Source organism: Varroa destructor, unplaced genomic scaffold (assembly GCF_002443255.2).
Source record: "Varroa destructor unplaced genomic scaffold, Vdes_3.0 BEIS01000003.1, whole genome shotgun sequence".
In the NCBI taxonomy this organism is placed as follows: domain Eukaryota; kingdom Metazoa; phylum Arthropoda; class Arachnida; order Mesostigmata; family Varroidae; genus Varroa; species Varroa destructor.
The window spans coordinates 11,538,601-11,595,507 of NW_019211456.1; the positions used below are offsets into that span (position 1 = coordinate 11,538,601).

The 56,907-nt window shown below is 40.2% G+C and overlaps 1 protein-coding gene and 1 long non-coding RNA gene across 4 annotated transcripts; one reads left to right on the forward strand and one right to left on the reverse strand.

Moving 5' to 3' along the window:
• The first annotated feature begins 3,681 nt into the window (after nt 1-3,681).
• On the forward strand, nt 3,682-46,504 carry LOC147756524 (uncharacterized). 2 transcript variants are annotated; one of them, XR_015324526.1, is made up of 3 exons: nt 3,682-4,598; nt 4,875-5,115; nt 46,393-46,504. It is a non-coding gene; the product is annotated as an uncharacterized LOC147756524 (long non-coding RNA). The 2 variants fall into 2 exon arrangements; XR_015324525.1 differs by lacking the exon at nt 46,393-46,504 and adding an exon at nt 6,171-6,841.
• LOC111247806 (uncharacterized) lies at nt 45,824-51,996 on the reverse strand. Of its 2 annotated transcripts, none has more exons than XM_022799219.2 (6): nt 51,494-51,996; nt 51,245-51,300; nt 49,609-49,826; nt 48,947-48,979; nt 47,931-48,080; nt 45,824-46,478 (listed from the first exon to the last, which is right to left on the reverse strand). In XM_022799219.2, exons 2-6 carry the CDS (start codon nt 51,264-51,266, stop codon nt 46,389-46,391), a joined length of 513 nt encoding a protein of 170 aa, XP_022654954.1. In that variant the 5' UTR covers nt 51,267-51,300; nt 51,494-51,996; the 3' UTR covers nt 45,824-46,388. The 2 variants fall into 2 exon arrangements, with proteins under 2 accessions (XP_022654954.1, XP_022654955.1); XM_022799220.2 differs by having other exon boundaries at nt 45,824-46,486; nt 51,494-51,959.
• Between the last annotated feature and the right edge of the window lie 4,911 nt (nt 51,997-56,907).

Genomic DNA, 56,907 nt, shown 5'->3' on the forward strand with positions numbered 1-56,907 from the left:
CGTTGTACACATGACTAACGTTTTTAGCGGTTGATTTGGTCGAACATTTCACCATTCGGTGAGTACCGCATCTATAAAGATCTTACGAGGGCGGGAAACTAAAACATAAAGAAATACGAACAGGTAGAAGCAACACAAAGACCGGTCTATAACAAGTACAAAGAGGCAATCCTAGTTCATATTTTCTTAAAGAGAGACCTAAAGCTTATCTCAGCATGGAAAACACATAGTTGTTTCGAGGCTGATGTAATTCTGCTTACAGAAACTTTTTCAATACACGCTAAAGGTAGCCGATTAATTATAAAGAGAAAAATGCAGCAGCGGAAATGCGTATGTCTAAATGGAGACAATTATACCACGTTCGAAGTTTAGGATGCCCATATTTACTACAGGAACTCGACTAGGTTCTATTGACTGTAACCTGCGACCACATGGTACATATACTCCGAAGGGTACTTTAAGATGGCAACAGAGGGCGCAGCCACTTGCTCATGGTAGTCACGCCTATCTTTTACGCACACTTCTACTGCGCATGGACTCTAGGTACGGAACCAAAGCAAAGGACTACACCAAACGCCTGGATCACTTTCATCCCACTGGGGATCTATAACAGCATAGCCTGGCAGAGCAAGATGAGACCTACCCAGTCAAAGTTAAGCACGAAAAATAATAGTTTAGCTTCTTTAGACATTTTGAAATTAGGCCATTTTGGTATGTGCGGCAACAAAGCTGTTAATACGCAAAACAATTGAACACAGGAAAAAGAGGCGATCCATGAGCACAGTAAGGCTTGCTGTCGTTCGAATCCTGCTACTAGTACCATTACAGCTATAACAATGCTATTACAACACATTCAACATATACATTTTACCATGAAGCCAACGATAAAATGGATTGGTACAATTCCATGTACAAGGGTACCAAGGAGTTTCAGAATAATCAGCTTCTAACTCCGGTATCCATAGGACTAATGACCGAGATCCCAACAGGTACTGGATATGCTACGTTAAGGTTCATCTTTTACGAAAATGGCAAAGATGGAAACTTTTCTACGACTGAAATCTAAGTGCCAGCAAGCACGCCCCTTATCAAGGCGTTTACACGTACAGACAATACGGAATCTCGTGCAATAAATCTATCGACATAAGCGCTTAGTACCCTCCGCTTTCGTCGGTTTAAAAAGGTTTTTGGCAAAGTACATTGTGGGGAAACTCTTCAGATCTTCGGGAATGGATCTATAGTTGCCCTTATAAGCGACAAATCAAAAGAGCCACTCGTAGCGATAAGCAGGAAAATAAAGTTGAAGAGATTAAAAAAGCCGGTATGTTAGGACGAAATGTACTTCGTTGCGGGAGCCAAAACTCAATTTGCACTCTTGCAACGAGACATTTCGGAATAAATCAAGAACAAAACATTTTAGCAAAGATACGAAGCAGTCTGAAAGAAAAACGACAGTATCCATCGAAAACTTTCCACCGGATTAATCGAAAGAAGAAAAAGTGGACATTTTGCTAAACTGAAGTGACAGCTTGAGTGTACCCTCAAAGCACTGGCCCAATAACACAGATTTTATAGAGAGCGACACTGCTCACACAATAGTTTATTAGAGAAGAACACCGGCAGTGAAATTTGAACACATGGGTTGTGATTTTTCAACAAATAGAGAAAATTCGAGTTTGCCTATAAGTGTATTATAGATAAGACTTGGCTTCGTACGCAGGCCATCAAGAAAGCAGAAATCAGCTTAACGTGGCATGGATTCAATGGCGAACTCTACACGAACACGAAAATTTCGCTATACGCCCAAGGCTAATTGTAAGCTCGTACCGACGGTATGCGGAGCAAATTAATAGCAGATATCATTCACTAGCATGTAGAGTCTCATAGAGGGCAAGCGCCAGACATCTAGTCACAATGATCTTTTTTATGCTATTTCCTGTTTCTATGAAATAAGCCCATAAACGACAGGTTTTTAAAAAAGTAACTTCATTTTGCCGACAACGAATAGCTTTTAGCGGGTAGTCACGCTACGTATATTGAGATGCGCTTTCTTTTGTAATAATAATTATTGGCAATAATAATATTTTGCCAAATAATTGTATTTGTGTCTGACAACATACGTAACTGTTATTACTCTACCGTTACATTCGGCCAGCTATCCAAGTTGATACGCAGCCGAACCGAGCATTGGTCACCAAGTGATACATCTCTTTTTAGAGGCCTTTTTGGGTCTCATCGAGAACATGGCCTGAGCACTTCGAGGTCGCAGAAAAGGCTACATGAAATCTAACTGTAACTATTACTTCTAACTCTCTAACAATGCTCCGTAGTCAACACTAGTCACAAGAACGAATGGGAACTATGGGATTCCCAACAGGTGAATGGGGACGGTTCTGGCTCAACCGCATAGTTATATCTAATCAGCGGTTAGGAACTTTTCTAATTAGCGGAACTTTTTCGGCGAAGTACAAAACGTAAAAAAGGCACGTTTCACAATTCGTCACATTTCTAATTATATAGACCGCTCGGATGGCCCTTCCAGGAGTGTAAGGCTATTGCGTAGGAAGTGTACTATCTTTCAACCTAAACAAGATTTAGCGTCACTACAATCTTCTTAAACGCACATATACAGTATAGAAATGAATGCAAACACAGATCTTAACACAATCTAAACAAGGGCATCCACAGTCAGATTTACTCCCATGTCTATTATTTTCTTCCGCAACGATTAAACCTAATAATTCATTCATCCAACTGATAAAACACCAATCGTTCGTAACGCCCATGCCGAGCGTGTGTGTATTGTTAGTGTCGATAAGGGCATCAACGGACCAATACAATAGGCAAAAAGATATGTATTTCTAGGAAAAATTGACGAAGGATTCAATAAATACACCGATACACATTCTTTGCTACGCCGTGATGCCCCGGGGTTCATGTTATTGAGTGCCTGGAACTTTCGAAATGGACCCAATACACGTGGGTTATGACTGACGTCTGGGAAAATCGTAAGTGGAATGGGTCTCGTTTACAAGCGGGCTAATGTTCTGTAGCCTGTGGAATAAACCTGTTGCGAAGCAAAATTGTACTATTCATAACTCTTATAAATAAAGTACTCATGCTTTTTTATTGAAACGAACCAACTTATCCGGAATCGATGTTTTTGCTCCGGAATTATGTCTGAAAGAATGATCAAAGCAAATTTAAAGGGGTATGTAAACTGACGTTCACTCGAAAATTTCGAATAATAAATCTGTTTTGCAACCTGTAAAACTTACATGTTTTGTGAGTTCTATAAGTTAGAAAAATAGTTATCATTAATTGCGTAGAAATAAGTTGCAGATTTTTTCAAAAATTTACGGTAAATTACTGTCTCACCTCGAAAAGTCAACGTGCAGTATCATAGATACTTATTTATTTAACTGAAGTAAACACTAATACTATGCAAGCGATACAGATAATAATGAATAATAATAATAACCCTAGAAAAAGGACCGATAGAAATTTTGAGGTATATTATAACGTTTCTATCTATGACCTGTTTGATCCTATAATAGCAATGCAGTCATAACAAAGAGCTATATGAAAATCAGCAATCGCTGCTAACACGTTTGGCCGCTATATTGAACCGTTTATATTTAATACTGCGCTTTGCTTGATGTTTTTATAGACTGTTATTTCCACCGATCATACCACATGCTTAGATATATTATGCTTGCTCAAGTATCATTGAGATTAACTACTACTTGAAAAAGATAGAGATTTGCTGTGACGCCAATATGTCTGCAGGGCCAACCTAAAAATGGCGAGTTTAGGCGCGGCCTATCCTCTTATGCTATAGCTAACAAGCTTCTTCAATAATCATGGGCTTTCAGATCATTCATTGTTCGTTTCAGATAGACTTCGCACTGGCGAGCCCGTGGCGTTTTACTGAGACTTTTAGCAGTGATAGTGACGGCAGTCTGAATTTCGTTTGGGGCTGGCAGTCAATGGTGTCTAACTAGATAAGTACATCTGTGCTGAATTTTGCTTGGGTTCTGGAATTGACCCGCGCTGTTACATCTCCTAGTTGCTTCGCTGCCATTTATTTTGGAAAGAGCACTTGTTATTGTACGTGCTTGCGTTGATGAAGGCACCGGTATTGAACTCTTGGAGAGAAATATATAATATACGGGCCATATCAGTCGCTTCTAAGAATAACTACCGCGGCCGTGAATGCGCTTCAAAACACGAGTTTTCCAGTAGCTCTGCCCGCCGATGAATCGAAATGATAGCGTCCGATCTGTTGGACCATCATGAAGCGTCGTGCGTTTGCTGCGGTGTTTCTACTGCCGTTTTATAAATGCCATACCTCTAGTAGGGTTCAAAGCGACTTTTTTCAAAGCATTTCATATTGAGCAATACACTATTTTTGCAATTTCACGCTCTGTTTTCGCTTCTCCAATATGTTAGTTCTATCGTCGTTGAGGGATCGTCCGGACCCGAATTGTTTATTCCTCGCATATTGCGACTTCATGCATGCGAGTGTGCACGAACGCTAAGATGGGACGTAACTTCCCCTCGCTTCATATTATATTCCCTTCTATGCCTCGCACCGGGTATGTTGACGACTTTCGTGAAAATCTGCTCCAGGAAACTGCGTGATGAGTTCGTTGTCATACCATCATTGTTCCCCCTAAAATATAGATAGAGAGCTGTTCAAAACGATAGAAGCATGATTTATAACTTTTTAGATTCTAAAAAGATCTGGTATGGTTCTAAATGCGGCCTAATCACTACATTAGGAGTTTTCGGATTCATCCTTAAATTATTTTTCTATTAAAAAAAAAAATCTTTTTAAATAACTGGAATATCTCTTTTTACCCGTTTTCCAGGCAAAGAAACGTTGGTTTGAAGTTTTAACACTATCAAACTTTTTGGGCTCCTGAAATGCACAGGGGTTTAGTGCAAGTTACGTTAGTGGCCTCTTTCTCTGACCAAATTTCAAAAAATGGGCTGTACGAAGAAGTTAAGCATATTCATCACATTTGGTCGAACCTTGGCGGAGCGACAAAGGGAAAAAGCAAGTTCGTTTTTCTACCTGCAATTTCGTTTCTTCCACAGTCACATTGTCAAGTAAGTTACTTTTTACAAATTCATTACGTAGTGTTGCATTACTTAGACCACTTTTAGAGCTATATGGGCGGCCGCATTTCGAGCCTATAGCGAAACATTGACCACCTGTTCTAATTCTCAGAGAAGAATAACTTGAACGAATAGTACGAATCCGTATATATGTATATATTTCAATTTGATATCATATAAATATATATATTTCGTGTTTTTTGCACTCGTTGTACCACATATCGTTTTTGTCAGCAATGTATAAAATGCGAAAAAATTGACATTGTTTGGACAAAAACAATATTGCGATTACAGATAAGCACCATGACTAAGAATGATAGCTATACAGATTTTAGTGCAATTGAGTGGGCAATTATATATGTAGAACTGCTACAGTTTATCGAGCTATCGATACCCCAATAGGGGTTCTACTTTGAACGACAACTATTCTTTATATGTGTATCATAGTTGAAATATTGGGACATTTATTGTATAGCTACACGTAAAAATGTACAGAGTATCACAATGTACATTGAAACAATTTACGCTGCCGGTCGGGCTAAGCCTCGTTTTAATAGCTACAATCATATAACTAACAACGGTCCGAAAGTCCTGCAGATGAATGGTAAGTAACAAGTGGGGTAATGAAGGCCGCGAGAACTAGCGTTCTCATTAGACAGTCGTATGATACGTAACTGTTTGGCTGCTTGAGCGTGGTATTATACATATAATGGGGACGGCGGTGAAAGGATATAAGTAGAAAATTGCGTCGTGTTTTTGTGATCTTGGAAAATGTTTGAATATATGGTAGTAGAGGACTAAAAATTAAGCATGTTGTCCCTATGCGTCGTGCCGATAGCTGCACAACGCTTGTGTAAATTCGCGCTGCAATTTCAAAATTCAAAAGCAGATTTTTAGCTCCTGCGGGCGCCGCCATCTACATCCGAGTTGCGACCATCGTAACTGGCCCCCGTACGTTGTTGTTATGATGTTATAACTTACTTATTAGCGACGATATACAGTTTCGACTTCCTTCTGGGACCTTTTTATCCCTCTGGACGTTTCAGCTTAAGAGGCAGAATACTGGAAAATCAGATGTCGAGGAACGAAAAAACGGGACGGGACGACTATCGAAGCTGCACAAACCGCGCGAGAAAAAGTCGTACTCTGCTTTTTGTTAGTGTTACTGGTAGGATTGATTGAATTGACAATAGAGTGATCGAAATGCGTTTGATTATATAGGCGCTCGCCGATTTTCAAAAAGGTCCGGGATGCGTACGTATACGTATACGCCTGCTCGTTATTCAACCCTTTATATCAGGATCAACTGATCGGCTTTAACAGAGATGACGAATGATCATAGTGGCTTTACAAGTAGGCACAATTTATTAGTGGCCAGTATAATTTGTCACGAACTAAATGGACATTTGTTTAGTTTGATACTGGTAGATGGGCACCCAGTTTAACTAATATATTACATTATAGTAGAGGTATTATCTGCGCTGGGGTGTGAAAAATAATAGGTAACTGAATAGAACAATTGCCCGGCTATTCTATCTGGCGGCCTTCCTACAATAAAAAGAAAAGAGCATTCCCAGCCTTGTGAGAAACAAAAGCCCATCGCTACTCTTTTATTTATTCATATATACATTTATAATTCTAAAATATATATAATATTATTATTATATATAATAATTATATTTATTATGTAAACATTGATTTGTTGCCGATCTGATCCAAAGAAGAGCTTTGTAAAGTAATCGCCTCGTCGGTGTGCCTAGGTGTACTTAGCGTCCATAGTACAAAATACGTTTGTTTTTGTTTTTTTCCTTTTCATTTACGCGTACCTCGAAGGAGTAGCTCTTTACAAGTATAGTAACGGCTTTGTTGGCTTCTTGCCGAAACAACCGTCACAAGCAACTTGGTGAAATTTACGGTTGGGACTGAAGTATCAGCGAACGGCATTTTGTCCGTTGCTATATGTGACGACAGCATACGATTAAAAGGCTTTCCTATTTCGCTTATAAGAATTCAGCCCTTGTCACCAAACCAGGCGTTAAATATTCTGTGTCTACTTTTGCGCCATTTGCACAGCAGGTGGCCTGTAGTCTGCCTGTTCAAAAACGCAGGTTAAGCTTTCTCGTCTACCGTAACAAGTCTAGAAAAAACGCAGCACTATCTAATTTAATTAAATATTTACAGATATAGCATTGTAGACCTTATTCTGATATCTAACAGGGTATGCACACGCAGAAAATTCCATAGATACCCAATTATGCCTTGAAGAGGCCAGTCACCTTAAAGACTCAAATGATAATTTGATTTAAATTTGGGTAAAATTTTGCAGGTTATATTCGCAATACCTGAATAATAAAATTCTCATATTATAACTACCAATTTAGAGAAAAAAAAAAACTACCTAATCAAAAATTAAAAACGTTGCAACACGCAGAATATTCTGATTTACAAAGCTAGCACTTGTTCCCATTATGTCTGTATTTGTATATTCTAGTGATCATATGGCACCGTGTTGTGCTGGTTGTTATTTTGTCACGCATCCGCTGGTTATACACCTTCTATTCCGAAACAATTTTAACAACACAATCTATGAAGACATAAACGATCAGATAAAGTATCGAACCCCATGTATATCAAAAGCTAAAGAATTTTATTGTTTAAACAGCCGACAGTAGAATCCGCCTGGGAATCCCTGTAATTGTCTCACAAGCAGCCGATAAAAATGTTTTCCATCCACGCTGCCCCCCTGGCTTCTTTGCTACCAATACGCTGTAACCCGGCTTCCTGTCCACCATCTTGCTATGATAACATCACTTCCAGCCATTTATTGTTTCAGCTATTGTAAAGGTTAAACGTATAAAGGACGTACATTATCAACTGTTTTAGGTCGAAACAGACAGAGGAAAGTGATGGGCTGTTATTAGATTGTTAATGCCATCTTTACTATCGAAACAACATAAGGTGATGCTGCTTCCATTGTTATCTTCGCTGTTGATGTCCCTGCTGCTGCCGTTGGTTTTACAATTGCTCCAATTGGTGAGAATAGCAATTTCCGTCTATTTTCACCCCATCTCCGTAACCTCTCTAGACCTCCGAGGAATAGATCACCCACTATTTCTCTTTCGACATCCATTAGTTTCCAGGCGGCCACGCGCGCGAGTCGGGTAGCACAGCGAAATCATACACAGTTTTCATGTAGTCTATCGCTAACTCGCTTGCTTAGATATTTTGCTGGTAGCGTTCCAGGGGGGGTAGCGCACCATAGCGGTACGATAACAATGGTGCACATCACAACCAGTCCGTCTGCGAAGATGGTGGCCGTTGCATACACAAATAGAAATAGATAATGAAGGAAGGAACAGAAGCTGATATCTTCGTCCATTTGCAATAGCACTGGAAGGACAAACCGATACGACGGGAAATACCTGTGCTGGGGCAAGACATTAGCTACGAGACTGAAAGGAAGGCCAAAAGACAGAAACAAAGTACGGAGCAGCAGCAGCAATAATAACAACGGCAGCATCAACACTAGTAGAAACAAACGTGAATAGGCTTGCACAAAAGAAAGAGGAGTAAGACAAGGAGGACATGCCTTCATTCATACGGAAATTAACGTCGGGTAAGGGTTGCGACGAAATCTCTGTTTGTATAGATCATTACAGTCTATTGTTGTACATTTATGGATGTAAAAGCAACCTTTCGTTGTGACTGCTGTTATACGCAGAAGCGTAACTTAGCCAACAGCTGAATTAATCTGTAGCTAGTTCTGATGAGACATCAATTTTCTCCAAAAGAGGCACAACCTCAACGCCGTGACCGTGCAGCTATACGATAAGTATTACAAGAGAAATATTTTTCGACTCATAACTTCCGCAATAATGACATTTTCTCTTTTCCCGGCCATTCGGGTTTTGACAGCCATATTGGTCTAGTAGAGAGTACGTTTCATATCGAGTGCATTTTTAAGGAAGGTAGCTTCAAGTTAGGTGGCCAGATTGTAGTTTTCTGACGGCAAAGACTGACGTATGATCATAATAGGTTATTGCACACGAATCCAATAGGCTTTGGAATAGAATAATAACGTTTGCTTTGCGAAACGAAATTTGGCTGGTAAATACTCTTTCCCCAGTCTTCTTAAAAGTCTCCAATGAAAACCGATTGAATCTATTCTCGAAGAAATGACTTTAAAAAGAAAAAACATCTTTTAGTTTTGGAAATCAACGCTCAGCTTCTGATCTCTGAAACCACAATATTGCGGAAATTCTTACTGCGAAAATATTTGCTAGAATATTAGGTAGAAAGGTCTCAAACAAGAGCACAGTACGTCAATGGTGCACCGTTTGAAGAGCAGAAATTGAAATGTCGAAAACCTAGAAAAAAGTTAGCAGGCGTCCTGACCCGAAAGACAAAAGCACATTGTCACAATCGAGAAGGTCTTTTACGAACGCAGAACTTGAGGTCCAAGGGCTTTCTATCGGTCAAAATTAGAATTTTCCATGTAACCTGTTATAGCATTATGAACCGAATACTGAACGTGCGGAAAGAGAGTAGAGAAATGGCTCCCCCATGAATCGATCCCAGGCCAGTTAGAAATGCAATTGTATATTTCACGTACAAATTGCAAACTTTAATCACCATAAAACCAAAAAAAAAACCAGATAACGATCATAATAGGCGAGGCATGGTTCAATTTCTATCGCCGGCTGGAGAGTGGTCAGGCGAGAGAATAACGTCTCTCTGAAGAGAAATAAAATTCGGTGTCAGGATCGAGTAAATTTGGACATAACGTGATAGTAGCACTCATAGTGGGTATGAGGTGCGCTTGCTATATAAAATACTTGCGAGACAATATATGTAACTTGCTATGTTAAGTTCGTGAGAAGACTCATCATATATTGTTGCCATAGCAATCAAAAGTACTCTCTCTGGTTTCTTGACGAGGCCAGACCCCACAGCCTTTTTCGATTTAGACCAACATTCACTCCAAGTTACTTATTCTCCCGATTTAAACTCATGTGATTACATGAAAAAATGCAAGTGTTGACATTGATTCATTTCAAGAAGCCACAGGTAGAGAACTATAGATACATGCATAAATTTTCCTAATAAAATAGTTATTCTAACTTAAGTAGTTCAAAAGCTATTCAGTTGTGGAGGTTGTTGGATTCTTCAGATGGATAGTTCAGAACATAAGAAATGCTGAAATTTTAGAATATAGAAACGTTTGAAAAAGATGCAAAAATTCAGCATGGTGGCATTGAATTTGCGGGTCTGCGTTATATAAAAAGAATTATGATAGGCCCAGATAGTTAAGTTAACGCATCAACGTGTTAGTATATATTCATGCCTAGCAACTGAGTGCAAATAGCAGTATGTAGTTTATCTCTTGTTCCTCTGTTAATAACGGCCTATTATATAGATTCGGCGTCAATATGAGTATGGAAAGATCAATGGTCAATATGAGTATATCATAGCGGTCAAGGTAAGTGACCTGAGAAGAACCTGTCGCAGATCGTTGCTCACTAATCAACATATTGGCAACAAACGTAAGAACAGACTATGTGCTTTAACGCCTAACAAACGAAAAGCACCGTCGCATATATTGAGTTCTACTATGAAAATTTCGTATTTCTCTTGAAAAATATTCACAGTTAGGGACAATTAAGTATAATACGGACGACCCCCATGTATGTGCCACAGATGCCGTATTCGGACCCAATTGAGGAAGTGGCAAATGCTGTATAATTTAATTAAAAGGTATGCTTACACGAGCTGACCCTGAAGCTCTATGGGGGCAACGAAATTCAGCACATTAATAATTAAACAAGAGTATGTTTTCTCTTCTTTGCTCACACTAACAAGGGTATTCTTTAGTAGTTCAAGTTTACAGTATGCGGGTATTCTTAATAGACGAAAAAAAAATTATACATAATCAAGATTTAACAATGTTAAGGTTACGAAGCTTTGTTTGAGAAGAGATAATAGGAATCGGCGACGTAAGACGTCTTTGACACCACTGGGAATGCACCCCTGGGATAACGCGTTTGTATCGTCGAGGTACCTGACAGTACCACGGACTCCAAGCGATATGTCATGACGTCTTCTGGAATGGACACGATTGGCACCTTCAGGAAGACGGAAATATTACGTTTCGTGGCAGCTGCATTCTAAAGGTGGAACGCGCAAATACTACCGTTCGGGCTATTTAGAGCGATAATAAATTGCAGCATCCCTGCATAGCACTTTATGCTATACGTTATTTTAGGTCATGATAAAGCGATCGAAAACAACCTTCACATTTACCTATTCAACAATTCAGCTATCGCGGTTCTTAAATGAAGCTTATATAAATACGAGCTCCATAAATGCTAAACCTGTTATGCTCCATACTTGTCCTGAATAACCTTAATTTCCGCACCTTCTCTTCTGTCGCCCTTTAAACAAACTCTGATTGCCTAATTGGTGTCTAGTCGGATCCAGCCTATACGTATATTATATTTGCTTAACGAAATACGCTTGCCCCCAAAGACAGACACACGCGTTGTTCGAGACGACGTCCGCATTTACCTGTTTGTTCTGTAACGAAAAACCAAACCAATTAATCTGGGGCGTAAACCTTGTTGAGTACTCTGGTCTGGGTGGTAAGATATCTACTAGAATAACAATCAGCCCACAGAGCACTTTTTAGTGACAGAAAAAACATTCCCAAAATTGATTGATTAGTACATCAATGAAGTACTGAGCTGCTTCCCTTTCGGATTTTTATCCAACCCTAATTAAGATGACTAGGGTTACCATTGAAGGATTTTAAATAGCACATGAATTGTCGTATTAGAAGTTTGCACGGATCCTTGTCATGCGGGTGATCGTTTCCCGCTTCTAAGTACATCTATACTTGTATTTCAATAGTCTATACGTTCGACAAGTGGATGCGGGACTGTTCGATCGTTAGTGGCGAGTAATTGCTGGCCGCTACCGGTTGTCGAAGCTCTGTTTACCACCACCTTCACTTCGCTTTCTTGTACCGTCCACTTAGCCAATCGTACGGGTAGCAGTTTCCTTAACGTAAGCCATTTCGGTGCTCTATCGAACAGGTCTGCTAGCTGACTCACTTTATCTTTATGGCTTAGTTAAGCTGCAGCGGGCGTCTGCAGCCAAAAAATAGCCACTGATGGGATAAATTTAAATATTGCGCGATGCAGATATCACCGTACTAAACACTTCAGTAAATATTTTCTTCTTCAAACAATTAAAAAAATTTAGTTTCCTTCCGCGATGCAAGCTCGGTGAATTCGTTGATTCGTCGTGGTGAACGTCGCTGATTACCTACGTAAAAATAATCTTTCTACTTCAAAAAAACACCAAACTAGCGCATTTAATGTAACTAAATGTGTAAATAATAATAACGAATGCGTGATAAATTTAGAAAAGGGGACGATGTCACCGTCGGAGCAGAAATGTCCTATAAAGAAGACGATATCTATAGTGTTATGGGTGGCACTTGGTAAATTTTACGAATATAATCAGGCATCGCTTAGAGGTTGTATATGTTTAATATTGAGGTCAAACGTTCTCTCCGTTATAATAACAAGAAGAGGATAGAAATGACATAGAATCCATTCGAAATAAAGTTCTAACTAGTTGTGGCAATTGCAGAAGAAGATGTATCTCTTCTTTCAGAAGATGAATCTTTCAAACCACTACACGACCATTATATAGAAAACAGATATAAATGAAATCCTCATAGAGATACATAAATATACTGAGAAAGGTAAAGCAATTTACTTACCGCTAGAGAAAATGGAGAAAAAACTAGCACATTAATTAAAGGCTCCTCTTCGGTTTGATTCAAATAGGCTCATTATAATTTATTCATTTTTGAGCAAATACTAATTGAGGACACTTACTTTGTTGGTCCGTATAGGTCGACAATCGGGCTACGTGGGCCGCGAATGATATTGTGCGACTAAATCAGTCATTCGACAAAACTAAAAGGAAAATACATTTTCTCATAGAAAGGATTGTGACAATAGATATTAAACTTACGCTCGATAATCATCTCCCGCCGAGCTAGGCAGAGTAAAAAATTAGAATTTCTCTGTCACGGATCCATATGAAGTTAAATTGGGCGCTGTGAAGCCGGCTTCTAACCTGCCTAGGCATCATTAGGCGCTTTGCTGTACAAAGCCAACTCGTCCCATTTGTACAACTACCACGCTTATATATGATTCCGTGTAAATAATTATCCATAGCGAGCACTATTTTATGATTATGATTTATGATCCGTTGTGGAGTATATGTCGACCATATTTTTTTATCCAAATGGAGCGTTACCTCAACTGAGTAGCTAAAATTTCTTTTGTAAGTGATTACACGTAGCACGTAGTTATTGAAATCATCGATATGTCGTACAACGGGTGCAAAACTACGATACCTTGATTTAACTTTCCATATGTACACATATACGGATTCCTACTAAGCTGACATTACTTTGTTGTTTTAGTTTCTATGTAAAATTAGCATCGATGGCATCCGATGTCGTCCTCTAAATGTACTGCCTTTCTGGGCCGATTTCACCCTAACTCATACAGCCTTCAAAGTTAGCCTTGATTTTAAGTGACGCAACTTGATTTTAATTTGCTTTCAGAATGTAGCTTTAGGACAGGGAAAACTGTGATAGGAACACGAGGTGATATACTGTTTCTCTATCGTTCAACCAAAGTGCAATGAAATATCAAAAAAATAATTAGCTGACCTATGTGGTCCCAGTTCATTAAATTTAGCCGGAAAAAAATCCAGTAACGTGAATGTGTCTGTGCCTCTTAGAAGTCCTGGAAATTTCAATAGTATTAAAACATGAAATCAACGCTTTTTTGGTAAAGTAGGCACGGAATAGCCTACACATAGTCCCACCTTTCCTTATATATATATATATGTGTACATGTTTGTGGGTTGCGGACATTAATAATATTACAATTCCTAAGTAAAAGCGACCCAGATCTGTGTATAAGGGGTTGCATAAGGTCAAATATTGCACAATTGACAAGTAGAAAGCCCATTATACATCGAATTGTGATGGCAACGGTAGCGGATCGAATGCCGGAGAATAAAGCTAACCCAGCGATACGACAATGTTCAACTCGCTTGTGAGGGGAGTAGCGCGTCGACCGATTTCTGTCTCTCGTATCTCTGCGAACATTAATAAGGTTGATCCAGCGCTAGTGCCTTCACCCAAGCTGTCGCAGTCAGTCTGCACGGCATCCGACAAATGAATTCTACAGTTGAACCACATAATTTAAACTGAATACCCTCTTCTCCGCCAAATCCTGCCAGCATCATTAGCAAGACCATGGATCGGTACGATCATTGGGTAGGCGGCATTCGAGACGACCGCAGCAACGTGGACACCATTTTCCAGTTTTTGCAGAAGAGGTAGCGTACAATCCGCTAAGTACTCTCAGGGGTTTTTATATGAGTTTGAAACTTCTTCTGACGGACCGCTTACGGCTGCCGTATGCCGCTTAAAGCCTTTTTCTTCCTCTTTTTCGTAAGGCTTTAAGGCTCTTAAGGGACGTCAAAGAAGCGTGCGAGTGATAATTTGGTTTATCACCTAACCGGGGCTGCTTCGGGAAATTTGTAGTAACACGCTTTACAGCGAGTATCAAAATTCGTACATACTAAACGTATGTAAACAATAGATTTGAACGGTGGTTCATATAGCAAGCCTGATATGAGGAGGACCAGAAGATGTCCGACCATTGGCCGATGACCCGTTCGTACTCAAAATTTTCTAAAATTCTTAAGTGCTCTAAGGCGACGCAATCCCTATCTCTACCCGGTCGACGGAGATCGCTAAGCCGTTCGTGTACTCACACGATCTGGGGGTGGTTCGCCCCATTGCTGGTCATGCGGGTGTTTGTCCTGTTGTTTGTTCTAAAACTGGTTTACGTTGAAATCGACAACGGGCCTAAAGAGCAATTGTTAGCTAGCAATTGCTAGCGAACATTCCGGGACCTGGAAAAACTTATGGTTCACAATATTCGCCTTCTAATCACTACCGATGGGCTGTTGGGAGTTCGTTGGGTTTATTACGTTATCACGGGCAGAAGCACGGACGTACGTAACACTTCAAACGACCTACCATTCCACCAGATTGCAATCGGATTGCGTGCTAAGTGGTTCTCCGGTTCCACCTGTGTCATGAACTGCGTACAGCGTTATGACCACGGATGTACGGAAATATTGTGAGCTATTTTTTGTTGCACCTATATCGACCCTGAGATTGTGTTGGCATTAACGAACGGGGTCTTTCTTGTTCTCTCGGTGACGGCGGGTCTCTCAAGAGCCGGCCTCCTCAAAAGGCCTCCATTGTCCTTCCATCAACCAGATAGACTCACCCATATCTATCTTGATCAGCACACAATCCCACCTTGCGATTCCAGTCGCGACGGGATGAAGAAACTAGAATAAGGTACCAGTGCGCAGCAGTGGTATTACCAAACTCTTCTTCAGAATATTTTTGTAAATGGGCGGTAATTTTTTACGGGCTAAACTTTACGAGCATGTACCCGTTGCTCCATATTGATGACGCTGTAGATATCCACACTTCGCCAGTGGTATATTTTCTTTACATTGCGGCGGCTCGCATGCTAGGTCAGAGGAACTGACACGTCAAAACGTTTGTCGGACTCCTGTGGTTCGACAATCTATCACTATTGCATGATTCGAATAGTTATGGGAACACTGGTTCCTTTATTGGCGGGAGGATGTAGTTTACTGCTATTTCAAGTACCGTTTTCAGTGGATACACTCGCAAGCAAATCGGAAAGATGCCGAGAATCTGGAAAAGAACGCTTGTAGAATTGCTCATCGATTATCGGGCCATACTCGCGTATACCTCGATATCCACTCACACAGACATACACAAACACATGATACCCCACCATCCACGTTTGTTTTTGCATTGCACATATACATCCACTCTATACTGGTTTCTGTGTGCAAATCTACTTTACGCCGTATATACAAAAAAAACAGCTTGTTGAAAACGGACAATGTATAAGTTAGTGGCTAAATGCTTTATAGCATAGCCAAGCTAGCGGCTAGAGCTATCTTGAATTCACACATATTTTTTACACATTTCAAGATAATTCTCTCACAAAACAGAAATTGATTTACTCTTGATTGGTATATTGACCAATATTAATAAAGTAAATGTGGTGTACGTAAATTGAAACACTTACGTATTTGCATGATTGTATTTTGCAAAATGCAAGCGCATCCTACGACCCGCTACGTAATCCTTTATCTCCCTTTCCTTTTTCACCCCTCTTCCTCGCCCGTTTTTCTGGTACACAGACAGTGATTCAGTGTTTCTAATTTTGAACTTTATGCCGATGTTGTCTGATTCAATAGAAACCTCAATAAATGGTAAAAAAAATGTAAGGTGTATGTTAGAGATCATGGGTATACATAGGGCTTGTGTGGAACCGTATTATGTTATGCTTAACCGTGGTTCCGAATGTAAAGTTCGGGAATATTGAAAGAAATACTAACGCCTTTGTTGGGGCGGCACGGGTCAAGTGTGCTACTGCTGTAGAATATCTTTGCTGTTTTCTGATCGAACTGCTATCTTGTTTATTATAGCTTCTAAACATTTTTTCCAATACGTTGCCCTAGCCACATGGAACGAGCAGCAGAAGCGGAAGGTGACAACGCGTAAAGCTGAGACGAAGGGCGACACTGCAGACCTTTTCGCCGGGTTCTGTCACGTTTCGCGCTCTTTCAGTGGACGAATACTATTGTAAACCACTTTGCCTTTGCTGTTATCTTCTTGTAGCTGCTAATAAATATCCAGTGCCGTATGCGTTTCTGTCGGGCGACCAGTGAGGCTCAGGTAATGTTCCGGGTGTCCGTTAGGACTTCAAACCACATAGTACCGAGGCTCGAGGGAGGAAAAAAGAAAGGGTTGTATCGACAGAAGTGGAAGGTCTCTCTCAACGGGGGTATTTGCCAAATATACACTGTAATCAGAACCAGAATGTGCGGGTATAGATACGCTTGTACCTTTAAATAGGTAAGCTGCCACTGCCTATGGCTTATACGTATGACCCCATCTCCTGTTGGGCCGACTGACTAAAAATAATTTAAATGTTAACGATAAGGAATAAGACTCGGATTCAAATGCAATAAGAAACAATGAAATAAACGACTGTAACGCCAATGGGCATAACTATATAGATTAGAGTCATAAGAATGATATAGTATATTACCGCAGCGGAGCTTCACTAGAGTAACGACCTGCTGTGTAATTTGTACACAATGACGACTTCAAAAACATTTTCATGGTAGTTATTGTAAAAGTAATGTTAATAGGGTGTCAGCAAATTCTACTTACAGAGGTTAGATCTGCAGCTCATACAGTATGTCGGTTCCATTGAAGTCAAGCTACGGTAAGGAAATGCGATGTACTGATTTAGTACAACGACCCCATGCATTGATCCTCATCCCAAAAACTGAACCCTTTGTAAAAATGAATATTCATTCAGAAGGGTATATTCATATGCACCTTGTAAGCACTAGGTTATATGTATTTATTCTTCTTTCATGGCAGAAATACGGAACTAGTTTCAGCTCTGATATGACTTGCAAATCCGGTCATCTTTCTAATTCGGATTTGTCAGTTAAGGCACCAAAAGGTTTCGCGGCCGTGTCGGTCGTTTATCATTGATACTAACGCCTGTTCTTTTGTATAAGGAGTTCGCGCAGGCGAAGCTAGGAAGCGGATATGAGCGCTGAAGAGGGGAAGATAACGGTACGGTATAGGGTTTTTATCGATCGCCAATTCCCTTCGTTCGTGAAGGTAAATTGTTAAATCATTGCTAGATCTGTTCATCATATGAAGAATACTAAATATTTTTCTATTCTAAAATAATAATAATAATAAATTTATGGAACAAGTAAGTGTCGACTGCAATAGTTTCGGTCGTTTTAGATGGCTTGAAATTGTTTGAAAAGATATATTGTTGGCGTCACTCTTGGTTCGATTAGAAAAAAGTTAACGATTGCTGGTTAAACGCATATTTTTTTCTGCGGCAATAATTATTCACTTGAAGTTAAGTGAAAATCCATTTTTGAGATTGTCGCCATCGGATCGTTTCTGCATGATAATCAATTGAACTTGATAGTACATGGATAGGCACGCGTAAAGGCTTATAGTTGACTTCAGGATTCTCCTGAAGTCGAGGTAATATTAAAATTATTTCCGACCCACTACTGAAGTAAGTGGAAGCTATGAATTTAGTAGTGGTACGTTCGCCAAAACTGTATAGTACCGTAGAATATATTAAAAAGTGAGACCCGGATTTACATACTAACTACTTTGAGGAAGTAGTGACTTTGGGCTTAAAACGGCCTTGAATGTAAAACTCGTAGTCGTTCACACGACTCCATATAATCCTATTCTTCTGTACAATACTGTGTAGAGTTTGAAAATGTTTCTGAGAATGAGCGAAGCAGGATCTGCCTGTTAGCTCTGCATAAATGATCAACTTGTGCCTGTACTTAAATCGGAACTTCCAACAAGGAACAGGTGATACCAAAAGTATATTGAAAGAGGTAGACAGCAAAAGTAGGCATGCTCGTTGTCTTTAATGCTAACAAAGCCTTACTGGATTGACATTGATACTAGAAAATAGATGAAAATGGCTTATCTCACCATAAATTAATGTCACGCCACTGTACTAGCTAAAAGTTTTGTAGTAAGGGCAAAACTTGTTACCGCACTTAAATTTTCGATACTCAGTTCCATGGGAATCCATATTTGTGTTATTAATTACTGTCTGCATGATCAGTCAGATAATAAAGTGAGATTCAATAGATAAGTAAAGAGTTTTTTTGAAGTTAGCTTATTCTCTAAGTGAGACGTGCCATTGCATACGTAAGCCTGTTTGTAAGATTTGTGTGAACACAGCATGAAAGACTCCGCTATCCGAAGCACGTAGACTAGTCGTTTCCGTATTGCCATTTAAATGGGCATGCATCGTGCCTTCACTTGCTTAAGTAGCCATGGCTTGCAATGAAAGTTCTTTAAGGAATATTGGAGTCGATAAGTTAAAGCATTAAGTTCTCACATGTCATCTTCCCAAATCCCACTGCCTATTTAAAATAGCCCTCTGCACTTTTTATGCAAGCAAATTGTCTTAATCAGAAGTTATCTATCCTTACATTGTTCGATGCTCATAATTTGTACATCGCCATTAAAGGCGCATACTCTTAAATAAGGCAACTCTATGAAACGATAAACATATGCATACGGTTATTCAGGCTGAAAGACTTCGATCGTTCCTGTTCGAACCGACGCTACAGGAATACGTTTACCCTCATAATACTCGAATTGTACAGGACTGAGCTGTTCACAGTTCGGCTGAACCGTGGTTCATGCAGCAACCTACTGTGCACGTAGGTGTGCATGCGTGTATGTGTACATTCAGCTTTAATTCGCATCTTTTTATTTGTGTACGTACCAGTATAGTTATCCGATGGTAACTGAGCAGGTCAAGCTTATCAGTAAGTCAACGTCAACACCCCAGCACCGCCCGAAGCAACCTTTCATTTTGGGGCTTGTTGCCGAATCGTTTAACAAACCGATAGGGATTCTCGAACGTCAAAAAAAAAGAACCATACTCACATTCATTATCATCAAGGTGCTCCTATGTCACAGTTTATACAAATGCCTATGACCTTATCCTAAGTGACAAATGGACAATATATAATTTGTTCTGGCTTGTTTTTTAGTGTAAGAGTGCTTCTTCGCTCAGAGTACATAAGCAGTGAGATCATTCGTGACACACTACACAGTAACATGTGTTTTCATTCAGCCGCTGAATTGTGAAAAATAGGTAAGCCAAAATAGGACAAATAGATGGAAATTTTCAAACCTGTTATAGAAAAGTGCTAACAGGAGGACCGCATATACACGCAACAAAAAAATATTCATTGAAAAATGGCATTGTAGTCTAGATGATAATGAAGCAGCGTGACAACAGGGCCGATTACGGGATGATGGCTTGCGGTTGATCATCAAGGATCATTTTCATCACATGCGAGGGCACGTCGATGCAAATATGCATGCCCGTGTGCTGTCTGTGCCTAAATATCCCAGTACAGATTACGGGTTATCGAACGGACTATAGTTCGCAAATACTGGGTTTTACTTTTCAACAGAATACAGGAATTAATTAGTGGGCAATAGCATCATCGCTATTGAAGGTCCATTGTTCCACCATTGCAGTTATTTACGGGCTACGGCACCAGGCAGCAGAGCAAGCCATAGGATGCATTACTTACCACGCCTAAAGTTGCATTCCACGTCGGTTACGTTTGGTGTGTTAACTTCTGCGGAGATGAGTAGAAAGTCTCGCTGTTCATATTTAACCCCGAAACAGGAAATTACTACGCTAACTTGTAGAGGATTGCATCTAACACATCGTGCGAAAATGCTGGCCAGAAAGTAGCCGGGCCCGGTATTTGCTTGAACCATTCGTATCTGGAGAATTTGTTTTAGAATCCGGTAGATTACTGAAGATACTCTCGCGTCGACGTTGGATATATCTTATAAGAGGAATAGCATCACAAATTTTGAAAAGGTTCGCCATAAGATACACCTTTAGCCAATACGTCAACAACAATAATCGATAAACGCCAATTTGAAATAAGAATAAAAAGCAGAATCCTAAATGGAGCATAATTCCCAACCATTACGTGTAACGTATTTTGTTTAGCAAGCCTATGCACAGCATCTACAGATATTGTTGATCTTCAAGCTATATTGATATGTTTCGGCCTTTTTGCCAACACAATAATCTGTACGGTCGTCTCATATCTATCCTTAAGTCAGTAAGTAAATAAGGCCAATAGAAGAACGGTGTTGAATGCCAAGGTTGTCCACATTCCACCTTTACCATCGGGGTCAGCTGCTTGTCGTTTAAATACCCAACCACCATAGCAACTGACGTCAATTCTACAAATAAACACCTTGTATTTGGGAGATTTTATTACCGCACAATTTCTTGCCAATATTTGTCTTAGCAGTAACACGTCGCGTGGAATTGACTGGATCTTATGGAACGAAATCACCACCTCTGTGGATATAGATAAGCTCTATTCAATATCCTATTATGATGATATGGTAGCCGACTACGACCTGTCGACAAAGTTCGGAAATGGCCTCCGCTTAGTTCCCATCAATAGGCATTTTGGTCCAACGAGTGATCGACTGCGTTGTATATACCACTTCATTTTCGTTTGTTGCTTGTTACCTGAATTAGATATCCCTCGAGCGATATGCATTAGCCTTACAAAAGTGTAGAGTTCGTAAATACTGATCGATATGAGTGCGTGCGGCCAAGGACATCAACAGGTCTTCAGAAAAGTCCAGTACAAGAACATTATATATTGGACCTACGTATGTTGCGTTCTTCGTGATGTTTGAACCTGATGCATCAGCTGAAAAAAAAAATGCAGCGATCCACACAATTCTGAAAAATGAGATCGAACTTTTATATCGCTGTATCTAAACGGAGTATCGCTGCATATCTAAACGTCGGCAAACAATTTTGTTCCAAATGTTTGACGTTAAATTTACTAAAAGCCTATTCGATACCACCCTTTTTACGGGCGTTAGAAACATTGTCTTTAACAGTGAGGTGCGATAGCTTTGAACGATACCCCCGTGTGAAACTATTCTCAGGTTGTGTGGTCCGCGTCTAGTATAACCCAGAAATTTTAAATACGGTCACCTGAGAAAGCTTTAAAAGTGTGGTCCCAGTTGTTTACTTCGGAATAGGAAGTAGCTCAACCGTTTTAGCCCGTATATAATTAAACATTTAAAAAAAAAAAAAAGAAGAACATTGTGTCATGCAGATTGTTCAATGTTGCTGCATCTGTTTGAAATCAACGGTGTTTCAAACATCTGATTACCATTTAATTAATGGAAGAGCTTACACGTAGAATAGCTAGATGCCTCGAACGGTTTCGTATAGCCGATATGCTATAGGTCCATAATTCTCTTCGTGTATATACGAACTCATAGTAAATACATAGTGTTTCCCCAGTTCCTATACGGCAGTGAAAAAAATATGAGATATGCGCTTAGTGCCTTTCCGTTAGAGTGAACGCAGTTCCGAAGTTATCCAGTTGGAAGCAAATAATTCACTGTAAGATTTATAGAGTATTCGAGATAGGTGTAAATTTTCTGAAAGCCCGTTGGCTATCAAGAATTTCCTTCAATCCATCGCGCTTCGAAATTAAGGCCTTCACTTCTCTCACGTCCTGCGTTCCAAATGAGTTAGTGCTAACACAGTTTAACGAGGCGGGAAAGAGATACAAACCTCGCTAGCAGCACTGGTATCCTTGGAGCGACGTTAATGGCATTCATATGGCCGGCTGGCAGCGAGAAAAGGAAGGATAACGAAGAAATTTATTCACACCCAACAGTTCCCAGATGAAACGTTGCAAAAGTCCCACTGATAAAGAAACACAATGCGCAACTTTGCTTGATAACTAAACAATACAAATATTAGCAGATCACAGCATAATAAATAATTCAATATTTTATGATAGTTACGTAGGATTATATTGATTTATAAATACGTTCTTCTTTCAGTAACATGGAGGATTGATGTAGAAATTAAATGTTAGTACATTAATTTCTACGGGGGGTTTTTTATATGAACAAAATATATAACTTAAAATTCCACGAGGGCCGTGTGTGATACCACACAAGGGCCACTTTTGTGATAAAAGTTGACTTTAGGCGAAAAAACGGCACCTTGCTTTTGTCTGTACAGGACACCCTTGAGTCATGCATCTCTCACGACATAATATACGTTGTTTAGAAATCGGAAAATTAATTGATAATGTATAATATTTTTCATATGCCACTAAATAAAGCATATCATCTGAACTATTGCCTTTAACGTCGAAATCATCATTTTTAAATTAACAAAACCAACATTTAGCTTCAAGCCTCTTATGTCAAAGGTGTCTCTCAGCTTCTGGCCCTTGAAAATCTCAGGACCAGAGGTGGCGTGAGGCGCAAACGCTTGGCCTTATGGCCACCCCTTCTTCACTTAGCGTCTTTTTGGGAACAGTAGTTTTACGAAATAGCTTCACTTACAGCGATGTTTCACTTCACGAAACAACACAATGCTGAATTTTAGCCATACCTTTCTCCATATTAACAATATGCTTTATTATATCAGAAGAAAAATACACATTACTAATCTCTGGTTAAAAACTGTTCGGTAAAAGCCGTTTTGTAAGTAATAAATGAGGTCTAGCAAACGCTTGCACCTCAAAATAGCACCGGACACATTGGCAATGATTTGTATAACAATATTGTATTATTCAATTATTTTAACAGTACAAACACGGCAATTTAAAAAACCTAACTCCATTGTCAATGATGTCCTGCGACACACATATTTTTATATAAGTTGGTTTTCAACTTTAAGCTAAGTGTAATATTGGCTTGATAGAATCATTTTAGTTAGCTTCATGTACTTAAGATCTATTTATTGATCCGCAAGCCACTTAACAGCTATACGGGAGCACTTCAACAAAAGCGTTTGTTAGTAACTAGCGACTTATCATTTGTGGTATCAAAGCGCATACTTTATTCCTTCATTTCGAAAAGAGATCACTTTAGTTGTTGCCAAATTGTATGCTTTCAATCTGAATCCTAGTCTGAAGGCCGACAAGAGTTGTTGAAATTTACACTATACACCCACCCAAACTGCGTAAATATAATAGCCACAGTTAAAGGCGCTGTATTTTGTGTCAATTGCCCTTGCGTGTTCATTTCGCCCCTCGTACCTTTAGCGACAAAACTTTGGACACGACATATTTAATTAAACGTTCTACTATATTTTGTTCTTTGCCTGCTTTTAAAAAGCAGATGCGTCATCACACTCGACTTCTTCTGCCTGCCCTAGAAAGGATGCCTTTAGTCCCTTTCACTTGCTGGCATACTGTCTCACGTAAACAAATCAGCCCTTATTGATTTCGCCAGTTCATTCCTTTCCCAGCTTTCAGATCTAAGCCTGAGTCTACTTAGAGATGGCTCACTTCTTTCTTGCTATTTGTGCCGTCTCCACTTGCCTCTCCCATCTCAACAACCATTATGCTCTCGCTCTCGACCCGCGCCCTTCTGATACCAGGATCCCTATACTTACTGGCATTATCCTCTCGTCTTCGACCGCTCTGATGCACCCGAAGGTCGACAATAGCCTTCGTCCTCCCATCGGTAGTTACCTAACAAAATAACCCTATATCATGCATGCCACATCCTCCGGCAGCATAGGCTGTAGCCATGTTCTACCATCGTACCACTCGTTGTAACTCATGCTGTGCTAGCATCTGAACTGGCTTAGGCTTCAGACACGAACGCCTGGTCAATAGTTGTTGGCTATATGTCGGACAATGCGATGTGTAAAGGGTTCGTCCGCTATGTAACTTTCCATATTGTATCTACCTAATTCGTGCTAACGCACAGGTGAAATGTAAATGCTTACTCTGCGACCCTAACGCGACTAAACCGCGCGAAGGCGAGCCTAAGTACACTGTGTGCCAACGGAATCTCGCAGTACTTGTGATACCTCCCACCATAACTTATCTTTATGAGCGTGGTACAGCAAACGTGAATAAGAGAATGACTACCCTCGCGCTAGTTACTTGCACTAAAGCTTTAAAGTTCGAGATGAGAATACAAATGGACGATGTGGAAAGGGTTAGATACAATAGAAGGCAAAATCGTCGAAAACGAAATTAACTAGATATATAACGGATTTATTATTCAACGTTTTTTCTGTGTGTTGGCGATGCATGCCTGTCAGGCAAATGAGAAATGGTGGAACATGACGGAACTAAAAGCCCTCGTATGTCCACCTTCCCGTCCGCCCTGGACTTCCTGATAAGCCGTTCCGGAGAATAAACTTGATTTCCATGTGCCCCGCTGACTCGAAGGGAATACCTGGTTAGTGAAGGTTGCAGCTCTGGGCCTGCCATGCTCGCGCGTGTGCCAAATCTGTGTCAATAACATCAAGCCCACAAGCAAGTAAACAAATGGTATTGCTTTTCTATGTCGGGCTGTAGACTTGACGATTGTGGTGACATCAGGCGAGCGGAGATACGAAATTAGATCTAATCAAGTGAATAAATGTTGCAGAAATTTTACAATATCGTTTTCGGCAAGGTTCGTTCTTTCAGCTAAAAAAAAAAAGCAGTGTTAGTTCGCAGCAATTATCATATTATACATACATGTAGACGCACTTGTGCGAGATACTTTTGCCATGCGTATTGAATTTTTTCTGGAAGTTAAAATGAGGTTTGGTGTACGTGTCATCGATGTTAGGGTCAGTGGAAACCATCTCCTTTGAGTACCAGAATGCATACGCTGCTCTGCAAACAGAGCTACCCCTCTAGAACTATCTGAAGCGCTTAAGTAAGGACACGCAATGATAGCCTTAGGACGGAAACGAGAAGGCTTGATTAGAAGATACATCTTAGAACTCAGGCTCGAATGGAAAGTTTAGCTACAATGCTATAATGGGATTTTTTAAATCAGAAGTAATATATGCTAGGTTGAACTATCTCGCAGCTGATACCAATTCTATAGATCGCTTTTCGCCAGCGGGACATGTATTATATAGGTAAAATAGCGTTTTAGGTCCTTAGACTAACGTTAGGCAAATCGGAAATCATCGTTGCAGTTCTTATTATAATCCTTTTCTATCACATTAAAACTTACCTCATGATCTAATAAACAATTAACCAATTTTTTTAACATAAGGAGACGACTATGTGCGTCACCTGTGGGGTTGTAATTTATTGAGGTATTTGCTTACCCCTAGATGGCTTATAGACGCAAAGGATCGAAATACTACTTAGTATGGATAGGGAGATCTCAATAATGGGAAATGCTCGCCAATACAAATACTGAAACACATTTATCATTTGTTTATGTGCAATATTAAATTAGAATGTACAATGATATCCGCAATCCCTTTATAGACACAATAAAGCCGCGGCACTGGTTAACATTGATTAAGAGAGGATTTACATTTATTCTCTGGGGTCCAAAAATTCTAATCCTGCCAGGAGTCGTAGCCTCGAAAAGATTTAACACATCCAGGCTTGACGTTCTAGACCTCGTAATGACTGAAGCTTTGCATCGCGTTAATCGTTGACTTTTTCAGCGACTAAAACCAGAAGGTTCATGCACTCGAAAAATGTGCCAACCCATCTGCTAGCTTACTTGCGTTTCTTTACTGTGTAAGTGCAGGGAAGGGCAAATGGTCCCCAAGATGGCCATGAGTGCCTGACGAAAATCAATGCGTCTTACGTGATTAAAATACCTCTACGAAAAGAGCAAGAGCTTTCTTTGCCGACGTTGGTCTGAACGTCTCCACGCAGCAGAAATAAAAGGGCCCTGCCGCTGGTATAGAGTTAGAGAGCCGATAATACTCTTGAAAATATCAGACAAAACTCTCAAATAGGGAACGATGTGGGACTGACGTCTCACAATTTTTTTGCTTAGAGAAGCTTCGGTTTCCATCAAAATGGCAAAATTTATTAATTAATTAAAAACATTATAGAAAATTAATAAATACCTTTAACTTATCCGCTCATAAAACAAAGATGAACGAGCATACCTATGCAGCTGATGTTATTAAAAATAGAATCAGAGTTGTCCTGCTTCTTTTGTGATTAACACACGAAACATATTATCACACGCTAGATCTTCGGATAGTTGAATCCCAACTCTGTAAGGACGCATCTGAAAACTGGAGATTCTTTGATTTGACGTAGATATAAATGGAGTGTCTACGAATGAAGAAAGCTCCGATATCTTGCTATATTTCCCTTTCATAAAACAATATTTCTATTTTTCATCAAGTTAATAGTCCATTTTAAGCAGGATCCACCCAAGTGGAACGTTCTTCCCTTTTAATGCTTTTTGTTTGCAATAACCGTACGGCTTACCGAGGACTTTTTTGTTCAAAATTTTTCAAAGTCTCGTTCACTTGATTCAAACACAGACTCGCTACGCAGCCTAAGAGAACAGCAAACCAAGAACTCGGATACCTTAGAAATAGGTACAAATTATAGGGGTTCTCCAAAGAGCCCAAAAAACTGTATGCCGTGGAACGGAAACAGAAACCAAAAAAGGCTTTTCCATTGGCCGTAAGCTCTCTGGCGTTTAATATGCAGCACTGACTAAATGACACAGTATGGCAGACGAGGATTTCTACAACCTCGTCCGTAGACGACTAATCTCATCAAAGCAAAAGATGACCAAAAATAGTTATTCAATTTTATAGTAGTCGTACGTAAATTTTTTGGACACGTTTTTTTTTTTACTAGGTACCCAGTCAGGCGGATATCTGAAGTACGCTTGCTGTTTTTAGGATTTTGCATATTCAGTTAGCGTTAAACGCTAGAGAAGGGTTGTCAGAACGTATTACGGAAATGTAGTACACCACCCTGAATCTGCACAGTCACAGTTTACCGGTAATCTATCTTTATATTTTCAATGTAAGCCGATCTGTTTGCAATGAGAACAGACATGAGCTCCCACTAGTCAAATTAAATATTATATATTGCTGTTTATTCACTAGCTTGAGTCCAGACACAAGCCTCAACTGTACCTTAAAAAAAAGACAATTCTACTCTGGAAGGAGTAGATTTTTTTTCCAGAGCAGATTTCTCAATTTTTCTAAGCACGGTCCAGGGTAACGCTAGGGTTGAAGTTCATAAATAATTATGAATGTCAAAACTCCATCAACTGACCTTCTTTTTTGTTTCTAAAGCTTTTTAAGGAAACGGGAACTTCTTTGGGGAAGTCGTGGTTGTTTATTTCCTCTTACGCAAAAAGAAACAAACGAGTCATTTAGTATCCAAGTTTTTTCCAAAGGGACAACACCTTTATGGCATGAAACTGTAAAATACCATTATTCGCTGTTGTTCAATATCGTTCTCCTTACCTTATTTAGTACGGCTTAACAAATATATACTACTGGACAGTGGTTTGTGCTTAAAATACAATACAATTGCCCCAGTCAGTGAATAACTATTGTTAATTATGTCAATCGTATGCATACCCATGTACATCGTGGGTCTCATATATAATACCTTTTATACAGAACTCGTTCCAAAAAGAGGGGATGATCAATCCTCTGGAACACTGTAGTACATTTCTCAAGAAAAAAGGCCGCAGCCTGATTTTTACTATCATTTTAGGCCAAACCGGCCCCTGTGCACCATAATCGCTTTCTGAGCCTGCTGTAGAAAGACAGAAGCTCTAAAATGCTAATCAGAACAGGAAAGAAACTGGGGTTTTTACGTATTCCGACATTAGTTTCCTATGTCTGAATTGCCAAAGGAAACGTGGACCAAACAGAGAGATTGACAGGGAACAATGGTGAGGGTAGTCTAGAGAGGGCAGAGCAGGAAGTCGGTTTCATTCTTTTCTACTATAACCGCGATGTCGTAGAAGCGTATTCATGCTATCCTTCGTACTGTCTGTTTCATACTATCTCGTCTCCAATTGAGACTTCGCGTTCAATCTATCTCCCGCTGTACCGATAAGGGTCTGAGCACCAGCAGCAATCTGGGATCAGATCGGGTTGCTTTGGACGCTGCAACAACTATACGCTTTGCTTTCAAGTCGATTTTTGTTAGAACTATAGCACGCCGCAGTCTGATCAATAAAGAAGGAGTCGACAAACGCCAATGACTCGTTAGACCAAAATATTGCACACAAGCTTGTGTTTTTCGAAATAATGCCTGAGTGCGGCGTCACTGTGGGAATAATCGACTCTTTTTTTGGTTAAGTCTCATTCTGCTTCTCGAATAAATACGAAAAATCCTGATTATCAGGAGAAGGCTAGGCTCTGTTAACCGCTTTCTATGAAAATAGCATCTTAGCGTTTTCCTTAACGGTTATCCCTCTTGAATTTTTCCCTTTTTTAAGAGCATTATTTTGTACTGGCTAGCTTACTTCTTGATAAACATGATGTTGTCGGAAAACGTAAACCGCGTTTCTTGCGAAATTGACTCCAATTCCCATAGAAAACGTGCCTTTGGAGGATGGTCAGTCTAGAAGATGTCAGTTATCTAGAAGTTCAAGAAGATCTAGGTTGTCTTTATGGCCGCATCCACTCTGCATTACCAAAACCTGTATGTTTGCCTTTGCAGGGGTGCATATGCTGCCCTTACGAGTCCAATGCATCCACTCTAACCCCAGCCGACATAATCCGCGTTGTTCCCCACACGTTTTGAATTTGGAAATAGGGAAAACCATCCATAGCGTTCTAGACACCGCAGTGATCACCTTTTCACTGAGCTATTGCTGCCGCTGCTGTCTCACACGGCAAACATCGTCGATTTGTCGATGTTGAGAACACCGAGATGCGAACGTGTCAACCAGAAGACGTGCTAGCCTTGCACACGTATTACGAAATGAAGTAGAGTGTTCATAGTTGTCTTCCTTTTTTTCCGCTGCTTATTCGTGTTTTTACACTACGGGTTGCGTTTAAATACCTCGCCTGTTTTGCCCTCTCTTCGAATCATTTAAAGCGTTTATTAAGTTCCACAAAATCTAGCGGAGAAGTTTTCCTAGGTATTCTCTACCTGAGCATATCTAGTTCACACGGGGAACTTGCAGATTCTACTGGAAGTTGTTCTTTCGAGTTAACACAACTGCATCTCCCATAAATATAAGACTTATTCAAGCTGGCGCAACTTCCTTTACACTAACGACATTTCATAGCACACTAATTCATTTAAAAGCTCAAGTAGCTTAGAAGAGAGGAGAGCTGCCCATTCGTGTTCAAACACTATTGTTGTTAACAACAATCTTTAGCAAGGTTAATGATATGCATTAAGTGTTGACCTTTTGTGATGGATTTTCTGCTGAATAGTTTTCTTAAGCATTGTGTCTAAGCTGCTGTCGAAAGAAGTATAAAATAGAAAAGTAGCTTGGTTACAATAAATTACTTTAGCAACATTTACGAGCGACAAGCGTTCGATTCGGCCTATGCTGGTCGCCGTAAATTTAGTTGTGAAAACCTAACAGAAGTATAGAAAAGCAATATTAGCAACTCACTGCCATCTTACCTTTCATGTTCATTCCACCATTTAGATCGGTCGAGCAGTTTGATATTTGTTGAATGCTTCCCATTTGTATTCTGTACAACTGTATTACGTAGTTTTGTTCAACAAAAAACAACCTACATCGTTATATGCAGTGTGGAATTAAATAAGATTTCCTCGGCGTATTACGCACCGGTCGTGTTCCAATGTATCAGCGGAATAATAACACCTAAATAAACAGCTGCTGTGGCGCTCTTTTAAGCTGCTGCCCTTAAGCAATGCTACTGTCAATCAAGGTCTAGGGCGACGGAGTGCGAGCGCCCAGTGAGCATCGTGAGTCTACCCAACGCTGTCTAGATAAGGCCTCTGACGATCTGTCCAGATGTATTTTATTTTTCAATCGGATCATAATAATGGATGAGTATGCATGGCTAGGTTTCAATACGTGGACGTAAACGCTATCAGAGGCACATTAAACGTGTGAAATAGTCGACAGCAGGCTCGACAGTGAGACAAATCTAGCAGGCATGTATGGACCTTTCTGATACTAACTTGGATTTCGTGCTCTATATGTACTTCACAATACAGAGCCGGTCCTATAAAACTAATCAAGCTGCAGCTTTCTCTATCCAAAGTGTCGGAACGTTCTAAACTTGTCTGTTGATTATCGAGGCCATTTTCTCAGCAGCTGTAGAATGTTTTCGTTTGTCGATGATACGACGCTTGAAATCATTTGTTTTTTGATTTTAATCGACTGACTGCAATCTGTTATAGTTAAACGTTGGCCCCGCTGTTTATCGCCATTGCGACGAATGCGCGATTCTTCGCGAAGTCCCTGCGAACGTTCAGCCGACTCGGCTGTACATGGAGAGACTAGGAATGTGCCTTAAAAAATCAAAAAATTCTCTATAGTAAACAATTTTTGACTTTATAGATGTATTTTTAACTCATCGTTATTGTTGTCCTTACAGCATGTCGATTTATCTGAAGCCGGACAATTTTCGCAGTAAAGCATTTTAGGACCAGAACAACAGGTCGGTGTCTGTACACAGTAATATGCGCCTGACGATATTTATCAGCTATTACGACCTGACAACGGCACTATTTGCAGTGGAATCGCATATAGGACCGTATATCATTTCAAGCTTACAACATTCTTCGTCGTACTTGTTTTACCATCTTGCTACTACCTTGCAGTTGACTGGAAATTGCCGATAGAAGATAACTTTATAACTCAAGTGATAAATGTTCCTTGTAATTTTCTCTAATAGTTCTACTAAATACAATAATTTCTGATCAGATATCATTCACTCAGACATTGCTAAAAATATGATGTGGACAAACAGATTCACGGACTTCACGGACAAAAAGAACGATTAATTTGCCTATAATAGAGGTTCTTTTTCCGAGGCAACATGTTATGCCGTGAGAGTCGTGATCCAACAAACCCCGTTGTTAATCGTTAGCCAGAAATATCCATCAATATTGTATTCATTATGTAGGGTGCTAGCTACGGTTTCTGATAAACGAATCAATCGGAAATAAAAATAACAAAAAAAAAAAAAGCAAAGAAAGATATCGTAAAATAATAGGCCGGTACCTTCTTCTATTTTAGACTAAATTTTAAGCTATTGTTTAAGCCTTTCCAAAAAATATATTTTTTGCATATAATCAGGGCACTGCCATCTCTATAATTCTTATTAAAAGCCAAAATTTCTGACCCGGTTAGCGGCAGCTAGCAGTGGAGATTTGCACATAATGGGCGAAACGCATAGAATAACTCTGAACCGGTCCTGTAAAAGGGGCTGGTCACCGGAAGGACATGTAGTGATACAATCAGGACACCAATACTATACTAGCACAAGGAATTTGGGCTAAACGAAATGATGCGGAGGCCGTTCGAAAATATTAGTGGTTATTTTCCAAAGGACTTTTGAACAGCTATATTCTGCACTCGTGCAAATTATAAACGACTGTTACAGTAACGTTTGAAAGACGTGACCAAAAGATTACCGCTATCTCTTCCGAAAGTCGATTATGCATCAATTTGCCGATTGTTGCTCAGCTTCAGTACGGCGAAATGTAGGTAGTACTATGAGAGGTTCCAAAGTAATTTTTTCCCACGAACGATGCTTCGTCTCTCCTTTTTCAAAGATACTACCAAACACATATTAAAAATAAAAAATAAGTACACTTGCGCACGGCCCTATTAGGAGACCGTTGACCTAAAAACGTTTCATAATACCCTTATCAAGGCACCGAGCTAATGTAGGGAACATCAGTAGACATGTTTATAGTCCATTACGCTCGTATGTCGAATAGATTCGGGGTACCTATTTTAGGAAATGTATTTGCTTTTTTAGTCCTAGGGAAAATGCAATTGACGCATGGCTCGTTTCCATTTTGAGGGCAACTAGACAAATTGACATCGTTCCTGGAAGTCCCTGTAGAAGATTTAACATTCACAGGTAGAGTAAATGCAGCGCTAATGAACGCGGATTCATTATCGAAGTATCATGGTTGATGATGTGCTTTGTAATTAAGACGGTGACCCTTACCTTACTCTATGTGAGCATGTTCAATTTTTTAACACAAACGTCTTGAGATGCACTGTCCACCTCAGGTAGGGAAACGTACGTTCCCCAGTGAGACACATACAGCAAACGGACTGCTGAGTTCTAACTTCCTGCAACCGAAATGGAGCCCTGCATCTTCGCATGACGACGGGGCTCCGAAAATGCCTTTCGGTGGTATAACTACTGTATATACAAGCATTACCATCTTACAATGGTTAAGAATCACGAATGACGAAACATCCAACCTTTCCGGTTAAATTTATACTTGTTTATTTAAGAAATACTTTATTTTGGTTGTGTTTGATAAAAGGCTTTCATCGACTCTGCCGAAAAGATGATTTCTGCTAATATTAAAGACAATCTGAAAATTGATTTATACGTGGGAAAGCATTTGACCGTAAATGAACTGCGGGCCCTGGGATAGAAGACCGTGTGTTAATTAAAGAATAGACTAACAGTATTCGCCAGTATTGTTAGTCTATTCTTTAATTTTTTTTACATATACTATGCACCATATGCTCCGCAGTACTGGAAAACACTCCGGATAGTATAGAATATAATTATCACTAGATGTACGCTAATACGTTGCTTTCATCATTGATAAAATTCGAATCTAAGATATTCAGCCTTACGAAAAAATAGCTAACTCCGTAGTGAGCATTTCGTCATACCATACTCTTGCTGCCTCAAAATGCCGTTTTCTAACCCGTCATTAGCAGATTTAGCTCTAAGCCAATGATACGCAGCTATTGGAAATTTTCATTGTCAGTTTAGGAGAAGCGATCCTTAGTCAACGCTAGCCAAAACTAGGGCCAACGATATCAGCGTGCTACTCCGGAAAATACTGAGCTTCGTTTGAAGCGAGCACGTCAGAAGATGTCGCTTCCTTAATAAGAATGTTTGCAGAAAAACTATATTGCTGTTTGGGCTCATAGGTATAACGAAAAAATATAGATGAAGGCAAAAAAGTGTCACTACGCAATTAAGTACGAGTGACAAAGGTATAAATTGTCGTTTTTCGAGACGTACGCTCATGGTCGTAAGCAAGTGTATACCTATAATATTTTACACCGACCAAAAAGAGACGTTCTTCATTTAATCGCTCAAAATACAAAACAATATAAGAGTAAAGTACACAGTTTGTTATAAATCTGCATTGATTAACTTAAATCAACGGAATACACACTCAGGTGTTGTTGGCTGGATTTACTTTGCGACTTCTTTAAATACAATAAGTTCGGAAGTTCAGCATTATGGTTTAATAGAGCAAGATATAGAGAATTTTATTTAAAAAATATTGATCATGTTCGTTCTAACGTACAGCACGAGTACGTCGTTCAACAAAATACTTCTCCACGAATGGTGCAGGCCTTATCCATTACGACAATCGACAATTCCTTTTCTGGAGGGGGACGACGACGGCGACGACGACGACACAACGCTTTCTGGGGTCACTCGACATTTGAAAAATTATCTAAGAGCGTGCAGCTATTATTTTGAAACTTCTCCCGCTTTTGCTAGCGAGTAACTAATAACAGGCCTCGTTTTTAACTTACGAAAATGTTTATAATTCATGTCAAACCTCTGTACCTCGCTGTTTTCTATAAGGGTATTATGACTGTGCTGTTATTAGCATAGCGCGATATTTAAACTAAGTAGCTTTCATAAAGGAAAGCCACTGAAGAGAATTTACATGAAGAAACTTTGTGCTTTTTATGGACATTTCCAGTCCAGACTATTTCACAATTTAAATTGAACCGCCAAAGTTCGCCATATTTCCCACCTATACCTTCGCTTTAATTTATCATCTCAGAATAAACGGATCTTATTGTTAGAAATTATTTCGTTCGTTTCGCATTGACATGCCGAGATCTTTTACTTGCTGTACCGCACAGAGGACGAATTCTTACATTCAGTCACGTAGGTTATTTTCATTGATCGGTGCCCTGTAATGTACTGAAAATAACTCAATAAAGGAGCAATGTTTTCCGCTTGGAGTGTCTTGCGAGTTCCGGCTCTTACGAAAGCCGTGAGACGCTCGCTTGGCCTCGTGGCTACAGGACTATGAAATATATGTTGAAAAGCACTACCTAATCGCTCGCAACTAGGTTCAATTCCGCATTCATTCTATGCGCTAGGGTTATTAGCTTATGAGCTAGGGTTAAAATTATTACTCCATTGTACTCAACAAGGCCCATTCATTACGCAAGACTCTGATACATGCACGCGTGTACTCCTTTTGGTAGTGAACAGGCTTTGCAGAAATCATTCATGCATGACTGTTCATAATAGAGGCACTGAGGGCGGTTTCCTCGCGTTGCCAAAACCATATTCCTTGATTAACTCAATTCAATTCAATATTTAGCAACATAAATAGAAATTGTTTTTTTTTTTTTTTTTTTTTTAAGTCTACAGTACTAAGAGAGCATCTTGAATTGTAGCATCGTACATGACGACGCCAAGACATCGCTAAATATGACATGATACTTGACAATTGTGATAGCGAAGCAGATTGGCGGCAAGCTCAGTATCACGAGATTTCCGGTCGTATCCCTAGCGAAATTTCAATGACTTTCCAAGTCATTTAAACTCTTAAATTTGATCTTATCTTGCAGTTGTTATATTCAACGACCGTAAATCTCATTTATTATTCATTGTACCACACGTATTATTGTCAATTGTGACAATATCGATGCTGAAAGGTTTCAGGCCCCTACAAGAAAAGTTAAATAACTTTAACGAAGAGGAGACAAACTGCGATGTCTTTCATTTGAAGTTTTTCAATTGTCCGAAGCATAGTTTTTCTTAAACAGAAAGAGCACAGCAGGAATTTCAGAAAAGATCAGGAAAATGAAAGCAAAGGTATGGGTTTGTGGAAATAAAGAAAGTCATTTTTTCATCTAAGGTGCATAATAAAGATTATAGCACGTTAAATCACATGGGACCGTATGTTTTTGTAGCCACTGAATATAAAAAGCTGAGAATTGTCGAGCAAAACATGATTTCCTTTTGTTTTGTGGCATCGTTAATTTCGTACGATTGAAACGTGCTAATATGTAGCCGTTTTATATTTATTGTTTCGGCTGTGTACGGGGTTGACAGTGGAAATTTTTCGCATGCACCCTAGCACACATTCTGGCCAAATGGAACGCTATCTTTTCAACGGATTTATTAGAAGAAAGTCGCTATTGTAGCACAACATTGCTTCCAAGCATTGTTGTATTGTCGTTGCATCCCCCTATCATCCGCTCATTAGGAAGCACAAACAAGCCGATGAATTAACGTCAATAACAAACCTCCAGAAGTTTCTTTAGGTTAGTGCAATGCCCCAGATTCATGATCGACAGCTGTAATTAGAATAGTTTCCACCCTGTGAAAGACGTCTTTTTTAGTTTAAGTGGTAAAAAATCTAAAGTAGGTCTTCGCATAGCACAGTAGATATTGAACATCAATTGCTTGCTGTGAGTTTCGGCTGACATGTTGATTCTGTCCCCGGGACGTAGTTGAACCGGATCAAGTATGTCGGCTTATCTCACAATGTCTCAAGAACAGAGAAACGGGTCGACTGACACCCAGGGTGCCGAAACACTGCCGGGTAATCTAGACGTTGGTTGGGCTGTCAATAAGCCTGTAATTAATCACTAATGGACCACCTAATGGACGTGAGTAACTCGATTTCGCCTTTGGGTACCGGTATGAGTACTCCGACCCTGCCTTGAGCCGACCAACGCATTGACGACACCTGTAATTTAAGTCGGTGTTGACCACTTTTTAATGCAAGAATTGGGTCGACCCTGGACGGGTACACCCTGTCTACTCCGAGCCTTAGACAGTGTTGCTCTTATAACTTAAGAATATCTGTTTTAGAAATGTGAAAGGTAATCGCATATTTGTTCAACTTATTTACGTCGAGTAAACGTTTCGTCGCTCTGCGTGTACAAAACGAAGTGTGCATTTTCCTGGTTAATAGGCAAACGGGCTATTACGATGCCGTCACACGGAAAATTCCTCTCAAAAAGGAGAGGAAAAAGGATTAACATCAAAACCTATTACCTTTACACAAAGCGCTGTGTGTCTAGCTTTCGACCGGAGTTTTCAACCATCAATATCAATTTACTATGGAAATATGAAGTCCGGCGTAATTTAGCATATCCCAAACTTTCCATCTGCACTAAAGGTGATTCTCCCCATTTAGATTACAATTTAAATATTCGACGCCATTTAGTCGGAAGAAAAAAGCCCTCAATGATGTTTCACAGAAAATATAGCCTAAAATTCTTTCCTGTGTGTAAACGGGGAGAGGTAATTGTGTTTCGGTATGCTAGTGATTCGGAATTGAGCCTCGATATAAAACGGGTACAAACCAATCTATTTGACTAATCTAAATAATATTTGTAAAGAACATAATTCAATCGTGCAACAGATTCTGGCGTGTCCGATGATGTGATGAAAGTATCTGGATCTGCTCGCCAGTAGACAACGCTTTTTTCGAATGCTTCAGTGTTTACTAAAAGCCTTACCAAAAAAATTACGAGTATTTTTTTTTGACAGAATATAAATGTAACAGAAACATAGATTGCATCCAAAAAGAAGTGTTCTTTGTTGCAGAGAATTCTTGTAGAAGTAAATCGATTGGTTCAGTAGCAAATCGCGTAGGTGTTGTATCATATAATCGCTATATACTGCTGCGTGAGCATTTTCAAAACACCCGCTACAACAAAACAGTTCACGCTGTAACCGGATCGTCGAGTGACACTGCAGGATGAAGGCAGGCCTTAACGCAGCGAGCCCACGAGATTTACTTTAACACACCTCTATTTACAATACTGAACAGTACCAACTTCGAAGGTAGCGCAAACAGCCGCTCTGGAACGCTGCCCACACAAAACAGAAAAGTATTACTCGATGCCAAAACAAGAAAATAGTGGTCAGTGCTTATATGAGTAATGTTGCTATAGTTCATAAATGATAATTTTATTCATGAGCGTAAACAATCGTTGAAGGTCAAAGACACATTGCCTAGCATATGCTTACCAGAGCGGATCATGGAGGGTAAGCGAGGCTACGGTGGTCCACTAAAGCCGTGCGTTCTCTTACGTAATCTGCTTATAAATTAAAATAGAGATTAGCATAAAAACACAAACGCCTTCCTGGAAACTATAACACGCATAGTTACTAAATAGGCATATGGGAAATAGCTACGCAATAGTAATTGTCACGGAAGATGACAGAAAGTAAGACATTTAATCGATAAAACAGCGAAGGAAAAAGTCAGCAAGATGTAAGGCCATGCCGAGCATTTATTTCACGCATTTCGCCAAATTCTATGAATGTCTTAAACGTGTCAAGAAATCATTTCTATACTGTTTATAAGACGTTCTATGTCCTGCCGGCCTTTATCGCTTGAAAAAGCGTCTATTCTTCCCTATAGATGTCGGAAACATCATTTGAATGTATCACAGAAACAGAGATAACTCGCGTAATTGAGCTGCAAGAAATCCATCGCCCCTCAAATCAGTGCTCGATCTTGAACCTAAATGTTCCGTTATTCAGCTGGCCAAACAGAAGCCTGCGTTCGTTGTCCGTTGGACGTCACCCATCAGACTGCTATCCGTTGCCCCTCACAGGCAGAACGCTAGCATAAGCCTCGATGCAAATATATCCACACCATTTTCGTTGCGCTCTGTCACGGTATCGACAGATCGTGGATATCGGAATAACCATCACCACTTAGGGTAGGTGTTAGTCGTCGCCGAATGCCGATTTTATGTTCTTCGATGATAGTTATAATATGTCAGACAGCCGTCAAGAAGGCTGGCTGACATTTACGGATTCATTGACTTCTCACTTGGGCTTGGGTACAAACTAGAACTGCACGGTTATTTGCAGCAAGGCGATTAAGAACTGTGGCCTGTTTGAAGGAACAAATCTTTATAGTAACACTTCGCTCGAAGGTTTCGTTATATTTCAGAATATATTTTAACATAATCTTTTGGAAGAAAAAAACGATACGAATAAATTTCTATCAAGTACTAGAAGTTCAGAGCGTCACCTCGACCCCACCCTGTCCTTCGCTGCGTTTGAGCCTGATTTTTACAGGCACTAAAGTTCATTAGTACATATACGAGGAAATAAAAAGCTTTTTCAGTATTGGATCTTGATATAGAGGCGAACTACAAGGCTATTTTCGTTGATGTTAATTCTACTTCTATGTTACTGCTTTTCTACTAAGCCAAATAGGACAAGCTCGAAAACTCGAAATACGTTTCGTTCTGGGAAACACACAGTGTGTAGAAAGCTAAGAAAATACTTCTTAACTTTCTTTACAAATGCACGTAAGGTTTAAAGCGAGGCTATCGTTTATTTATCGACAACTGAGCATAAAGAAAGATTGTGATTTCCGGTAAAGAATTGTTAGACTTTACCAACATACAATTAAATTTAAACTGTACTATGTAAATAAACAAAATACTGGTCGACTGAGGGATTCGGGTCAACCCACTTCATCTAGAGATAAGCTGCCCGAACACACACCCAATAGAATACGTACTATATTACTTTTCGTAATAGGTATGGCGGACGTCTGCAAGAACGTGAGTGTCAAACCGTTAACATAGTAGGCGAACGGCCTAGGCATTGTTCTAAACCAAGGCAATAAACGGCGCGTGTGTAAATAATAGCGTTCGATCGTGACCATAAAGCGGCTCGTTTGGGAACAAGTAGCGATGACCTGTATGTGTACTACCCTGTGTTTCATATGAAAGTCATGCTGGTAGATAACTCATTGTAGGTACGATACTATAAAGTAATTCCTTTTGTCGTTAAACCTTCGGTCACTGCAAAAGGCATGCTATGAGAAGTACGGACAGAGTGGCGAGACGGGGAAATGAAAACAAGTTTACTAGATTCAATAAGCATTAAGCTTTAGTCCGCCAAATTTCTAGTCATGAGGATATACCTGCCGCATAATAAATTAGTTTTATGCAGCGCCTCAGAGCGACTTTTTCGGTATACATTTGTGGACAAGTTTCCGAAAAACACAAGTGTCAACAGGACATGGCGGAGGAAGTTCCTTATGGATAGTCTAACTACCATGATATAGAACAAGCATATCTTGTGGCATAGCAGCATTTAGTAGGAGGTAACCGGTGCAATAAATGGCTAATCTAATAAATCTTTAATTGTAGCCCTTACTCATGGCTTTTAAGAAACTTTGTCCATGAATAGCAGCAGATAAACAGCAGGTAGACGTATAGATATCAAGCACTCCTTGTTAGCGGATCAACCATGCAGCTTAATTTAACCAAAAGTTCAGTCTGGCTAAAATTGGCGTAGCGAAGGAGTTAACGAATATAGAAACACTGAGCCTCGTTCGTAGCTTAGGACCTTAGCACAGGAAACGTAACATTTATTTGTGATTTGTGCACTGAACTTACATTTACTCTTCGTGATGACGTGCAGTCGGCATACTACCCATAGCGCTGATGAATTTCTCAAGACACGGTACTTAATGACAGGAAAATTTTCAAATGAGATAGTCAACTGTAAAACAAGTTCATGGAAGATACCAAAGTCGCTTTACCTCTATACGAATCAAGTCGTCAGCACTATAAACGTGTGGTTTTTTTTTGATAGATGAATAAGTTTATCGCGCAACAATATAGAAGTTACGTTAGAGTAAATTGTATAGCATATAACGCATACGACACATAACCAATGTGAGCATTGTGAGTCCCGTGACATTCAAATGGCAGCGGTAATCGGTTTACGCTCCCCGTATACTTTGGTCAGAATACAGTGATAATAATGCAGCGCTTTAGTTCTTCGTAGACTCTTCACTTTCCCTATATTTCTCGCTGTGTGCTAATGGACGCAAACGCATTTTGCTAAGGACAATGGCGGAGTCGGTGGTTTAGTGAGAAAACAAACGAGTCGGAAATATTCTGCCCTGGCTTGGGTCGTCTAGATCCTATTTTTACTACCTGGAATGATGTGTGCACTGCTACTGTTCTGGTGGGGTAGCAATTCGAAAAGAAGATCTTTCCATAACGGCTCGCTAAGGGCGTTAGGGAGCGCGAATCGTCAACATTCAACTTAGGCCAGAGACGAGTGTATTGATGCCGCGGCCCTGCAAAAGACAAAAAGCCGCGCTACGAATGAAACGCTGTAAAGTTACATTAGATGAGTCGACCGATAAAGATCTTCAGAAAAATAACGCCCGTTGAATTCACCAGTGGCAAAACAGGTATCGTCGCACAACCGGAACTGCTACAACTACTAACAAGACACCGTTTGTCTTCGAATTGTTCTTTCTGAGAACAGAAACAGTCGCTAGTAGACTTAAAAGAGGGTTAAATTGAGACTCATTTTCCGTCTGTGTGCTGATTAAAAGTCATACTTAAACTAACTAAATAGCATGCAAGCTATTAAGAGATTTGAATCAGTTTCAAATAAAGCCAACTCTCCGGATTGTCTCTCTAATTGTAACGCATGTTATCATTGTATACGATACAGTACCAAACAGAACGGGAACAGCTGTTGCCACATCGGCAATAATTGTCTCCTTTTTAATCGGAAACAAAATTTAAAAAAAAAAATGACACCATGAACATATGTCCACTTTCAAAGCTATTTGTTATTATTTAGATAACTTAAACGCCTCACGAAAATGCATTGTTTGCTGGCATATCCCGTTGATTTCATAATGGCTTGGTGTATTACGTAAACAATGCTATTTGCATAAACGCAACTCATTTTGAACACTGAAAGAATACGAGCGTCTACTAACAGAAACAGACTCACGCTACAACAGCTGAGACACGTCTGCAATATATCGTTTAAATTCAGCGTTTATACAGGCTTATGTTGTGCGTCTCCGTATGAGCACCGTTGAATGTCTGTTATTGGGGAAGCCACAGAAGCCAGTCATAAAAACGATCCAGCCATTTTCGAGAAGCGTTTGAATGGGGAAAATGGAACATTTTAATCAGTATGAGCCTCTCTTCGACTATACTGAGCACAATAAATGCGACTCGCCTCTTGAGTCAATCGTTCTGAATAGTGAAGGCTGACGCACAACGGAAAGTACCAAATTTTAAAGTCCATGTGCATTTTAGCGTGCTTATTTCAAAACGGTCGTAAACAAAGCTCAGCGTGCAGTTAATGAAATATGCCAAACCCCATATTTTAACAATAGTCATCGAACGAAACGTTGAGGGGAGGCAACGTTTTGTTTGTTTGGTCAAGCCTCCATTGTTCGAGTATGTAGCTCAATGACCCATTCAGTTTTAGATACCCCTAACGCCATCCACCTCCGAAAATTGAGCCAAATGTGTCCGCTATATAATAGAATGTCGGCCATCAGGTTTACGCATTTGACCTTCGACTGGCGAGCATCGGAACGTCCAAAATAAAGGTGCTATTTTAAGCATCATTGAACAGCCAGATTTATTCGGGAAGAAAGCGATTGACTTGAATAGTCAGCTTATAGCGTACTTGTTTATTACTAAATCAAATCATGTGCAAGTTTACCTGGCAATAACGAGACGGTACGTAATTTTTAACCACGAAACACTGCTTTCGTAACGAGTATGAAGCTTCCTCGCGGATAATATCATTAAAGAAGGGAAAAGAAGGGTGTACCGAGATTCACCAGTTAACTAGGCTACAGACTGCATCGCTGTTCGAGATCGCGCGACCTACCAAATTACGGCAAGGAACATACGCTGTGATAATTGATTGATATTTCATTATATTCAAGGACGACTGGTGACACTGAATTTTCTAAAAAGTAAATTATCTTGAAGGCGATCCTTCGCCCTCAACCCTTAGCCTGAAATCTTTCTGAGCTTCCAAGATCTTCAGAACTAAGGACAATATAATACAAGTTATTATTTTCACATCTAGTTTTGCAACTCCGCAAAGTTCGTATGCGTTTTCCGGCATTACTGGCATTCTGGTAGCGTTTACGTAACAGTTACATCCAAACTCCGAAAAAGTAAGCAGGATCCATATATGGTCTCCATACATATATCCATACAAGGATCGCCTTTAGGCCACTTAAGTAGGTTAACAACAAATTCCGCTAGTTGAACGGCTCGGATATTCGAGTGCTAATGCTAAACGGTGTAAGAAGAATACTTAACATCGAAATGGCCTAGTCCTACAAGAACTCGTGTCGGTTAGCCTGAAGGTCGCTTCCCCCAGATTCTACTCGTACAGCATCACACAATACATCATTTTCAGATGCTTGACAACGTTTTTAGCAACGCAGTGCTTATATTTATGCGTTCATTTCTTAGAATTCTTCAAAATCTCACCAGCTGAAGCCTAGTTCGGTTGGCCAGTGATATCTTCATGGATCATGTCCATTAGGTCCTCGTTGGTCGATCATGTTGTCTTCATTAGGTGAATTGCACAAAGTCGTTCGAATCTGTGATATCAGGCAGATTACGATACGTCCTTCAAAATACCCTTGCCCTACAATCATATTTGTTTAGATAATACCTAATCAATAATAAAACACAATTCAGATTTATTAGCAGATGACTGCTGTACTCTTATCAGTAACCTAGTAATGGCGACTTCGCGTACAGTGGTGCTATAGCAAAGTTCGCAACTTAACGTACATAGAACGTATTTGTGTTGATCACTTATCATTCATCATTATTGATATTGATATTAACGCTGTGATGGGACATTGTTGAATGTAATCTAGCATTTTGGGTAGATCTATCAGCACGAATCTAACATTTCAGCAAAAACTGCACAATAGACCCAAAAGCCCAAAACGATCATTCCAACCGAGAGAAACGGTTGAAGAGAGATTCGTATAAATAAAGGCTTCAACCACTCTCATTTGTAATAGAACAGATATCTATTTCCGACGAATACGTTAGTGACGGGACTCGTTGTGCGAGCCCGCGCCGTCGAACTAAATACAGAATCATAGACGTGTGTTTCATAGAGTGTCTTAAACTGAAAGGGTTCAGGGTGTTTCGGATGGCTTGCTAAGACTAGAATGTGTCGAGGTAGATTCTCTTAAGCACATCATTTTTAGACTGTCTCAGTTTCCTTGAGCGCGAATCAATTAGGGATTGTCATTTATTTATAGAACCATTAGAAGTAATATAGTGTAAAAATGGCTGTAATCGATCTAGCTGAGCTTATCCAATAGTTTGTCAAGTATGTTTTAGCACGCAGCCACCTTAACCTAACTGGGGCGGTATACACCTAACGACTATATACTATATTGCATAAAAAATCCAAGCGCAGCTAAGTCGAGACGTTGTTTACGCATCGCCATGTTGCGTGCTCTCAGGACTTTCTCACTCCAACTATTCCGTCAGAATTAGATGCATATGCAAAACAGGCCTCGTAGCACTGCGTACCAGTTGCTTGTTCATAGGCGATATTGTACGGAAGGGTGCACTTGAATCCAATTAACGTTAAACAAGCGCCGAAGCCAAACGGCGGCAGTAGTCATAACTGATCCACGCGTCGCGGGCCTTTCTCTAGCCACAGCCACAACCACTGCTTCCGGTCCTCCTGTCTCGCCGATTTAGCATAGACCCATCATTACGACGGCGACAATCGCCAGCCTCGTCACCGTCTCCCAGAAACTGAAGCTGCACACACCGAGTTAATGGTATAATTTCTGAATGCGAACAAAACAGGAACAAATTATTTTTCTGGCATATCGCGTAGTGATGGCCGCCTATTAGGATTTATAGCCTTGATCACGGCGTCAACCGCGCAATACTATACTGAAAATGAAAATCGAGAATGAATAGAACAAACACTTAAAAGCTAAGAGCCTCCAAAGAAGCATAGGAACACAGGAGGCCATGGAACAGTATAAAGTTTTGCACAGAGGAGTTTTACCAGTACTAAATAGGTAATTGAAGTCGAGTTGCAGAAACCAGATGCGATCACTTAATGGCAAAGTACAATTATGGGCTATCGCCGACTCGATGTTTGTATGGAATGTTGTTTTCGTCGTTTGGCTTTAAAGCGTCGCGTCGTCCTATGTAAAGGCCTTTTGAGCATGTCTAGCAACGAGACAGGTGACTTACAAGGAGGTCGTGGCTACAAATAGTGAATAAAGAAATCAGCTACCTCCTAGTAAGAGGTTACTAGCTGGCTTTCGAGGGTGACGTGGTAAAGCATCATATTTCTTTCACACCTTAGGCCATTTGAAGGTAACGTGCTCATAACCAGATGATTGACTTACCAAAATGTACAGTGGCGGGGCCCATGCCTCCCTATGGGGCCTCTGTGTGGACAATATAGCCTGCAAGCCAAAACCTAACGGAAAAAAAAGGTTGGTTTGCAAAGCTAAGACATCGACCCTTACAGAGCTACCTATATTGGATAGGAAAAGTCTTATTGGGCTCCTGCATATTAAGATATGAAGGCTGGTCCACTGCTATGCGTGACAGAAGAAACGACGATCATGAGATGGCAAGGCTAACTGTCATTTCGTAGCTTAAGCTAAATATATTTTTGAAAATCTACAAAGGTATGATTCGAGCAATCGCCACTTGCGGATGTACTGCCTCGTACTTAGATATTTCTCGAAGTACAGCATCTTAGTAAAGACGACGCGGAAATTTCAACTTGCTGAATACAATTTTCCTGCTAGCCGGGTTCTCATGCACTAATCGTAAATATCAAACAGAAATGTATGTTCTGGCGACCGTCCTTCGTTTTAGGCAAATGTTTAGAATAACACTTGTCACGGACAGTATAAGCGTTAACGTGTTTCAGTTGGTTAGCGATCAGAGGCAACGCTAGTGGGGCTGATCCAGCAGGAGCACGTCGAGCAACCCCTGATCTATCCAAGCAACAAAAGTTAATCATTCACTATCCTATTTTAACCTAGTATTTGCCAAATTACGTTAAGGTGGCTAAACTTCAAGTCTTAATCCCGTCTCCCGTCTTTATTACCAACGATAAAGAACATACTGACATGATCATATGCTTCAAAATAATTTATTCAATACTGGGGCCCGTGCATAACAATTGAATAGTAGTTTTTCAGGGTGGCCTTGGTATTCCCTGTATCTGTGCATGACTCTTACTAGGGTGCGTATTAGTAACGATATATTTCGAATGGGCTATCGGTCGCAGCTAACCAGATTGTTGCTTCCAGCTAGATGCCGTTACATTTCAGTATTGTCGCTGATATCCATAGATGTCCTTTGACTTATTTAATTACGTTCTTTGCTTGGATTGGTCGGCCAGGATTAATGTAATACTATATTGTGCATTACACATTCTCCCTATACAAGCAGCTACTAACTCATCTAGCAACAAATTATAGCAATGTAAAAATCCTTAGTAACATGCGTATAGTTCAACGATTAACTCGCTTCGATAACGCACGAACCTCATTAGCTATACTAGCATGGCATTTTCAATTTGCCCACTTCATCACTGATCGAATTCCGACCACGAACAGGGTAATCGAACGTTTACTTTTACTTTTCACATTGTGACCGTTAGCCTACCCTAGTCTCCATTTGCATCTTCTTTCTAGGCGGCGTTCCAGTTGTAGCCGTGGAGTTCGAAATCGGTCCTTGTTATCCAGACTTCAACGAAGGTCGATGAGTTCTTATGCGGTTCCTGCAGAGCTATCAATTTAATAAGACAAGAAAAAATAAGTATAGATGTATGCTAAAACCTAATTTAAAAGATCAGGCTATAAAATCGAATTTAATCTGTATAAAAAAAATCAACATGATCGACGTGATTAAATCAGGGGGCATATTTTAGTCTCAGAACGATAAGGGGGTTCGGTGGCGGGGTTGAAGACGACTGGATTGATTGATTGATTGAAAACTATTTTTCACATAGCTGACCCTTCTTGCATTATGCCATAGATGCGAGTCCTACTTACTCATTTCTCTATTGATAATTTAGCAATATTCGGCTCACTATGATTACATATAGGCAAATTTCTCGTGCCACCTACACTATACAGCCTATAATCGCATAAGAGCGTTGACTTTTCTATATACTCTCTGGATTGGACGTCTGCTCAGCATCAGGGGCCGGCCTATTAGAATGCTTGTTTCATTTGTCATTAATGAGAGTAAGGTCGACTTTTTTTTTACCTTAAGGATATGTCTAAGGATAAGATATTACTGGAGTGTAGCTTTCATTGTCTTAAATGAAAGAAGAAGTTTTGCTGACGAAATGGAGACTTCATCGTTTTCAAATTGCCCAGTAAGAAATACAGCACCCAGTGAACACGACGTCATTCACATGACGTTTCTGCTCGATATGCGTGTTAGGACTTCATTAGCAGAGTTTGCACTCGACGCTCTCGGTAGGGATAGGCTCGTTTGGCAGCGAAGATCCCTGCGGCCAGTTTTTATTTATCCAGTGCTTTAACAAAGACCGTGATTTAATGCAAGACTGCTTTTGGGTAGAACGATACATGGTCTGACGACATACCGACCTCAGCTTTAAATGCTCAGGTCCATTGACCTTTAACAGGGCTCGATCTCAGGTTTAGCATTTGAACGCGGGCAAGAGTTTTGCACACATGTTACGTACGAGGCTAATAATTTGTTTCTAGATTAACTTGTAGCTGGCCGCGCGCCATTGATACTGACTTCTTCCCCGTAAATAATTTAGAAGAATTCATCAGGTGCCTTAATTCGTAATTTTTCTTATATGCAAAGTCAGTAAGATAGGAACTTGGAGACGTCTCCCTTGACTTCGCAATGTGTGACCGTCAGACCCTATAAACATACACTGCGGCCAATGTCATCTCATCAGTTGAAATAGAGCCTATTTAAAATTACACGCTGATGACGCCTAGACTACGGCGGTAGACAGTGTTAAAAAACATGGCGTAAACTAAGGGAACTTTTTAAAATTGTTATATTTCTCATACGTGTTTAGTACATGTAGCTTAATATTTATTTCTTTACAGGGCAACTTGTATTGCGAAACCAAAAGACAGTCATCAAAGATTAGAAGGAACCCACTAGAAGTTAATTCATAAGATGTCGAATGTTAACGTAAATTTTTAAGAGTCAATGGTATGTTGGGCACGAAATAAATTACCTTTCGGAAGTGTTCTAACATACAAATCGTGAACTTCATGGCGGGCAGTGGGGCCTGACACTCTAACGCTGCTTTCTCGAACCGTGTTCCTTTAAAGTCTCCCACAGCCGTAAATAGCGTGCCCACGTTCACGCTACGGTCCGGTCGGATCTACGAAACCTCCAAAAGGTTGTAGGAGAAGACACCAAGATCTTTACTAACAATTTATATAATATTACTATCCTCTTTATTTGGACACTATTGTCACAAGTAATATTGGTCAATCTGGGCGCTCCAGAACCGTGAGGTTCCACTATTTACACAGAAGAAAATTACTCATGGGGAACGGAAGGTGTACAAGCACATAAAATTTTACGATTTTTCAATTCCCGAGATCGTCGCTTATAAAAGTACGACTTTAATTACCACTGAATGAAGAGTTCGACCGTAGTTGTCTAGGCAACAGAGACATTTTGAATTAGTCAGCTTAAGTGAGCCTTAAGCTCCTGTTAATACGACCTGCAGGAAATGGAGTAATATGCCCTCAGGGACTAAGTTACAGGAATGCTTCGATCTGTGACAAACGCAGACCACTAAAGGCTGATCAAAATCCGCCACAGAACCTTCCTTCGGGCAAGCCTTTTTTTTAGGGACATGAATAAAATAACCTAGGTTGGCTCAGTGCAACTATACGCCAAATAAATTATCCTAGCCAGTCTCGTAGAGCTGTGTGAAGTACATCAAAACAAACAGCGGAATAATTATAACAGCGACAATACCAGTGATACCTAGAATGCTAGGTAATGAACTACACTCTCAAACTCATCCATATCTTTAGACCTTACCATGCGATATTCTAGTGTGCAGATGATGAGAGGCTTGTATAATGAATGAAGTGATAAGTATATTATATGTCCTCAATGGCCTTGCTATCGTCGGAAACTATGCACGTGCAGCTACGTGATCTATAGCCATTATCGTCTTGATGATATTGCGCTCTATGCGATGATTTTGAAAATCAATCGAGCCTTACTTACCGCGTTAGCGAGTCGAAGGATGCACTCGAAACCCTGTCCGCAAACGATATATAATTATTTTTATTATGGTATGGTAGTTGCAGAAATCTATGTTTATCGAATCTTCACATGTCAGTTTTGAAATATTATAATTTGTCTTGATGAAAACGCAGGACATCAATAACAAGTGCATCAAGAGATACCGAAAGACAAGCACTTCGTAGAACTTCACTAAGCCATCATAATAATATTTATTTTCTTGTAAAGCGACTTCTGCTTTATTACTACATTCTGATCACGCAATACAGGGCCGTTATGCTGTACAACGTCCCGGACCAATGAATCTGAGCGGATCACTGAAAGCATATCTCGCACCCAGGCCCAATACGTACGAGCCGCAGGAATCCAGGGCGAATATTGAGGGAACTTCGTTAGCTTTTCGACCTTATTTCTAGGCTTATACGGTTTTAACTGAGAATGTAGTTAAGAAAGCAGCCAGAGCTCAACGAAGCTAAGGATTAAAAAAGAACCATTAATGCCGGTATAGTCAGACGGGTCGGACTATGATACATAGCTTTTACAGCCAGCGGTGACATGGTTTTATATGTTTTACGGATAGCCGACGCGACTCACTGAATTTCTCTGTCCTTTCAAAGGTATAATTATGATTATATTGGCCATACAATTATAAAGCGGTAGACAGTGCCTGACGTTCGCGCCGATTCTATACATTCCTGAAAGCGAGGCGATACGGTGGCGGGCAGCTCCTGCGAAATGCAATTGAGCAGAGTAATTTTTGTCTGCACGTTCGACGACACCGGACTAGGTAACGGAAAGATAAGCGAGAGTGATAGAACGCGCAAAAACCAAAACGTCTTCACACGCCTACCACCGATATGACCTGAAACGAATTCGGGTATCATACTCGTAAAATCTGCACCTAAGCTAAGTATACAAATTATCCGACAACGTTTTGTAACGGATGAGCCAACGAACGGTACGGTAAAGATTTTCGCTATTAATTAGATAGCTGTGCTCATATATCGACATACACTCGTGGAAACTATTAGTAAATTTGCTGAGAGAGTGACGCCTACGCATCTCTTTAACACTTATACTTTATCAATCATGACTCCATTGGCTTGATATTGTTACTACAGCTAACTCATCAAATTTTTGTTTAATCTCTGTGAAAAAGTATAGCAATTAGAGAAAATTAGCTGCAGTTAGTCAAAGGGCTCAGACAGTAATTTATCATGACAGTCACAGAGATCGATATAATTAAAGAGGAAACGAAGCAAACGTCAACGAACCTTCCATATTGACATGAGTTCCCATAGGACATTTTATTCTATGGAAATGTCTAATAGATGTCATGTGTGGATAGCTGTGTATATTTCCATGGCAAATTTTATTCTATCCCAACAAAGGATTTTAACGCTTAATGAGCATTTTACCGGGTTATATTGGAGCGGGCGCGTCACGGGGCAAAGGATTCGTAATTGAGCTATTACTGGACAAAGCAATCGTCTGGCTTTCATTTACGACGAGTGACTGGTGCCAACAAAGGGATGAAGAGAAGCTGCTAAGATCACCGATTTTCAAAACGGGTTAGATTTTACAGGATGCAGATTTGTGGGCCAAATCACTTTGACAAAGCAATAGGAGATATTTAGACTAAAGAACGTTACAAACGCTTTCGGATTATGCATGTTTGTGATTTTTTGAAAGGTTCTCTCGCTCACAATTGAAGCTTATCCGCTTGTTGACACACTGTATAGATCACTACATGTTCTTACAAGGTGAGTGGCATAGAATTTATGTAGGAACCGTGCCATATTTGTGCTAAACAACATCTCCTAACATAACCTATACAGTCGTTTGCGCCTCTGTTGATGCTAAAAGTATCCAGATGTAACAACGAACGTGAATCCTCTGCTACGGAGACGAATACTGTTACATGCAATAGGTAATTTTTGCAGTTGATATAGCTCTAATATAGCTAGTGCGCTGTTTAATGTTTTCAACTTAAGACACCTTACCGGAAAGGTCTAGAAATAGCAAGGAACGATAAAGCTAACTGTATAGGATGTTTGTTATGCAAAACATGTCTTCCTAGGAAGGTAGGCGCAAAAGACGGATGCTAAGCATATGTAATACAGCTCAAAGAAGTGATATGATTAATCCAATAATTGTTTGCTCCGAAAAACAACAATAGGCCATTGATATATTTTCTTATGCTACACGGTTTTTCTTGGACTTTCCATGGAACATGAAGACTGTGCTGTTAACAGGGGTGTAATATATAGTGACACTTACCACAATAGCTTAGTCTAACCATCGTCGTCGTTTTCTGTCGAGAAGCTCATCAAACCCTAGAAAAATCATATTCAAACCAAACTTTTAGCGTTTCACAGCGGCAGACGCCGCACGCGAGACACAGACACGCACGCTCACACACACGGACGCAGTCATGCCTATAGCCAGCAGCATTTTGATAAAAAGCTTCCTTTTAAACTTGAATTATAATTAGTTCGCAGCGAACGTCTAGTTTATTGAGTACCGTACCTTGTCGCACGTTAACACAGCAGCGCCTTTTCACCTTTGCTCCTGTCCATTTCGACAACCTTCTGCGGGACCTCAGTCTGCGAGACCTCCGTAGTACCACTCGGTCCGTTCCTACATATGATGCAGAGGGCTACCTCAGCTTGTACAGAGGAGTACGTTTTTAATCCCGCACGTCGTGAGCGCGCTGGCAAGCACAGAGATTTATTGAGCGCATGGTCCACAAGCTCTCGGCACCCTCGTTGGTCCCTAGCCGCACCCGAATCAACTTGTGCCAGCTGTGCCCATTGCTGAGATGACGCCAAGCGTGGCCAGGGGCGCAGAGTTTTACGCTCTTTGTAGGTTCAGAACGTTCTGTATATATTCGGTGCACGTGAAGATATGCGAGATTTCGGTCGGTGGTGAACTGAACCAATGGCAGCACTATTACCATCACCACAGCAATCGACAATGAAGGGGGAACTAGCCGTTACGTGCGAGGCAAGCACTAGATGGGTAACGGCTAACTCGCACGCATACCGTAAGCGTAACATACGACATGGACATACGCACAAAACCCATAATGCTATTCGGTGTAAATTCTCTCGTGCGCGAAGATTAAGAAGTGTGGGGCCATAAGGGGGTAAGCGGTGGCAAGCTGGCGGATTCTCTTCTCTGAAAATTAAAATTGAATTTTAACTCAACCGCAACAATTTGCTTCGTGTCAGGCCATCTTTCCCATGGTAAGGACGACTTTTACCTGTACGTAGATAACATGTAGAAAATTACAACTATCAGATCAGCATCGAATGCTTTCTAGACGAGAGCAACGAATGTTAACTTAGAATTTAAAGAAGCTAATCAAATCTCAAGTTGCGGGCCCGTATGTCCACCATCGATTATCGATTATGTCAGCTAGCAGACCTCGATAAAATGACAAACCATGAACTCAGATTCTAATTGTCCATTTACTATCTATTAGGTAAGCTAGCACCCGATCGTATAGCACCGCTCCCGGTATATACGATAGAGCAACACATGTTTCACATCCCTTTGAATCCAAGCGGTAAAGTTATCCAATTTTATCGGCATTTGACGAGTGTGGCGACATAAAGGAGTTACAAGCCATAATCTATATATTATAACCAGCCCAGGGGCTTCGGTCCGGTCGGGTACCGTCAAATGGTCGACCCCTCGCAGTGCAGCTTGCAAGATCTGTGGATTTTTATGGCTGCATCCAATGTTTTTGATTGCCGTGCTTCAGTCGGATATGTGACGCATTTCCTCAGTGGACAACGAAAACGGGGAATACAAAAATTTAGCAGATAAGAAGACCGCTGATAATGCTTAGGGAAAGTATAGTCCGAGCTAGGTGATCTAATAACTTCGTATCTAATATCGATCTACGAAGAACCACCAATCTCAGAGAACGTGAAACGCTGCATTTCTACAATTAAAATTTCGCTGTAGAAAATTATTTTCATTCAAGCAAAAAATAAGCAGCTCAACATCATTGAGCAATCCTCTACATACTTTTGAAGCTGCTCCGACGGCCTCATTAACGGATATAGTAAACATCATATGATGTACAGATTCGCCTACGTCTAGGCGCCAAACTTTTTAATTTAAGAAGTTCACATCGGCGAGCTAGCCAGCTTTTTTTTTAAATAAAGTAAAAACAAGTTGAGTAAAGAAAGTGCTTACATCCTAGACCATATTCAGAAGTATAGAGAAGCTTGTTACGTACAAAAGCAATACATTTAAAAATGGCAAATAGATTGGTTAATATATCGAAGCATCCCTGAATCAAGTAAGATTCCTTCAAACAGCCATCGTGAGTTGAAACTAAAAAAATGAGACAATGTAATCATATTAATAACATGGAAATTCACTACATGTGTGTCTAGTCGACGTGTGCGTTTAGAACCTAGTGTTTATCGAAAAAAAAAAAGCTCTGTTTCTATAGTATTATATAAACAAATAGAGTAATTAACAAAGCTAAACGATCAGTGTTCATTATGTGCTGTGTCAATGAGCCGCGCTATGGCTCTGATAGTCTCCTTTATGACATGTGCCCCCTTCTTCACTTCAATATCATATAGTTTCATACTGTATGTATATTTTGTGTTGATTTGTTCATTGGCGACACAGCTTTGTATTAAGAATGTTTTTTTCCTCTATATATAATGTGCGCCATATAGTTACTATTCATTGTAAAACTTCGATAGTACAGTAGAAGCTTCCATAACCGTGTTCAAAGAGAATTCAAGGCTGAAAGTTGTGAGATACACTAAAGGACCTTAGAAGTACGATAATATTGAAAACCATTTTGCACAATAGTATCGAATTATTATTCCCTTCACCAAAGCTTACCGTCTGTATATTGCAAAGTAATATTGATTACTCGACGTTCTCGTGTGCTTGTATAAGGCGATACCGATATAATGCCTTGAGGCCGCCCGTGAGAAGATCAATAGTATAAGGCCGATGTAGATTTGTTTTCTCCCTTAAACACCGAGTGTCGTGTACGAGCGTTTCAAGTTTTTGCGTGACGCTGCGAATGTGGGTCTGTGTACGCTGCGATGTAACTGTATCTCTTTGTGTGTGGCTCGTATATGTTTTTCTTTAAGCCTAGGGATTCTTTTCTTCTTAGCTGCTTTCGACTACATGTTTTGCTTTGGCGACGATGACCTTCAAGCGAAGGAGCCTTCCTATTGATCGGTGCGTCGCAGTTGTTCGTGTGACAATGGCGTTCTCAACGATTTAGGCAGACCAGGTTCTTCCGTCGAGCCGCCCTATCTTGTTTGGTAATGTCCTTATTTGGTAATGTCTTGTTTCGTTAATAATCTCTTTGTTGTCGCCGGCTATGATATGATGAGGTCATGCATAAAACGCTGTGCGGCTGCCTCTAGCTGGTCCTAAGGAAACTGCCTCGTATTGTTCGTGTGACACCACGACATTCTGGCTTCATCTTTTTTGCCCGCTTTCTGTTATTTAATTAATTGGCCATGCGGGTCGACAACATTCGCAAGGTTTTTTCTACCTGTTATTCTAGCTTAAGCGAATGCTAAAGAATAGCAGCTATCGTTGCAAAGTATCTATTTTGCTGGCGTCACTGCACAGAATATACCAAGGCTATAGCTTAAAACCCTCAAAGCCAACGTACTACACAACATGCAATTTAGAGCGTCTGCTCGCAGTAGTTAGTAGTCAGTTCATGTAACGCCAAAACGTCCGCTAACAACGGTCGGGCACTTTGCAGCGCTAGTTATCCTCTATCAGATTTGGATAAACAACAAATGGCTAGTGCAGACGGAAATGGCGTTGTGCGCAAAGAATCGCAGCTTACAGACTTTCATTTCGGCTCGCCGTTCCTATATCCCAAAGTAACGGCCATGAAGGTGGCGTTAAATATGGCGTAGTACGATTATTGAAATTTTTATTAAGATGACCAGAATGGGCCAATGTTGAGAAGCATATGATTCTCCACATTCGAGTGCTGCTCAGTATGGGTGACAGTTGTTGCCAGAGAACCCCTGTAATCACTAGCTATTCACCCTGGAAACCGCGCTGATTGGCCCCCAAAATATGCGTATCTATTTCTCCTTTGGTATTTTATGAACGATTCCAACCTTGCTCATGGCCTAAACGCTTCATTCCCGAAACTGGAGTATACCTGCGCGGTTAAAATGGCACCGTCTGCGCGCGTCGTTGGACAGACCAATTTCAAATGAATTTGTGCATTTCCGTTAGGACTCCTTCTTTTTGGCGGTAGGATCTAATATGGTAGAGGACGCTGAAAACACAATATAATTTATTTACGCTAGCAGGTCGGCTTGTAAAGTAAACATGTATCGGTAGAATAATATGTTTATCCGACCGTGTACGCCCATTTCCTTCTCACACGGTTTCACTGGGCAATCTGCCGTGTTCTCCTCTGTGACGATCAACAGGCATGCAATGATGCCATCTCAATAGTCATTTGCATCGTCCGGCGTAATTCCGATGCCTTGCGAGGATTAGGTCAAAGGCTGTGCCTTCCAATCGCGAAAGGGAATATTTTTTGGTTGTAGTTCAACGGTTAACATAAGTGATTTCTTTTTCGGGACACTTGATCATTCATATTGGATAGTTTCCAATTATTTTTTATTACTGCATCGTGTCCTGTTATAATGCTGTCACTAAAATTAGATAGTCTGTACGAACAGAGAATGAGCTTTGAGCTTATGGGACTGACGTTTATAATAAGGTAAAAATGGGTTCGACAGCAAATTACTATTTCGGCAACCAGTGATATAAAACAGCAACTATTTGCCTAAGTAAGCATTTTATTATTACTAAAGACATATATTCAGATACTATATGCTATTAGAACATATAAGTATACAAGCTTATAAACCCTATTTAAATATAAAAGGTTGATTTTCTTTTAACTGCATTAATAGTGTCAAATTGGAAGCTAGGCTCACTGGGTTCGGCTCCAGATCTGTTCGAATAAAGGTACGTAGATAGGTGAGTTTGTGAGTTGGAGTTTTGAGCTGTCATAGTACGTGTCGTTGAATCTTAGCTATGACTCAGGTCATCGTGTGGCCTTAATGCACATCGGCCGACGCTGAAAAATATCCGAACATATTTTAAATATACAAGGTAACTAAAAGAAGCTTCATGTTCCACGTTTATCACTACATTGTACTTTGATTATTATTCTTGTTAACGTTCGTTTTTCGAAAAGTGTTTAGGGCAATTTTATACGCTATTCAACATATGTACATGAGCAGTACTAAGAGACAGTTTTGATATCACATTTTTTGTAGGCCTTAGGAACTGAGAATCTAGTCTCTTGGTCGGTCAAGTGATTGAAAACAAGATCTACAAAGTTACTTTTGTTCTTCATGACGTTATGAGTGGTACAAGCGATTCTCGCTCACCTGATTTCCTAGGCAGAAGACACCTATCAAACATTTTCTAGCCCTGTACGACTACTCTATAAAGTAACATCTATGGGCGTGTACCCTTCGGATTTTGTGGGTCGTCACCGACTGCAGCTAATGAAGCTACTTCTATGCCTCTGTGAAGGAACCTCTTAGCGCCTTCACACGTTTGCCATTGTAATGTCTGGGTCGCATTCCGCGAGAACCTCCCTGAAGACTAGTCGCTTCCAATTTGTCACTTGCGCATAGGCCTCAGCAACCAACCACTTTTCCTATCCTGATTGACTAATGTCGAAGCTGGCTTGCAAAGTAGTGCCTCCCACGTTCATCGTATGCAAATTGTCTCTTGGTTGTCCTGAGGGCTTCTCAACTGGCTAGGAAGTCAGAAAGTCTGTCAAGGGATGACGAAATGAAAACAGAGAAACGTCCGATGAGTAGCCAGTACGTGCGTTGACGTTGAAATACTACTTGAGGCCGAAGTATGCGGCAGGACCTATTGCACATTGA

What these genes read in the sequence shown, in the direction of transcription:
- LOC111247806 (XM_022799219.2), bottom strand. Translation starts at nt 51,266, where the DNA reads ATGGTTAGACTAAGCTATTGTG. An exon ending in GGTTAGACTAAGCTATTGTG is followed by an intron (nt 49,827 to 51,244) that starts GTAAGTGTCACT and finishes AATTCGTTTCAG; the next exon opens with GTCATATCGGTGGTAGGCGT. An exon ending in CTGTCTACCGCTTTATAATT is followed by an intron (nt 48,980 to 49,608) that starts GTATGGCCAATA and finishes GTTTGCGGACAG; the next exon opens with GGTTTCGAGTGCATCCTTCG.